Below are 72,089 nucleotides of genomic sequence, written 5' to 3'. Positions count from 1 at the left end.
CATCGAAATCGATTTACCTAGTAAAAAGTTCTGAGGTAACTCTTCCTCTCTTTTTGGAAGTCGGTTCAATATAAGGCCGCTGAACCTTAAAATTCTTTTTCCGCATAAGCTGGGCTTTAGCCCACCCGCAACCATTGTTTCTATTTTCCCTTATATTAACAACTAATTTACCTACAAGCTATTGTTTTAAATAGGACGTTTTCGGATAAATGGTTTAGGAATATGTTCGTGCTATTAACGTTATTTGTGTTACCTTGTTTATACCTATCTTATTATTTCTAGATAATAAGTACAAGTTATTAATACTAGCATTACGTAGCTCCTACGCATTAACAACTTATATTAGAAAATAAGTACTCGGTACTTCAGTGATTGCTGGATGTACGTGAAAGACTTGTATTGTGGCTGTTGCGTTGTTTGTACCTTAAACCATTTGATTTTTTTAAAGAGGTAAGTTAAAAAAATCCGCTTGCTCGTCATACAACTCGAATATAGACGACTTTGATCAGTAGAATACGCGGCGCGCTGTATTAAGCTACAAACCTCCTAAAGAAAAATCATCGTCAATGTGCTGAACTTTGCGTTAGGCGAACAGGTAATAATTTTGATTTGTTACTAGAAATATGTTTCATTTTGAAAAAACTTTAATCATATGTATCACTTAATATAAAATTATTCAATTTTGTTAGGAAAGTACGACTTGATGGTTTTATCAAGACTTGACCTTTTTGCATGTATAGAATTTTGCAACTTCTAAGTTTGGTGAAGTATGAAGAGAAAATTGATCTTTCTTCTCAACGATCACGTTAATATCGTCAAGCACGTTACCAAAAAGAACACGTGCTCCCGCGATTGTCTCGTCTATCCCAAACTAAATGAGGTTTTAGAGACTAATTAGATTTGAGTTTTTAATTGTTACTATATATATATATATAATTTTATGTTATTATATATCATAAAACTGTGGTCCTTTAGTTTCTACAATGTTTTAAAACGGATCCGTACCTATAGTTTATTTATTTATTTAAATAAATGTTGCTAACAGAGCGTAAAAACCATTTAGCAATAATATTCAGTTAACACTTCCACTTCCAGTTCCACTTAAATGACTTCGACAAGTAGGAGGAATCTATTACTATTTACTGCGTTTACCGATTTTAATTAATCCATTTATATTCTAAAGCTGATGCTTATCGTGTGGTCTCATTAAAATTTAAGCTACATCTGATAAGAAGTTTTTATGTTACCCTTCATAATGGGTATCTTTTTTTGATAAAGATAGAGAGATATATAAGATTTGGCAGCCTACGAATAGAACTAACAGCAGAAAATATTTTACGATTAAATTTCATAATCTGTAAATTCCTAGTCATATTTTAAGCAACATCGGAACCACTCTGGTGTAGTGGTGCGTACCCTGTGGGTGCCTAAACACCGGCGGTTACGGGTTCGATTTCGGCTTAGGAAAGATACTTTATTTATACAAATATTTCTTTCCGTTATGGGTGTCTGTCTATGTGGGCAAACCCACTGTACATACTAGAGCACGTTAAGCTGTCGGTTCCGGTTGTTATCTTTAACAACCGATTGAATCGTAGCATGTAGCATTCAATCTGAAACAAAACACTGCTAGGCATAGGCCACTTTCTTCATGTAGAAGAAGGAGTCTCATAATTACTCATAATAGGGAATATATCAGTCCATCGGTAGTGGAGCAGCGTGGTTTATTAAACTCTGTCCCTTCTCCTACATGAAAAAGGAAGCCTAAAAGTGGGATGTCACAGAATGAATCAAATAATGTATATACATTTATATAAATACGTGGGGCAAACTAAAAGTTTCTGGAATGAATAAGAAAAAAATACTATTAAAGGTCAAAAATGAATTATTATCTCTCAAAATATTCTCACTTTGCGTTAATGCACTATTTCATACGATTAAACCAATTTTGAAAACATTTGTGCCACTCCTCCGTGATGACCTCATAAACGTGTTTTTCATACTCTTCGACGGCCTCTTCTGGTGATGAAAATCGTTGACCGCGTAATTGGTGCTTAATTTTTGGGAACAGAAAAAAGTCACAAGGTGCCAGGTCGGGACTGTATGCAGGATGGCACAAAAGTTCTACATTTTTCACCTTCAAAAATTCGTTTGTCTGTCTAGCTAGCATTGTCGTGGTGCAAGATGATACGGCGCTTACGGTTATTTTTACGCAGTTTGTCAATAACTTCCAGCAAACAAATGGTCGTGTACCAGTCACTATTCACAGTACGACAATTCTCTAAAGCAACAGTAGCCACGTGTCCAGTTTTATTAAAAAGAAAAAAGAAACAATCATCCGCTTAGATGCACTTTTTACGCGAGCCGCTTTGGTTGGTTTCGGCTCAACTTGAAAGATCCATACGCTCGATTGCTGCTTTGTTTTAGGATCGTAGCAATAAATCCATGTTTCGTCACCTGTTACTATATTCCACACCAAATTTGACGCCCCTTCGCTTAATCTGGTAAGTATGACATTGCACCAAGTGACGCTGGCCGTTTTTTGGGCCTCGGTCAAATTGTGTGGGATTCACCGCAAGCATAGCTTTCTTACACCCAAATGTTTATGTAGGAATGATTGTATTTGACTCATGCCTATGTCTAACGATGCCCGAATCTCATGGTAGGTCACATGCCTGTCTGTTTCAATCATACGGCACACAGCATCAATGTTTTTGTTGTTCACAGCGGTGGAGGGGCGACCATTGCGAGATTCATCACTGAGATTGACACGACCGCGCTTGAATTCCGCAAACCAGCTATAAATAGTTGTCTGGCATTGTGTTTCGTCGACAAAAGCACATTGAAGCCGTACGAGGCTCTGCTAAACTGTCAAATTACACTTGAAATCGTAGAAAATCATACTACGAACATTTTCCCGAGTTAAACCCATCTTAATGTAGACACGTAATTTTTAAAATGGCGCCACAATATAAAAACAATTGACAGTCAGATAAAAAAACTGCATTCTACAGATAGAGAGTAACTCTACATAAAGAGTTCCATTTTCAAAGGTTGTAATTACTTTGTAAATATTGTTTATGTAACTGGCCACTTCCGAAATATTTTAGTGCGCCCTATGTGTATATATATATATATATATATATATATATATATATATATATATATATAAAAGCGAAATACCACTCACTGATTAATCACGAAATCACAGAAACTATAACAGCAACAAACTTGAAGTTTTGGAAAGTACGTTTCTTATAGGGTGTAGACATTCGCTAAGAACGGATTTCACGAAACTTCACCCCTAAGGGGGTAAAACTGGGGGTTGAAAGTTTGTTTGAAAGTCCTATGTTTTTGAAGTAAGATACTTGAAATTTAAAATGACTGTATCCGCTATAGATGATGTGGAGGTGTACTAATAATGGATCTTTAGAAATCAACCCCCCTCTGGGTTTAAAACAGGGGATAAAAAAATATAATATAAGTGAATAAACATAAAGTCTAATGAAAAATAATATCCGTCGACTTCATTGACTGTTTTTGTCTTTCTGTTATTTTTTCCATTAATAAGGTATTTAGCTTTTACGAATAGTAATCCTACTAATATTATAAACGCGAAAGTTTGTATGTATGGATGTTTGTTCCTCTTTCACGCAAAAACTAAGTACCTAATGGATTTTGAAAGTTTACAATAATATAGCTTATACATTAGAATAACATATAGGTTATAATTTTTATAGATAGTGAGTGTGAATTGTCCAAATATAACGTTAATTGTCAAGTAGGTCGGGAAAAATCTGCCATCTGCGAGCTATTCTTGCGTACGCTTCAAAAACAACAATGAGTAGTAAATGTAGTAACAAATTGATTTTTATGTCACCGTACCAATTTTAGTGAATTTTGGTATAAAGATAGAAATTGAGAAGATAATAAGCTACTCGAAGTACTTACTAATCCTGCGCAGACGAAGTCGCGGGTACCAGCTAGTATTATATACATATGCCATTGCTGGGATTAAAATTATGATATTATCAATTGACGTTTATTGACGGATGCGTTTGAAGATACCGTCTGTTGTCTTCGCACTATTGTAATACTTGAGTGATTGAAACAATCAACAATAAGTGCAAGTCCATTGTCTCGGCACTTGAAATTGTCGTTTTCACATGAATTTTAATTGTAATAACATAATGAGTTATTTAAATTAATCATATCGGTAGGAGTAGTTGTTTTGATTACGCTAAGCACTCTACCTACTTTTTAACCGACTTCCAAAAAAGGAGGAGGTTCTCAATTCGACTGTATTTTTTTTTTTATGTATTTTACATCAGAGCTTTTGAGCGGGTGGACCGATTTCGACAATTTTTTTTAATCGAAAGGTGGTGTGTGTCAATTGGTCCCATTTAAATTTATTTGAGATCTAACAACTACTTTTCGAGTTATATCTAATAATGCGTTTTTACTTGACGCTTTTTTCGTCGACCTACGTTGTATTATACCGCATAACTTTCTACTGGATATACCAATTTGGATAATTCTTTTTTTGTTAGAAAGGGGATATCTCTAGTTTAGTACCATGATAAGGAAACCAGGATCTGATGATGGGATCCCAGAGAAATCGAGGGAAACTCTCGAAAATCCGCAATAACTTTTTACTGGGTGTTTCGATTTTGATAATTTTTAATTTAATGAAAAGCTGATGTTCATCATGTAATGTGTGTAATCTTTGATAACGCGTAGTTACTTGACTATTTTTTCGTCGATCTACGTTGTATTACTTGTCGATGTAATTGAAGTCGGTTTTTTTTTCGTTTGTCTGCAAACACAATTATTGTTCAAATAATTTAAATATAGCTTTGAAAGGTAACTCTTTCAGAAATTAATCTTCTTAAAAATACAGTAGCCTGTTAGTTGACGTGTGACTCTCTGTATAAATATATTTGTATGTTTGGTAACTAACAATATACATACATATCACATTTATTTCGAAATTTTACAATATTATTAACGGCACAAAGATGTAATTTGGAATTAGTGACGAATATTTGTAACGTTTAGTCGCTTCAGCCTTTTCTAAATAAGTCAGAGCAAGTGAGTCAACGCAGGTTACGTCCCACAAAAGCCCCCGTCCCCTTTCCCAGGGAACCAACGTCAATCCATCAGGTCTATTGCAATTATCGCGACTCCTTCCAGTAGGCTCGATAAAAGCAGGAACCTCGGTGGTGGCAAGAGCTCTTTTTATGGTTTCATTTAGGGAACCATGGCGGAAAAACCTACCTGAAGTCTTGTGGCAGGAAAGACCGTGTAGTCCGAAAGGTTCGACTTGTTTTTTTTTTAAAGTCTAGCACCGTAAATATGACACAAATAGATGAAGTTACCTTGCCAGATAACATGAAATTACAAAGTTTGGCTATGTCATTTAAGAGAGCCCTGCCAGCGTTCTCGACTCACTCTCAAGATCTTGAAGATGTTGTGGTGTAATGCTGTCTATGCCGCTAGCAGAGCCGCTTCTAAACGACATAATTACAGCACAGGTATCTTCATCTTTAACCTGTAAAACATTATGTAAAATATGTGGACTTGGAAGCAAGGACGCTGGATGGAAACAAAAAAGATTTTGCCAGGCCGAATGTAGTGTCCGAAATACATTTTTGAATCATAGCTGATAAAGATCTAACTAGAGACATCATCGCTCCTCTAGGAACTCGTTTAACAAGCGGGATATTTTGTTGAAAATTAATAATTATTTTTTTAATAGAACCGAATTATATCACTGGTTACGGTTGATGGAGTATCGGTTAAAATGATAATGAATGCACTAACGCATTGCTGTGGCAACGGATAGTGTGAATTTTTAAGCCTGTTCGGCCTCTAAGCAACCTTCTGTTAGTGCATTGGGTACGAGAAAAAAATTCCTGGTTGAGATATATTGGTTATTTTAAAACTACTTGACATAATATCGATCTAAACATTGTACAATTAAATATACACGCACATAAAGTCATTATAAAGTCGTTGCTGCGGCGACGTCAGTACGGAGTCCCGCTGTAGGGTTAGCCGGCTCAGCCGGCCTGCGTCAGTCCGCTGTCATTGCTCGGCAACCCCAGGCTTAGGAAATCTAAAAAATAAAACCGATAAAGCGTAATCTCGTAATGTATGATCGAAATCATAAAATCTATACAAATAAATAAAATTGAAGCGTCTATTTGTAATATTAAAATAACTGATTTTTACTAAATTCATATGGATGTATACACGTTTCATATACCAAAATAACATTTTTTACAATTTTTGTCTGTCTGTCTGTTTGTTCCGGCTAATCTCTGAAACGGCTGGACCGATTTTGACGGGACTTTCACTGGCAGATAGCTGATGTAATAAGGAGTAACTTGGCTACTTAGGCGAACTGAACAATAGCTGTTTTAATAAATTCTACGCGGACGAAGCCGCCGGCACAGCTAGTATAAAAATAAAATTTAGAGAGAAATTTTTTGAAATTGACATTAAATTGGCATTGATCAATCTAATATAATTCCTTATAACACATGCAAAAGAAACTTGATTGCGCTAATTCGACGAAACGTCACTGCATATGCATGGTTCTTGAGTATATCTATAATGGGCGGTATTGTGCATTCACTCAGATACTAAAACTGCTTAGTAACTTGCATCTTCGGCGCTAACGCTGGACCAACGCCAAAACAAAGAATGTACACTACACTTCACGCTAACGGTGAAAGTCGTGGCGATCAATAGAAACTTAAGTTTTACTTAGAATCTGTTAATGACTAAAAGTACCTACAGTATAAGACAGGACATTATTATTATTCTTGTCAATAGAGATGGTATATGTATCAGTACTATATCAAATACAAAAAAAAGTATTTAATCTTAATAAAGTTGAATAAAAAAATATTAAGTACTTAATTTCTTTTTGTATATGTTATATATGGAAACGGTGTAATGGCTGCGATGGCTTACATATCCTCGAAATCGAAGTATCATAGCGCTTTGTGCGTGTATAATGTGTAGATTAGTTTAATCGCTTGCGGCAAAGGCAACGGCGGGTGTTAGGGGGCGCAGGCGCGTTGGTGCAGCGCGCGCACCCCTCGTCGCCCGGCTGTCACAAGCCACTCCGCCGGCAAACCAATCTCGACGCACACGCGCGCCTAAGGTTCGCTACGCCAAGCAACGCCGGCCCCTCGCGGCCAGGAGCCCTGCAAGGCGCTTCCACACCTTACAACGCGACACCGATCCATCTGGGGGTCACAGCACCAGCGCCGGCGTTAGCAAACAGGGCTCCGCGGGCTAAAGGTAATCGTTTATTTTACATTGAAATGTCCGCCATCGGTTCCCTTTTCCTTGCACTGCATTGCCATATTTGTTAACGATCTAAAGAAATACCACTCCTTTCATCTAGAGTTTTAAGGAATCTGCCGCATTACATCAGAGGTACAATATTTCACCATTACTTCTAAATCTTTACAGTTAAATTTCTTGTCGGACATTGAAGTGTTATCTATCTAACTGACCTTTCATAATCGCAGTTTTTCCAAACTTTCTAATAGGTAATAAATTTTAAGTTTATTATCAACAAGGCACTCTTGAAAATCTTTTTATAGCAATAAAATCAGTGACAACATGTTTGATTTAATTATGCAGCACGGTGTTAAAGGTTTAAGTTTTGTCAACAAGAAACCAAATACCACCTCACCTTTGTAATAAACGTACAAAGTCGCGAATAGTTTTTTTCTTATAATTCTAATGAGAAAAAAACGCCAAATCTTTTTTTTAAAGTATGCCTAGTAAAGTAAATAACGTTTACCATTGTTAACGCAAAAGATCAGTCTACGTATGTTACATCTGAAAAACGTACCGAATCGTTTCCATTAAAGCTTTTTTGCATGACTTATCGTATTTTTTTACTTGACTTATTTGCAAAGTTCGAAAAACAACTCACTTTATATTAACAGGTATACGACTGCTCTTGAAATATCGGCATTGCAGATACGACATTTTTTAGGATTCTTAGGGCTTTGGTGATACCCAGTTTTCATCTGTGTTATCTATGATATCAAACCAGTATAAATTCTCTCACATCAAATATGAGTTGTAATAAGCGACGTTTATACGAGAATTAGTAACTTCTCATGTGACATCTTGAATAGCTAAATTATTTAATTTAATATTAAATTGGTTTTTTATTTTTCAAATTTCTATAAAAAAGGTAAGGTGGTTTTTGAATTGCCGTTTATTTGTTACAATAAACTAGAACAATATAATATGTTACTAATATAATTATATAGTTTTATCTTCGAATCTGCTTGTATGATTATTTTAATCAACTAGTTATATGAGAATCGCTTGACACGAATCCCTAAAATATTGTATATTTATCAAAATATTTTATGATAGTAGCTAAATACAGCGTAAACAAAGATTTTATCATCCTGCTATTGTAATGTTGATTGAACATAAACCAAGTCCCCTGAATGTTTAATATGACTTTGAAGTCACAAATTAATGAAATAAAAAAAAGAAATTCAACGGAATTAAGTAGAATTTAAAAATATATAAGTAACTTAAACACATTAAAAAAAGTACTAAATTCTTACTATATGAAATAAAAACTTATTTAACTTTATAAAACGACACATAAAATCTGGTTCTGTTCCTTATATTAATCTTTACTAACTGAACAACTTTGACAATGCCACAGCTTAATCTTGTGCTTCTATTATTCCAGCACACTGTGCATATTATATCAAACTGCAGACAATTGTAAACCTCTACAAAAGCTCGAATACGCTCACATTGTAATTCAAATTTTACGACCTTTTGATATTCATATAAAGCGATTGCATTCAAAAGAATCGGTAAAATTATTGTAGAACTAACACGATATAATAGGAAATTAAATATTATCTAATTTTCTCTAATTGCAAGCGGATATTGGAACTTATGAACGCCTACAACTTTAGGAGCGTTACCGATCCTAACCCTAAGCCTCCTCAGGAGCTCTGCCTATTTCACTTAACACGGAACTATATAAAAGAAGTGTTTAGCTGTGCTCTTCCAGAATATTGAAGTACTTTCCCAGCCAGGCTGCTCCTAACTTAGAGAAAGAGATTTCCTGCTTTGCCCTTGCTCAATAAAAGTTAGTTTAATCTAATGTTTTAGTAATATGAATCTAAAGCAACACCTTCATCTTTTTGTGCCTTAGTTGCGTACGCAAAAACAATATTCTTCTAAACACAGACATTAAAAAAATATTCAAAAAGTAACTTTTGCACACCTCCTCGGAGGCGTGTGCGTTGTGCTTTATTGTCAATGCATTATTTAACAATGCATTGATATCCTATGAAATGCTCACCTATAAATAGAATACACGTCAAACCATAAATTAAATATCATTTGAAGTCTTCTTAATAGTGTTCTAATATAGTGAAAAGAATTGATTAAATAAATAAAATAATTGATAAAAATATTATGTTGGACGTTAACATTTTGGATGTACGGGTGATAGCAAAATAATGCTAGAACCACTTGACGAAAAAAGCTATTTTTTATTATGTCAGGAAACTAAGAAGTAAATATGAGTGAAGGCTGAAAAATACTTAAATTTGTTACAAAAAAAAACCAGGGCCTTAGATCACACGAAGTAAAACTTCTTTAGCTCTATCTAACTTATATTTCCATCTCAACTTCCGTTCACCTCACAAAATCACACTTTTCGTAACGCTGTCGTCACGCATTCATTAGCTTACTCCTCAAGTCAAGCGTGTATAAAAACCGTTTTTTGAAGTAAAACTTTACTTCAAAAAACGGGTGGGCTTTAGACAACACGACTGAAGTAAAACATCTTTAGCTCCTACAGTAATATACGAAACTTAACTCTCTCTCTTTCTATCTTCACTAGCTTATATCTCCCTCTCAACTTCCGCTCGCCTCGTCCGATCACACTTTTCGTAGCGCTCTCGTCACGCATTCACAAGCTTACAAGTTAAGTTTTACTGCAATAAATATTTTTAGTTTCTAACAATATAATCAGAGTCATCTTAGTATAATGTTTAATAAACTATTGTTACATATTTATTATATATTCTCTGAAATTATAAATCGTTGTACGGTCAATTATTAATTCCTAAATAAGCTACTGGAACGCGTAGAGGCGTGCACTTCTGAATTTTTCAAATATCTTGGATACGCAGTAAACAATATAAGAAATACTAATAATGGTTTTTGGAGATAATATAACAAAAAAAAAACACAGATTATATCCTTGCGATGCGACGAAGAAATATATTACGAGTATGTTCAAACACATTTTGAGAAGCTTTTGTATTATATTTCAGGTAAAAAGTAGTAGTAGTAATTATCTTTTTCATTTTTGTGTACTATACTACCTTCGTTACAAAGGTAAAACTTTAGGAGTCGGATTCGAATAAGAAATCTTCATTAGCGAATTATTGGATTTAATAGCTTTCAGTGCCAACTCGATCGATTCCGCCAATGTCGCGTAGGACAGAAAAAGACACAAAGGAGAATTATTCGTGTGGTTTCGATTGTAAGCTAAATTGAGTATTACATATAAAAAAGGTAATAGTTAGGCCAAGAATGCTTTATAGTCTAATCATCAAAAAATGTCATTCAAAATTTCTCTTTCTATTTCCAGTAGTTTAGAATGTAAGTTAAACAATTTTTCAACTACCTCTTTCTCATTCGTTTATATGAAAACATTTATACAAGTATTTTTTATTGAATAAGAAAACTCTATAACAATTTCTAGGGGGTTTTGTAATAGAACTCAAAAGGTTTATGTATATAAAAACATTTACTTAACTAAATTTATCAAGCCTTACAAAATACAAGATTGTTACAAATTTGAGCACTCTCTCCAATGATTCCAAAACAGCGAATATTTTTTTATTTATATGGATAGATAATAGATTAAGAAATGTCTATAGTAATTAGAATAAAAGAACTGAACTTTTTACTACTTATGCATATTTTGATTCATTTTAAAGCGCAAAAAAAATATATATATTAATAGAAATTTCACGTTTTCTTTATAAAATTAAACATGACAGACCTCTATAAAGTCTTTGATTTAGTTAACTAAAGCGCGTTTTGATGAATGCCTTTTTAAAAATTAAAACTCCGCTTATAATTTTAAATACATTTAGCTTTTTAAATTGTATGTTTTATTCACGTACAACATTATTTGGTGAAAAAAAAAAACATTATACTAATGAATAGGTACGTGATTAAATGTCCCTCAAGGGATATATGTTAAACTTTGATACGCGTCATATTCGTTACTATTTATTACTACAAAATCGTTTGTATGAATTGTTGTGTGATTTTATATAGCCTTCATAGCTCCTGGATTTTTTTTGTATTTGTTTAAAATCAAAAATTATCATATATATATATATATATATATATATAGGTTATAAAAAATGGACAACCGCTCATATATATTTATTATATAACTTAGTTTTAATTACATATAATATTTATGTATATACTTACAACATACCTAGTATCTATATAAAACATATTTAAGTAATTAATTCAGATTGCTTATTCTGAACTGTTCGTTGAGGATTCTAATAGCAGTTTGCTACCGGAAAACCCTACTGATATTGTGGTCTAATCGCGCGAACGTTTCCAACAAAAAAAATAATAATGACTCTATATTTCTTGTATGGCGAACCGGAAAATAAAAAATCCCAACTTGACATTGAGAAACGCTCGAGAGTATTCTTTTGCTACTCTTTTTCTTTTATTTAGCATACATTTCTCCAAAAACTGTTCTTTAAAAAAATGTATATATTTTATTATTAAATTATATTCTCTTAAGTAAGCGCACTTTGACCTAGTCATTTTTGTCGTTGTCTCCAAGCCAAGTTAACACAAAAAAATTAAAAAAGTTACGAATGACCGTTATGGAAGCCGGAGGTATAAAAACGTTGTATACGTATGTATAATAATAGTATGATGTATGTCATTTTATCCTCGTAGCTATTTTTACGATGTACGTTTTTACAATCTCTTTTCAAAAACTTTTCTTCTGTGTCGACATCACTTGATAATTCTTCAAATAATATTTCACGTAGAGTGACAGATACTTTAAGCACTAATTTTTGAATTAAAGTTTTAACAGTAAGCATATATTTTTAATACGAATACAAGTTGACGCATAACTCTCTTATTTATTTCTTCTCACCATTTGCTTTTTACTCCTTTACTATTACTATAGTTTTTCTTAGTGGTTACAGTAAGGTCTTGATATAAAAATCTTGCTTTCATTTATTGTGACATGATTGACAAAACTCCACTCTTTTCTGATGACTGTTTTTGAACTTTAACATACAAGTACACAAAATTGTCACTATGATGTTACTGACTAATTTTGGAAATTTTATGGTTGTTGTTTACGCTTACCGAATACGTTTCTTATCTTAAAAATAGAAATATTTTGTAAACCGTGTATTGGGAATGGTTAGATAATCAATTTTCTAGATATGTCATATAAGTAAGTAAGGATTCTGAATAAATACTGTAAATGCTCAAGTTAATTAATTTTAATACTAAATGTCATGACCTTTAATCGCTCGGGGTCGTTAACATTATTCATTATATTCGAATGTTCCTTGAATCCTTTTGCTTTTGATAAAGTTCGTAGGCAACGCAGAATATTAATTAATATTGTAATATTGGATAAAATTAATTATATTAATCTTCAATTATATTTTCTATTCAAGTAATAGTAGTCATAACTTGGTATAGTTTGAAATTCGAAAATATTTTCAACTACCAGCCCAGCTTCGCATGGGTGCAAAAACTCTCAATGTTCCTCTACTATATTATGCATGTATTATTCTTCCCCTGGAATTACTCTCTTTACTAAGGAAAGCTTAAAAACGGAAGGGCCCCGGGGGATGACAGAGTTACCACTGAACTCCTTAAAGCCGCAGGGCGACCTGTCCTGAAAGCCTTGGCAAGACTATTTAACGCCGTCATCCACCGAGGTACCACGCCGGAGGCGTGGTCCAGGAGTGTGGTGGTGCTGTTCTTTAAGAGAGGCGATAAGTCTCTGTTAAAGAATTACAGACCGATCTCACTTCTGAGCCACGTCTATAAGCTGTTTTCGAGGGTTGTTACGAATCGTCTCGCCAGAAGACTCGACGAATTCCAACCACCAGAGCAGGCTAGGTTTCGAAATGGCTACAGCACCGTGGACCACATCCATACTGTTCGGCAGATTATCCAAAAGACGGAAGAATATAATCAACCGCTGTGTATGGCATTTGTGGACTACGAGAAAGCCTTCGACTCCGTCGAGACCTGGGCTGTCCTGGACTCTCTGCAGAGATGTCATATCGACTGGCGATATATCGAAGTACTAAAATCTATGTACGACGCGGCGACGATGACCGTTCATGTCAATGACCAAAGAACAAGACCTATTTCCCTCCGGCGCGGGGTAAGACAGGGGGATGTAATATCACCGAAACTGTTTACCACTGCGCTAGAGGATGTTTTTAAGACCTTGGATTGGGGGGAACGGGGCATCAACGTCAACGGTGAATTCATCTCTCACCTTCGTTTCGCCGACGATATTGTCATCTTTGCGGAGACGCTGGATGAGTTAGGCCAAATGCTGGCCGGCCTAAACGAGTCCTCCCGACGTGTCGGTCTCTGTATGAACTTGGATAAGACGAAAGTTATGTTTAACAACCAGGTCATACCGATACCGGTATCGGTCGATGGTACCCTTCTCGAAGTTGTTCAGGATTATATTTACCTAGGCCATACTATCCAACTAGGCCGCAACAACTTCGAGAAGGAGGCCGATAGGAGGATTCGGTTGGGCTGGGCGGCGTTTGGCAGACTCCGTCGAGTCTTCACTTCGAAGATTCCGCAATGCTTGAAGACAAAAGTTTTCGAGCAATGCGTCCTGCCTGTGTTAACATACGGAGCCGAGACGTGGACACTGACCAAGGGACTGGTCCACAAGTTTAAAGTCGCACAACGTGCAATGGAACGGGCTATGCTTGGGGTCTCTCTCAAAGACAGGATTAGAAATGAGACTATCCGCGAGAGAACGAAAGTAACCGACATAGCCCACAGAATTAGCAAGTTGAAGTGGCAGTGGGCTGGTCATCTGTGTCGCAGGACCGATGGCCGTTGGAGTAGACGGGTCCTAGAGTGGAGACCGCGTCTTGGCAAACGCAGTGTGGGACGTCCTCCGGCCCGTTGGACCGACGATCTACGTAAAATTGCCGGTGTAGGCTGGATGAGGATTGCGGAAGACCGGGATGTGTGGCGCGAACTTGGGGAGGCCTATGTCCAGCAGTGGACTGCGATAGGCTGAAGTGAGTGAAGTGACTAAGGAAAACCATATCAAAATCTGTTGCTTACTTTTAAAGATCAAAAGCGAAATCGACTTTATTTTAATACTAACTAGTGATATATAACACCTTAAATATTTTATCTTTATAAATAAAAATGAAACTACGAAATTTATGTCCGCGTATAACTTCGAAAGGCAGCACCGAATTGAATAACTCTTTTTTTTGTTTGTTGCTGCTAGAACAAGCTTTTTGTAAAGGAAATTTAAAAAAAAAACATATATTCACGAAAAAAAAAATGTAGCACTACAAAATTCAACTGGTCAGCCACTTTGTAATAAGTAAAATTTAATTAGTTTATCTATAATTAAATAATTACTCCTGCTATTTGATTTATAATTATTTCACTTAACAAAGCAAATGAAAACTTTGAAGTACACTATAGTTAATTACTGAACGAAAATCCGATTTTATAACTATTTTATTAGTATTCTTGGTGAAAAGTGAGAAAAATTATTAATTTTCAGACTCTATGTGTAGACACTACAGTATACGGCTTTTTTTTTTGTCCTTTACACACAGTGCAAAAACTTACTGAAGTTGTAATTTACTAAGAGCATGGAAGATATTATCAAAAATATCTGCTAGTGTCACTGACAATGACACCAAAATGGTATAAAGTTGCGAATCACTGGGAGTACAGCAGATACCATGTTTTACCTATAGTTTCAGCTAAGTAGAAAAAAAAACCTAGACTCCTTGACTTTAAAAAATCAGACCCTTCTTTCAGCAACAAACACTTAGTACCAATAAATACAATGGCGCTACAGTGTTTTGTTATACCGGCGACACAGAGAGATTTTTTTTAAATATGGAAATATAATATCATCTAAGAAAAACAGGCTGAAAGCTGATGCTGGTTTTGAAATAAATTTATTTTAAATACTTGTAATTATACCAAAAGGAAATAGCATTCGTAGTGTCCCTTTAACCATTACTTTCTAATTGTGATTATTATAATAATAATTGTGTTTGCAGACAAACGAAAAAAAAACCGACTTCAATTACATCGACAAGTAATACAACGTAGATCGACGAAAAAATAGTCAAGTAACTACGCGTTATCAAAGATTACTCAAAAAGTAGTTATCAGATCTCGATAAAATTTAAACGTGACCACATGATGAACATCAGCTTTTCATTAAATTAAAAATTATCAAAATCGAAACACCCAGTAAAAAGTTATTGCAGATTTTCGAGAGTTTCCCTCGATTTCTCTGGGATCCCATCATCAGATCCTGGTTTCCTTATCATGGTACCAAACTAGGGATATCCTCTTTCTAACAAAAAAAGAATTATCCAAATCGGTATATCCAGTAGAAAGTTATGCGGTATAATACAACGTAGGTCGACGAAAAAAGCGTCAAGTAAAAACGCATTATTAGATATAACTCGAAAAGTAGTTGTTATATTATCTGAAATAAATTTAAATGGGACCAATTGACACACACCACGTTTCGATTAAAAAAAAATTGTCGAAATCGGTCCATCCGCTCAAAAGTTCTGATGTAACATACATAAAAAAAATACAGTCGAATTGAGAACCTCCTCCTTTTTTGGAAGTCGGTTAAAAATACGAGTATTCAGCCATTTATTAATTGAGTCAAACGTTTTTTTTTTTTGTTTGAAAAGTAATAGACAAACATATCTACACATACTAACAATATTAAAAATTTTCAAGAATAATAAAACTTGTATAAAATTAAAAAATAACTTAAAAGAGGCCTGCCACAATACATTTTTCTTATATATATAACTAGGTCAGCAAACAAGCGTACGGCTCACCTGGTGGTAAGCGATTACCGTAGCTTATAGACGTCTGCTGTCAAGCTGTGTGGCTACGCCAGTAAAAAATAACCACCCCCTCTTTTTCCGTGGCTGTCGTAAGAGGCGACTAAAGGATAGCACAGTTCCACTACCACCTTGGAACTTAAAAAGCCGACCGATGGCAGAATATCCATCCAACTGCTGACTTTGAAATACACAGGTCGAAGACGGGCAGCAGCGTCTTCGGTGCGACAAAGCCAGCCCAGCGGTCATCAACCCGCCTGCCCAGCATGGTGACTTTGGGCAGCACACATGAGGCAGCACAAAAATGGTGCGTGCGAACTTGTGTGGGCCTATATCCAGCAGTGGTCTGTGATAGGCTGTAGTGATAAACGTCTGCGACACCAGAAACATCGCAGGCGCGTTGCCGAACTACAACAACAACTCTGAATATTCTCCAATAGAAACACGACACTGCATGAACACAGAATTATTTAGCTATGATCTTCTGTAAGGTCGAGGCACTACCCTAGTCGGGCTAACCCACATTTTGAGAAAGGAATTTTCCTGCTGTGCCCTACCTCAGTTAATACCAAGTTCATGTTTTAATAAATATTATATTACTAAACATGACTTACAAAGAGAATTATATAATTTTTCATTTTTGCATTTTAAATTCGTCTTGTGGGTGTTTTGGGATAAAACCTATTTTTATAAAAATGTACGCTTAAAATCCACATAGTTACTTAATTACAATAATAACATTTCATCACATACAGCGTGAAGATGTTAAAAATATAAAAGCGGTTCGCATTTATCGTTTATAAAGTTGGTAATGATATAGGTAATGAAATAAAGTTTCAAATCCGCAAATTATTTAGTTTTCTTTCCCCAATGGATCGAGGCAATAAAGAAACCTAAAATATATACAAAATTTACCGTCGTAATATTAATATTTTAATGATCCAAATTTCAGTAGGTTAATGCAATAGGTGTCTAATTACTAACTCAGTAACTTAGTTCTTGACAAGTGATAATATAAATGTTAGGGGATTAACTTTTTTAACACTCGCGGTTTTCAAACATAGTCTATTTTTAAGTATAAACGAGTACATACCACGATATAGTTTTTTGACGATTTTTGTCGATATTTCGGACCAGTTACATGGCCCGTAGTCACGACGAGACTGCTGTGGAGCGATGTGTCAACTGTCATCCATCACGGGCAGTATCTTTCTACCCTCAGTCTCGTTCTTTTTAAACCCTACCCATCACTCACTTTAGTGATGTTAGGGGATGTTTTTCTCGCGTAGGTATATTAAAATTATTGTTGTAGTTACATATCAGATTAATATGGCAACTACTGAACATGTGAGAACGGTAACTGAAAAAATAAAAGTTGTTTACTCCTAATATTATGCACAAATGTAGTAGGAGATCCGAACTAAAAACGATCTTCACCCATATCTTTAATGGATATAAATTATTTTTAGTGGTTGACAAATTTTTAAAAACGTGAATGTTGAATTTTAAGACTATTAATAGTCTCGTAGAAACTCGTAGGTACCAGGTAAGCATTTGTGCGCTTACCATGTCTATTGCATGCTCTCGATGGTTGTTAGTGACGGCTTGTGTGCATACAGTATGTTGTATTTTGTCCCATAATACTGACAAAGTTTCCTTGCAAAATTATGTAATTCAGTTGTGCGTGTACTGGTTAATTTAGACCTTGTTTAAAAAGCAGCGTTTCAGCATAGACTATGTTATCTGTTCAAAATGACTTTTAATGTTATTTCTAATTCTTCAATTTTTTTTATGTATGACTTACATGTAGCGTACATGCCAACAATAAGTACTATATTTGAATAATAAATTCTGAATAAAAGTTAACCCATATTAACTTATATTCATTCAAAATGTCATTGACTGTTTTTTTATACAAAATTTATAGTAAAACACGTCTTTACTTCTTCAGAAAAACAATAAGCAGAAACTTATAGGAGAAGTTACTTATAGTAGGGAATATATCCGCTAAACTGTAGTAGAGCAACGTGATGGATTAAGCTTTGGTCCTTCTCGTACACGGAAAAAGTGTTAACAAGAAATAAGAGAAAATATTACAGGCTGAATCCAACTAAAATATTAAAAAAATATAACTGAGATTTTTTTAATGTATTAAAAGATTCGTCCTATTCGTCCAACAATACAAACCTGGTAATGTTTATAGAGTCAAATAATGGTGTAGTAACAGTTAGTTCAAAATATGTTCGTTGAACCAAAGTTCATTTCGGTTCACACGGCAATTGAACACGCGATGTCATTACTAAGCTTTATTACTTTTAATCTTTTACATTTATATTATTATGTGACAACTTCAATCATTTTTTATCGACTGAGTTTTAGTAACGCGAAATATATACCAATTAACTGAATTTATCTTGTGGTATCTTCCCTACCATCTTCAAATATTTCAGCCGTATATTACCGGCATAGTAGGATAACATCTGCCCCTGGGTATCGTAAAGCCGATAGAGAACTAATTGTCTTACCGGGATATGGGCAACAGTACATTCCAAGGTCACTAAAGCACTATCACAGCCAGCTACACTGTAGTCACCAAACCGCCTGCCCAGCGTGGTGACTATGGTCACCCCCCCTCTATTAGCATAATTATATAGGTAATGCTCAATGCTGTGTAAAAATGTCATGATTTTTTTGCACAGAAATCCCTACAAATGTATATTTTTTTATGTAAAATGGATTTTCATTAATAAAAAACTCTTACTTTCGATTTGATAATTCATCCACCACTGTAACTGATACACGAAAGGGTTGCTACACATAAATCATTAACCAAAACGTCAAAGTGTTTGATAACATGCGTGAGACCTTCAACTCTATCACTTAATCGTATTTTATGAAATATAGAAAGACTCAGCTGTTCAGATTCTTCCCGAGTTAATAAACACAAATAAAGAAATTCTCAACATCACGTAATCAGCTTTGTAATACTTCTATAAATGAAGTCCTTAACGTACACAGTGATAAACTAAAGTGCATCGCATTTTAAAAGATCACGACAAACGACACGGTTTGTATGCTGAACGACAATTACTCGACAAGTTGCTGGTGGTGATACGCGTCAATTGATGCAAGACACACTATAAATGTTTATGTTATAATGACTAGCCCATTGGTGCAGTTTGTTGTTGCGGGTTCGATTCCACCTGAGTCTGGGCGTAATATTTGTATATTTATATATGTATTATTTCTATGTATATTTATGTTTATATCATAACATTTATTTATTTATAATTTAATACAAACCCATTTATGTAATTCCTTTATATATCACTGAATATCGGCTGGACAGATAGAATGCAATTTTTTATATATTTGCGAGGGATAGTTTGTGGCGGTACATAGCTTACAGCAGTAATCTATATTAATAAAAATGAACTGCCGAAATGTATTTACGCGCGTAACTTCCGAACGAGTGCGCCAACTTGAACAATTCTTCTTTTTAGTGTTCATTATTGCCACGACAAGGTCTGGCAATATCAAAAAAAAGCTATATATATAAATGCTAAGACATTGTATGAAACGCCGATCAATGCCACAGCAAGATTATTTCTCCCATCAGTTACTTGATAAAGTTATAACTTTTATGAACAAATCTTACAAACAAAAGAAAATTCACTACGAAGTTCTCCATTCAAATATCGTTGTTAGCACTTTTGTTTAAAAATTAATATTTTTCAAAGTTTTTACTTGTTTTAAAGATAAATAATTACAAAGTATTCGAGTCCTTTTAAGGAAGACATATAAATAGTACAAAAAATCTAGGTTGTGGCAACTCTTTTCATTAAAATTCATAATGCAGGTAAACTTATAAAATATTTCGTACTTGAAAAGATCTATAGTAGTCTAAAATTATGTTAAAAAAAAAACTGTAAAAATGAATGACGGCCAACTGTAAGCGATAGACAAAGCGAGTCGAGTCAGCGGATTGCGCGGTAGCTAGGGCGACGAGAAAGCAATAAACTTCACACTTTAAAATAATCATAGTTCGACACATTTATAATAATAAATGTCTCTTGTCTTCGAAAAATCAATGCAATTATTTTAAATATTTCTACACATCTTACAGTCAAAGTATGAAAAAAAATATATAAAAGAGTAGATTTTTTTTAATATTTCAGCTATTTTTAGTAATAATTAACTGTGAAAAATTATATTTTTACTTTTTTTAACTATGTTAGTGACGGAAAAACGACCTTGGAGTTTATCTTTTGAATTTTTGATAACAATGACGTTCTACGGCGCAACGGCAGAAAATGAATACCTGCAAACCCACTAGCTTATACTCGTATAAATGCGGCTTTAAAATTTTGTAAAGAATGATAAACACTGCTCCATTACGAATTTATTTAAAACGGTACAGGGTTAACAAGAGTTCATATGTAGGCTTTTAATTTTTTTAATTAAATAAAAGTAATAGAATAAAAAATATGTACATAATTTTTATTAACCAACGAAAGAACCGAGAAGGTTCTCTAGTCAACACGTATATTTTTTATGTTTAATCACGTATAACTTTTTACGGAGTAGTTTTTTTTTTAATTAAACGTTAAAATTAATATGTTTCAACAGCTTTTTAATAAATATAGTATTATTGGTAATCTGTTCTAACTTTCGTGTATTCTGTTTACAAAAAAATAAAAAATTAAACAATTGTTGTACTACGCCTTTTTATAAAAAAAAAAGGAAGTAACATAATTCTACTTGAATTTTATGTGCAAAAATAAAATTAAATATTCCGATTTTTTTATAATTTCAACTCAAATAATATTGTGCTCTTATAAAATAAAACACAGCTATCTACGCCAAATTTTTTTTATACTAATCAACCTTATTCGAATTTCAATATATTCTTCTTGTTCAATATTGATCAACAAAAAAAAACTAAAAGAGAACTTCGAACTTTTGCTGTTTTAGAGTACGCGATAAAAAAGTGAAAAAAAAAAATGCTAAAGTGATCGATAGCTGTCGGGTACTGCATTGCTTCTGCAGACTCAAGGACGTTGCACCGCAGCCTATTCGATTCTCACGCAAATTATGCTTTTGAAGCTTACTCATATGGTTCTTGCATATTTAATTACTAGCTATGCCCTTCTGTTTTACCCGCGTTAATTTGAGAAAAAAAATTGGGTTGTCTGGAAGAAATGGCAAAATAGCCATAAGTCCGCCCATTGTACTTCACAGTCTGTAAATATTTTTTAAATATGTTTATTGTTTAAAATGTAGTTGTGGTGTACAATAAAGTATAAATAAATAAATAAATAAATATTCGAACCACTAGGTCCTGTGATTGGCGCCTGTATATTTAACATGTTTGTATATGTAATTTTTTTATTGTATTTACTGAGTCGGATTTCTTTTAATACTACCTTCATAATTATGTTGTTTTGTTTTGATTAAGAACTGTATTATGATTTTTGTGTTGCGAATGACTGTTGAACGACATATTCCTATGTAAACCTAATTGTTTTTTTTTTGTGAATGTGTAAATTGTACTTTTGTTACATGTTTGTATGGTAATAATAAAAAAAAAAAAAAAAAACAAACAAACAAACAAATTTTTCAGCTCCATCAATCCATTACAAAATATTATATATTTTTTCAATATAAATGGCTAACTTATCATAAAACCACTGACAAATTTTACTCTAGAAAGTGAGAATCAATTATTACAAACTTTCTATTTTCGTGTATAATAATATTTTTTTTTTATTTAATATATTCAAACTGACTATTTCATAAAAAAAATATTTAATATGTTCTTCAAAATACATACTACAATATAAATTTGAATTCATATTTAAAATTTTGTACATATTCGACATCTTCGTAACTGCTACGAAAAAAAAGTCGTAGCGCTACGAAATATCACTGACATCTTTCACAAGTAATTTATAGTAATTTGATTACTTTTAATTTATTCAGACATTATGTAACTAATTTCTTTGCAGTATAAAAACTACCATGTATCAACAATTTGCATATAACACACTTTCGCGTGTTGTAAAATAATTGAACCTTGACCGCTGATATAGTTGCAGTTAACACGGGTGGATATATAAGTACATTCTAACCACAATTATTCACATGCACTATTATACTAAATTATGCGAAATTTTATCCAAGGTGTATATAAAATTATATTTTTTTTAATACACGTCATACATCGACATTTTAATATTAAAGTATACCGTCGGGGATAGTGCAACTCCGCGCATTGGATAATTCCGCGTATCTGACAAATGTAGCGATGTAGCGAACTAGCCTCTTCAAAATCTATAAGATCATACTAAATTTTCTTCGTTAATTGCGAATGGTAATGAACTAATCTGCATATGATAACGTCAATCACTAACTTAGACTATGAGGTAAATAAATGGTACACGAGTTAAAAAGTCTTATTGTTTGTCTCACAAAGGTCACGATCGTCTGATAACGGATTGCCAGGAACAGTGTTTCTTGTTGGCTGTACTGCTGACTTTTTTAAGATGTATTAGACATCTTTATTATTAATAACAGTCAACTTTCGGCTATTATAATGGCATAATTCTCACTCTTACTACACCAGTGTATTGTTTTGTGTAAAATAAGGTAAGGTTTCCGTAAACGGCTTTTTAATTTTATGTACTAATAGAGTCCCGCCCCGGCTTCGGACGGTTTCATAAACTATCAATATTCTTCTTCTATATTATGCATGTATCATATATATTAATACGCTTAACGTTAAGATGTTTGCCTCCCTGTTTAGAAAAAACCTCACAATTGCTCCATATAAATTCTATATCATTTTATAGATAATTGCTTGCTCTACCGGCATCAACAACTAAAAAAATATTATTGCTTTTGTTTTTGTAAAATAATTAATAATTAAAATTATATATACAACGGCTTTAATTTTGAAACAACGTTAACATAATGGACATTCGGTAAATTTTTGTTCAATTTCAATTCAACTCACGTATAAATATTTTTTTTTGTAATTTTGTAAAGTGATAATTATTATACTTATTTAGTGCGAATTATTCGTACGGGTATATCGTTATACATTTTGAAAAATATGTCATTACTGAGAAAATTAAAACTATTTTATACTTTTAAAATTCAATGAATCACCATTTACTTGGCGAAACAAAGTTTTCTTTGTTTCTTCGAGGCTATTCACAAAACGTGACCGAACTCAAAATGTCTATTTGTTTCAGAAATGGAAATCGTGCCCGAGGGAAAAAACTTTCGATTGGTAACCGAAGACGAGCTTGCAGAGGTAGCTGATGTTTTAGTGCAGTATATGCCTGAATCCTTAAAGGTATTAAAAATGACTTAATTTAACATATCGTGCATTTAATTTATAGGTATAAATAAAAAATATATCTTCAACTCTAATATATTTAGACGATGTTTGCGCGTAGTGGTCATAGCAGATGGCCTGCGTTAGTGGCTGCGGGTTGTGTCTCCGCTCGTGACTCGTATGGCCCCTAAAAGTTTTTCGTGCTTTTGTATAATAAATATGTTTCCCGGACCTGTGATACATCTTGGTGGGACCGTTGAGTGTGCGGCGTTTATTTTGTTTACATAGCTCAATCAATTAATACATTTTAAGTAATTTTGCTAATGTGCAAGTTAACAACAGTTTTTAAAAATATCTCCAATTGCGAATCAATTTTAATAAATGTGTTTATTAACGATCCGTAGATCTTAAATTATGTTTCATCATGTAAAACTAGAGAATGAAACATATTTATTATAAAGCAATAATCTAATATATAAAATTCTCGTGTCGCAGTGTTTGTAATTAAACTCCTCCGAAACCGCTAGACCGATTCTCATGAAATTTTGTATGCATATCGGGTGACCTACCCGAAGTGAGAATCGAACAACATCTATTTTTCATACCCCTAAGTTATAAGGGGGGGGGGGGGAATTGAGAAGGTTAATAAAATATATGGCAAAACAACGTTTGCAGGGTCTGCTAATTTCTCATAAAAATGAAATATATTTAATTACATGTTAATTTTTAATCATTTCCTAATCATTGATATTAAAAATATATTTTATGTAATCTATACAATTATATGTGTGGATTTTGATTTCGATTTATTACGTTTACTACTACCCAGACAGACTTCGTTCTGTCAATAGTTAAGAGTAAAAATTAAATAAATGTAAAAAAAATGTTTTAAAACCTTCCGTTGGCCTCAAGGAATATACAAAAAAATAAATTAGTCGAATTGATCGAGCCATTCTCGAGTTGTGTGCTTAGCAACAATCATTTTTATTTATATAGATTGTCTATTTCTGGTTTCCTTTGTTTCTGCGCTAATTATTTTGTATACTGCTTCATTGTATGGACCTTGTCTGAAATAAACGTACTATTATTATTAATCGTTTTACGGATAGCCTCATACATAAGAATTTCATAATATGTTTTTTTTACTTTTATTCCATGAGCTGTATCAACATACCTTAATAAACTTCGCAATAATGATATAGTAAGAAAGTACATTTTATTTTTTTTTTAAATTCTTACAAATTAATGGACTTCTTTTCTCTAATCTGAATGAAATATTGGTTTCAGTTATAAAGTTAAATTATTTTTGGGAAACAGCCAGATGCATTTAAAATTTAAGCAATTTATTTTTTTAATTAAGTTAGAGCTATGAACATGGCTTAAAATTAAAATGTTGTTAAGCCTATCTTTAAAAAATTATTATTTTTTTTATACTATGTATTCGTAAGGAATAAATAAAAGTATTTATATAATGATATTATTATTATACAACAATTCAATCTAAGGTGGCGTGTACAGACAATCGTTACAGTGCTAATACATTTTTGTATGCGTTAAATTTAAACTATGATAATATGTATGTATTATTTTTATTCATTTGAATAAAATAAAAATCACTGCAATTTAAAAAATACTCAAAGAAAATATTTGGAAAATAAGGTCCCTGTTTTATCGATCAATGATGAAGTTGTATGGCGTATAATAACGGTATCCAACTCTTTTATATTTCTTTTTCAGTATCTCGTCGTCATATACTCATCAGTCGTTCTCATTATATATCTTGTCTTCCTTATGTCAGCCAAAAATTTTACCAACAAAGTTTATCTCGTACATATATAGGAGCAAATAAAATAAGAATAATATTAGGCGCTTACATGGCGCACGTACGTACGTATTATAAAGCAGTGTTGTCGCTATTCTAAATCCTCATTTTTTTTAACTCATTTTTTAACTCAAAAAGGTTGGGATGATAATATGATAATTGAAAATAGTCTATTTTAAAATTTATTAATTGACATAATTTGCTTTTTTTAGTTTCATCAAACGATTCAAACATATCTAAACAACAAGGTGTGGGACTTCAATTTTTATGTAGCGAAAAATTGGCCGGAAGATCCGATTTGCTTACATTTCCCTGGCTGCACTAGCACAGTAAGATTTAACCTACTTTTTATTACTAAATACTTATTAATCTAGTTATTAGAACATTGTGAAATTAAATCAGAGTAATTTTCCAAAAACATTTCTTGTATACTGAAAATTCATTTATGCTGTTACAACATTAAATTTTCTTATGACATGTAACTATTTTTAAGACTACTACGTCACAACCTTCATCTCATAGTGGTACTTGGACTAAGTAGTCTTGAGCATAAAATGTTACTTTTTCACAAGAGATGTAGGTTTTTAAATTTCTTAATTTATTCGTTAAACGAAATAACTAAAATAACACAAAATTTCTAAAAATATTACTCTTTAAATTTATCATTAGTAATATATAATTTTTCTGTATCTGTTCTAATACTTTGATTTTCTGTTGATATTTTTATATTTATCTTATATTCTTATTCTCCACTTTTCAGCCAAATAGTCATAATATCTATGAAAGTGTGACTATATTCTGTCCATCGGAACGCGCAGAACTAGTTGATCTCGTGACGTCCGAAGACATTTTGATTGATTTGTCTCAACCATTGTACCTGAACTTCACTAACAAAGCAATCGTGGACCGTTTAGAAAAGTACTATGAAGCCCACGACAAAATCACTGGAGATGTATACGTATGTGATAAGCCCCCTGAAGATGTTGCCGATGAGTAAGATGAAAAAAATGTTTTGCTTTAAGAAACATAATAAATAAAAACACAAGAAACTGAGATATATCTTCCTTTGACATTATTTAATGCATTGTTAACGTATTTTGTCTATGTACAATGCAGTTAAAAATGTTAGCTTTCTTTCTTTCAGACTACCACCGGACGTGGAGTTAGTGCGTTTGCAGCCAGAGCATATGAAGGCAGTTCACGATTTGTACCCAGCTAGTGATATCGAGTGTCGGGAAGTTTTCGAAAAGCTGGTCGCAGAACTGCCTGCATATGGCATATTCGTGGAAGGACAATTAGCAGCTTGGATGGTACAATCCTATTACGGAGCAATGTTTTCTATGCAAACGCGACCTGAATTTCGTAGGAAAGGTTACGGAATCTTTTTAGCGAGGCGCCTCACCAAGGAGGTCGCCGCTCGAGGCTATAAGCCATTCGTCGTGATACGTCCGGAAAATGACGCGTCCCGTTCCCTCTACTCCAAACTAGGTTTCGAAAAACGTTTCCGAACGGTGCGCGCCGTTTTGCGCCCTCGCTAATGCGTTAAAGTTGATCACTAGCAGATTTTATTTTTTTAAGACTTTTGAAAAAAATCAATTTAGCTTGCGATCTTTGATCGTTTAGAAAATTTTAGTAGTAGCTGTAAGACGGAGCGGCTCTTGCTTTTGATATGCATTTTACAAAGGTAGTTTTTTTTTTTCAAATTTTCTATGATAAAAATTTGATTGTTTTAAGATTTAGATTTTACTTGTAGACGAGTATTATTTAAGTGGTAGGTTATACGTATTTCTATTTAGTTTATACGTGAAATCAAAAAAACGTTAAAAATTTCTCATTAATACCTGTTAGAAAGAAACCTAACTAGGTATATATTTATTGCTTATAAAAGTTGTTTCAAAAGTGATAGCCGTTCGCTGCGTTTTAGAGCCAGCCTAGTCTCTGATCTCAATGATGCTAACTTGTCAAGAATTTGGAATATCAAACCTGAAAACTTATGTATTTAAAATTATGTCACGCTTTCAAATATTCCGATTGTGGTTACATTTCCTAATTCGTCGCTACAATGCTCAAGTTAAAGGATTAAGTGAAGATTTAATTAAGTTCATTATGTATCGAGATATTTATACTTCTTGATATAGTTAGCTTCTACCAATATGTCATTTAGGCAAACGCTTCATTACCACTCGTTGATCGAGCGGAACTGTCTGTCTCATGATTTATAAAATTTTGGGACCCGTTATAACCTGTGTGATAGATAACGTATTCCTACTTATCACAAATGTATACGTGCAAAACTGCATCAAAATAATACACAAATACATGAGAAGAAAGTTACCGTCGTAGCACTCGAGTTGCACAATTCTACAAGATATTAAAGCACCATTATTGTTCATCTGACGCTAGGAATATAGTTTTATAAGAAATAAAAGGCTATAATTTTACCGACATATATTTGAATTCAACAATGCTATCAAGTGAAATTGTCATACAGCCTCTGAATCTAGTAGGTTTTGATAGATTTTGATAAAGAATTGAATATGGTAAGCAGTTGCAATTTTATTTATTTTATACTTTTGCTAAGTTTTTATATGAGTAAAATGTATTTAAAAAGTCTGGAAAAAGAAATATCGAAAGTTCGTTTACGAGCGTTTTATACATGTTCCAATTGTAACGTCACCTACGGTAGTTGAACTGTTTTTGATAATAAGTTTTGTTTTAATACAAATATTGTAGGTACTGTGTTTTATGAAAGATCAGTGATGGATAACGCAATGGAATGAATAAAGAATTTGATACGAAAAGTAGATAGGTAGGTATTTTAATATGGAAAACTATTTTACAATTATATATCGGCGTAGTTCATTAATGTTTATATCCAAGTATATCAGAATTTAAAATGATTGACTTAAAAATATTAATTTCGTATTTTATTTTAGTATAGTACCTGTTAAGTTACCAACAAAATAGTGCCTGTGTTTAGTTGTGTTTAGTGTAATTAAATCCAAAATCTTCCTAAGACTGTATTACATCATTTGAAAGGTATGGACAAAAGGATGGGAAACTGACAGAGTACATTTACTAGCTGTTATCAAAAACTAATGATGTACAAGTATGTTTAAACAATGAATAAAGTTATTATTTAATCGTTCGATTGGTACGAAGGGCACTTTTTAAAACTGGCACATAGCTTAATTTAAAAATTGGCATTTAACAAAAAATTTGCTCAAAAACTTTCGAGCTTCCATAATTCAATAAAAAATGAGTGCGTCATATGATTCAAGTGCAAAAGGCCAAACTTACCTTTAAAAAATATAAATAGACCTAGTTTTACCGTACTAAAAAAATTAACAAAAACTAAATCCTAGGATAATTAACAGATTAATAATAATTATGTGCATTATTGAATTCATGTTTAATTTTATTTTCAAATAAGTAGATGCCAGGAACAGGATACACAAGGAAATGCAGTTACTTTTATGATTAAGACATAATTATACATCGAGCACACTTAACTTTATGTACCTACATGTTAAACGCAGTTTGCAAATAAAAGCACATCAGCGTAAATACTTCAACTACATACATCTACTTATTTGGAAATTTAAGCATCATTAACAACATGCAATCATGCTAAAAGCTTACCCACATTCCTACTCTACGTAGGTACATTTAAGTAGTTTGAAAAAAATCTTGAAATTATTAATTATAAGAGCAGTTTTCAGAACACTTTCCCTTGCCTAACAAACAATGATGATATCAGGACATTTCTCCGTCCTCGACACTGCAGTTGAAGCAAAATGTAATCGCATATATTTTAAATATAAAATATTTAAAACTTCTGCAGCTAAACAAATAATGTAGTGTCCGTTCTGTATTGTTTATCACATTTACCTTGCCAAGGTATCAAGAAATTAATAAAATAATATATTATATGAAAGTTTGTTTTATTTATTTTTGTCTGTGCTTGTCTGTGTGTGTGTTCGTTGTAAAAAATGTAAAAAAAATTCAAGTCAAACAGATTGAATCATGAACCATTCGAAGTTGATGGATATTAGAAAGCAACGTTTATACGTTTGCTACGTTCCGTAGGTCGTAGCGTAGTATTAAATACAATATAAATATACTAGCTGACTCGGCAAACGTTGTCTTGCCGCTAAATGCTATTTAAAAATAGGGGTTGGCGGTGTAGAAGGGTGAAAATTTTGGGTTGTATTTATTTTTCAACGCTAAATCGTAATAAAATAAAAAATAAAGAATTTGTCTAAAAATTAAAAAAAAAATTGGTGTGGACTACCCTTAACATTTAGGTGGATGATAAATAGATATTGTTCAGATTCTTCGATTCTCAGACCTACCCAATATGCACACAAAATTTCATGAGAATCGGTCAAGCCGTTTCGGAGGAGTTTAACTACAAACACCGCGACACGAGAATTTTATATATTAAGATCTAAATGAAAGAAGTATTTCGAATCGGTCTAGTAAATATCGAGAATAGCAAGATACAAACCCTTGAACTTTATTATAATAATATAAGTTATCAACACACACTAAGTACGACTCTGTTTTCTTCTTCCTTTTATAAAGCTTATAGGTTTTATAAGAGAAAGAATTATTCGGGTTTAAAATGAGCCATAGGTTCAAAGCTTTCTGTGTATGATAGGTCTTAAGTTATTTGGTTCTTATATTGAAGATTATAATGAATTAGACAACCGATCTAGTGTAGTGTTGGGTATAAGCGCCCAAGACACCGTCGCTTTGCGGGTTCGATTCCCGAGATAGATATTTGTATTTGTACAAATATTTCTTTTTTGTTTGTTTGTAGGTTAAGTAAATTTTGAAAAATCGCTTCTAATCGCTAAAAAAATCATAAAAAACTATGCTAACGAAAAAATTATCTTCCACTTGATCATTTTTTTTTTAATTTAATTTTTTTTCAAGTTACCCACTAATGGACAGCTGCAGTTGCGTGATGACGACGCCTGCGAGCCTGTTTTCCCACTCTGAACCGACGCCGATACTGGGTTTCCGAATCCCAGCATCGTAAAACAACTATCGTATGTGCCAGACATGCCTGTTCCTGTCTATACCATAGTACTCTGTGCATGCCTGTTGCCCAACGTTACCACATGGAGGTTAGAAAAACAAGTAATCAGGGCTCCAAACTGTCATACATACAATGAAAGTTTTGTGACATTTTTCTACTTTTTGTATGTAGTTTTTTGCATTTTTCTAGCTATTTATTACATTAGAGCTACTCAGCATGTATAGGTATATTTATTTTTTCAGAAATAAATAAGAAACAGACAATAATGTTATTATAATTAGTGAGTAGAGCTACTCAGTATGTATATATTTATTTTTTCAGAAATAAATAAGAAACAGACAATAATGTTATTATAATTAGTGTTGCCATGAAACATTTCAAAAAGAAAAAGAACTGGTGAGAAGAAAGATAGCAAAAATCTATACTAATACTAGCTGTGCCCGCGGCTTCGCCCGCGTTGAAATCAGTGTGTCACAAAGTTTTCCCGGCACACTTCCAGTTAAACTCTCATTATAATCGGCTTAGCCGTTCCGCAAACCTTCCTCTTGAACCGCATTAAAATCCGTTCACTAGATTTTGAGGAAATCGATCACATACACTTTTGGGGACTTTGTTTTATAATACACTAACTGTTGCCCGCGACTACATCCGCGTGGTTATGAAGATATGCATTACTATTAAGATGTTTAACGCATTTTTTTTTATTTCAGTCACTTGAAATGCTTATCACACTGAGTATCTTTTTAAAAGGTACAATTTAGTATAATTTAATACTTGTTTTTATAAAACCTCTCTATACACCACATTTTTAGTTTTATTTTCAGGCTGCAGTATAAATAACCTATCGACGAATTTATATAACTGCTGTATATGTTTCATACAAACTATCAACCCCAATTAAACCCCCTTAGTGGTGGAATATCGCTAAATCTCTCTACTCTACTACTATTATCTACTAACTATAATCTACCTCCCTGCCAAATGTCATCTTTATCCATCCTAGATGGATGGACCTTCCAGCTGTTTTTGGGTTCTCGTGATGAGTGAGTCAGTGACCTTTCTCTTTTATATATATAGATTACGATGTATTATTTGGACACCTCCTCACCATCTATAGAGTATACATTTTCAATTTCAAGTAGCTTACTTCAAAAACATAGGACTTTCATACAAACTTCCAACCCCCGTTTTACTCCCTTAGGGGTCGAGTTTCGTAAAATTCGTTCTTAGCGGATGTCTACGATCTATAAGAAGCCTACCTGCTAAATTTCAAGTTTGTAAGTGTTATAGTTTTGGAGATTTCGTGATCAGTGAGTCAACCGACGAACCCCCGTTTTAACCCTAAAAAGGAGTTGATTTCTAAATATACATTATTTGGACACCTCCTCACCATCTATAGAGCATACACTTTAAATTTCAAGTCTCTTACTTCAAAATCATGGGACTTTCATACAAACTTCCAACCCCCGTTTTATCCCCTTAGGGGTTGAATTTCGTAAAATCCGTTCTTAGCGGATGTTTACACTCTATAATGAGCCTTCCTGCCAAATTTCAAGTTTGTGTAGGTGTTATAGTTTCGGAGATTTCGTGATGAGTGAGTCAACCTACCATCCCCCGATTCAACCCCAAAAGGGAGTTGATTTCTAAAGATATATTATTTGAACACCTTCTCATCATCTATAGAGCATACATTTTAAATTTCAAGTCTCTTACTTCAAAATCATAGGACGTTCATACAAACTTGCAACCCCCATTTCACCCCTTTAGGGGTCGAGTTTCGTAAAATCCGTTCTTAGCGGATGCCTACGTCTTATAAGGAGCCTACCTGCCAAATTTCAAGTTTGTAGGTGTTATAGTTTCGGAGATTTCGTGATGAATGACCTTTCGCGTTTATATATATTATAGATTATAAAGCTGGATAGTTTGTTTACTTCAACGCGCCAACCTCAGAAACTACTGGTCTGATTTGAAAAAGTCTTTCAGTGTTAGATAGCCCCTTTATCATCACGTTAAGACCAATAGGAACGGAGCACCAATGAATAAAAAATTATGTGGTGTCATGGGACACCAGGTAGGAACGAATTTCCTTCGTATACTATAGAAGCAACACAATTTGAAAAAAAATGTTGAATTTTATATAAGTATATTTTCTAGTTCTTGGTTTTTTAACCGACTTCCAAAAAAAGGAGGAGGTTCTCAATTCGACTGTATTTTTTTTTATGTATGTTACATCAGAACTTTTGACCGGGTAAACCGATTTCGACAAATTTTGTTTTAATCGAAAGGTGGTGTGTGCCAATTGGTCCCTTTTAAATTTATTTGAAATCTAACAACTACTTTTCGAGTTATATCTAATAATGCGTTTTTACTAGACGGTTTTTTCGTCGACCTACGTTGTATTATACCGCATAACTTTCTACTGGATGTACCGATTTTGATAATTATTTTTTTGTTGGAAAGGGGATATCCCTAGTTTGGTACCGTGATAAGGAAACCAGGATCTGATGATGGGATCCCAGAGAAATCGATGGAAAATCCGTAATAACTTTTTACTGGGTGTACCGATTTTGATAATTTTTAATTTAATCGAAAGCTGATGTTTATCATGTGGTCACATATAAATTTTATCGAGATCTGATAACTACTTTTTGAGTAATCTTTGATAACGCGTAGTTGCTTGACTATTTTTTCGTCGATCTACGTTGTATTACTTGTCGATGTAATTGAAGTCGGTTTTTTTTTCGTTTGCGAGCAAACACAATTATTTTTTATTTTGTTGATTGGTTTTTAATTAAGTACATAAAAGTATTTAGGAAATTTAGTATTTTAGAAAATAACAATAATAATTCAAACTATCAAGTGAAATAAACAAAACATATGTCTTTATTTATTTTTGTTGATAGTATAAAATTACATAAATAATTTGAAAAAAGTTTATTAGTAATATTTTAGTTTTACAAACGTTATATTATACAATCGTGTGACTAATATTGCGTCACTTCCGTTATATATTTTTCTTACGGTTTTAGTATCACATTTTTTTGAGTTCGGTCGCCCAGCCAAATGTCAAGCTTGCCGTAAGGAACTTCGTTCCAATAATGCTTTGAGACTTCTTTTGAGAGCTTCCTCGGCGTGCACACCGTAGACAGTTAAAGTTTCGCAAAAATCATTTATGACTAAATTATTCCCCTTTAAAAGTTTAAAAAAAAAGTCCATGCAGCATGTCTATGTTTTAAGGTTGACTCATTATAACCTTTTTTATGCTGACCAACTTTGCTCTAAAATAATACATTATTTGCGTTATATTGCGTTATATTAGGTGTTTTTATAAAAATGATATTAATCCTCATCCAAATAAATACGTTATTCATCACAAGTATTTAATTTAAAACAAAATTACCTTTTACATCATTCGATTTTAATTAATATCTTAGGAAAGATTGCAATTTTAAAATAACATCGCAGTAAAAATATTATAAAGCTGAAAACTTTGTTTGTTTGTTTAGACCAAAAGAGCAACACGGAGGGGAGTAGCCATGTACAGCCGTTCCCCTCTGTCAAGGTATAAGGCCAAATGGCCATATGCATACAATAAAACTAGTTGCAGCCGCACTGATCACTAGACTAAATCTAGTTGCGCGATTGAATCAACGTCCTTCAAAAAATGCCAAATTGTTCTGTTTTTTGCTGCAAAAAAAGATCTGCCACGTCAAATTTACTAAAACATGGCGTTACCTTTCATACGTAAGTATTTTTTAATAACATTATTACCTGTATACTTCTTTTAAACCTTTTTTAAACTTAAAAATTACAAATATTATCGGTCGTGTTGACTCGATTTGTTTACCAACACAGGCCGCTCGCCCTCATACAATATGCGGATCGGTCGAGCGACTGATCGGAGTCTATTTTCGAGAAGTCACTGTCGCCGAGCGATATTGTTGTTACCGGTTTGTTTGTAGATGGTTATCGATAAAAACGGCAAAGGCAAAAGAGGAGACAGACATTTTTGAGATTTTGATTTATTTAAAATATTATATTGCTAGCTTTTTTTAATAAACATAGTTATATAATAAAATTGCATTAAATTAAATATAATACACGTATTACGAGTATTAATACATTTTACATAAAAATTTGGCAGGTTTTCTAAAAATCTAAATTTAAGGGATACATGGAAAAAATTGTAATAACAGATTAACCTGGACGCCCATAAAAAATAGTGTAATTTGTTCAGATCATATTAATACCACTAACTTTCAAGTGTTGGCGAACAATAGAAGGATTAGTCGAGGGCACCAAACCAACACTAACGCCACACTGTTTTTGTCCCCTAAGTTTTTTTTTTTTTCTCATGTACAAGGTAATCAAGATATGGTTCACCTTAGTCATAGTAGTGAAATGAAGCTTAGATTTATCAACTTTGAAAATTAACAATGTCCATCCTTTCAGAGTCATCAACAAACTTATGATTTTTATCATTATTGCTACCATTAGTGCTACGCTTCCTATTTCCGATTCGTTGTACATCATCAACTCCTCAAAATGTATGTTAACTTTAAATCGTTTATTACAATAAATGTAGACTGGCATTGTTTGGCACAACAACGTTGCACCAAACGTATTGTGACATAATTATAATAATTAGACATATGCTGTCGCGACACTTTTTAACCGACTTCCAAAAAGAAAGGAGGTTCTCAATCCGACTGTATTTTTTTATGTATGTTACTTCAGAACTTTTGACTGGGCGATTTTGATAATTTTTAATTTAATAGAAAGCTGATATTTATCATGTGGTCGCGTTTAAATTTCATCGAGATCTGATAACAACTTTTTGAGTAACCTTTGATAACGCGTATATATTACGTATATTGTATTACTTGTCGATGTAATTGAAGTCGGTTTTTTTTTCGTTTGCGAGCAAATGCAATTATTGTAGATAATGATGTGTTCTACAAAGTCTTACTACATTATATATTTCTATTATCATTAGTTTTTGCAGCGCACGCAATGTAAGGAATTTTTTAGGTTATTTTTTTATCCCTTGGGTTACATTATTGGAGTTTTAGTAAGGATCCCTAATATTTTTGAAAATATAGTATTAACCTATGTCGCTCAAGGATAGTGTAGTTTCTCAACGTTGAAATAATTTTTTGAACCGATCCAGTAGTTTCGGAGCCTATTCAATGCTAACAAACAAACAATCAAATCTTTACTCTTTATAATCGTTTATTTTACATGAAGATGTTTGATTTGTAGTATATAATAAATTAAGTCTATTTTTATAATTACACCTTACCTTTGTATCACTGTAAAAACTTATTTCCCTAACCGAGTACTTGAATTTATCGACAATGCATATCGACAGTTGTTACAACCACGGCTGTAAGCAACTTGTCAGTGTAGTTGCGGCGTATCATTATACTGTAATGACACAGAATGTATCTATGTGTGTTTGAAAAATGTAAGTGTGATTTTAATTTAGTATGTGTGAGTTTCCTAGTGACAGACGATTATTTTTGTGTGGGAATTAGATAAAGTGTGCATGTGTGTAATTTCCCCCCGCAAAAAATGACAGACAGTTTTGTATCGGTAACAAACGCAATGGCTACTCCCCTCCGTGTTGCTCTATGGTTTAGACGCACTTATTTCATAGTAATACTTATAGAAATTCACAACCTACTGGTTGGAGTTTAAAAAAACCTTTTCGTGTTGGATGGCCCATTAACGAGGAAGGTTATGGGCTATTTTTTTCCTTAACATAACGCGTGTGAACCGTGGGGCACAACTATATATAAAGTTGATAACATAAATGAAAGCAGAAAATTTATAAGATTAGGTTTAACGATGTAATACCTTTGCCTTTGCCATAAAGAAAAAAAATCGTATCATATAAATGTCAAAATATACAAAATGGAGAATTGATTGAAAGAGATTAAAAAGTATGTTTAGTACCTACACGTGAAATAAAGCAAAACATTTTTTAAGTTAAATAATATGGCCACCTTAATAGATAAAATAGAAATGTTAATCAAGAGAGAAAAGACAACACCAGAAAGGAAGAAAGATGATACTAAGAAATCTTCAAGTGAAATACTTTCGGAACTTTTTAGTGCCTTTAATGCTGACCCGCCGAAAATTGATGAAATTCCTCATAAAAAATCAAAAAAGAGCAAAAAGAAACATAAAAAAGAAAAGAAAAAACGTAGTCGTAGTGTAAGCTCTAGTAGTGATTCTGATAAAAGTGAATATGCTCATAGACGTAAGAAACGAAAAAAAGCAAAGTCAAAAAAACGAAAGAAAGAACGATCTCCCTCACATTGTCGTTCTGGAACCCCAGAAATTATTATACCTAAAGCAGAATTATTGAAAACTAAGACTAAGATCAAAAGTGAAGCCAATAATTTTAAGCAGGAATCAAAGATACAGGAGGAGGTTAAAGTTAAAAAAGAACCTGTACCAAAGGTCTCTGTTAAGGTAGAAATCAATAGTGATGTGAATTCTTTAAATAATATAGATGCAAGCATGATACCAATGCCAGAATCTCCTAAAGAGGTAAAACTCGATTCTAATGATTTAAGACTAAAGATAGACAAAAAGCAAGACTCCACATCTGAAAGTGATAAAGCTAAAGGCAAAATCCAAATTAAAAATTTGAAATTTAGTGCAGTGTTTGAAGAAACCGTTAAAAAGGCAGAAGAGGAAGCTAGAAAGAAAGCTGAAAAAGGTGAGGAAGGTGAATGCACAGATACATCAAGTAGTTCAGATAAAGATGAAGAATCAAATTCACACTTCCCCAAAAGCTCCGACCCTGGAGGCATACTGAAACAACAAGCTGCCGAGGAAATCAAAGTGTATGTACCCATTAAAAATTTATGTAACTATCAGGACTGTTAGTAAATCAAATATAATATAATTCATAAATCATTGTGTATTTTCTTACAGCCCCGAAGAAGAGAAACCACCTAGTAAGCAAAAGCAGACTGAAACTACACACAAATCTACACGAAGAGATAGGAGTAGGTCAAAAAAAAGGTAATTTGCTCCAACTTTTACCTATTTTGAAAGAAAGAATCATGTTTGTCTTAAAAGCTAAATACTAAGTTAAAAATATTTATATTCCAATAAAAAACTACACTGAATATGAGAAACAAATTTTTATTTTTTGTTTCTTAGATTTACACATTTTTTGTAAGTTTTATAACCCATTGTTTCATCATACTTGTTTTTATCACTAATCTAATTTTTAACTAATATAATATTAGGTATAAATGAAACTCAAAATGGTACTTCGTGACAAAGCTGCACGGTTGTCACATGTATTTACCATTTCTAAATTTGTATTTGTAATCACAACACCAAGAATATATTTTCAACAAGTCAAGTTACGCTAAACAATTGTATTTGTATAAAGAATATAAACTTAATAAATCTAATTAAAAAATAATATTTGGCTCAGTTATCAAATTGATCAAATGAATATTAATTTAAATACTTAAAATGCGGTAAGAAGTCAAATAACTTTTTTGTAATTTACTACTTGTTTAGGCTAATTGAAGCAAAAAATAAAAACCTTTCTGCAATAGTAGTGCTAGTGGTTGCTTAAAACACTGATGATGTGGGTGTTCGATTCCCACTCGGAAATGGAACACCATGCCTCGGAGAGCAATCCCCGTTGTTATCATAAATATCTGATAGCAATCTTTACTCATAGTAGGGAATATATCCGCAGTGGAGCAGTGTGATGGATAGGCTCCAATCCTTCTCCTACATTCAAAAAGAGGACTATTCTGCAGAAGGATGTTACAGGCTGAATGCTAAGCTAAAAATAACTGAAAATACAGTAAAAAATCAAAAATAAATTTTTGTTTTTAATTTAGTTTTCTACTTTAAACAATAAAATGCATTAAATATTAAAATATTATACAATTCACAACTTAAGAATTAAATACAAATGCATTAAATGAAATTTATATGTCTCAAGAATATATAATTGCATGTCAGCTTGTGTATATTGCACTGTCTAGTAGTGTCTATATGTTAAGGGCTATTTGAAAGTTATATATTATATTATTTCCCTCTCTTCCCGTGGGTGTCGTAAGAGGCGACTAAGGGATAACACAGTTCCGCTACCACCTTGGTACTTAAAAAGCCGATCGGTGGCGGGATAACCATCCAACTGCTGGCTTTGAAATACACAAGGCCGAAGACGGGCAGCAGCGTCTTCGGTGCGACAAAGCCAGTCCTGCGGTCACCAACCCGCCTGCCCAGCGTGGTGACTATGGGCAAAACACACGAGTTCACGTTGTTTTTGGCGTGGACTTGTGGAGGCCTATGTCCAGCAGTGGACTGTATAGGCTGTAATGATGAAATTATATTATTGAACAGTTTGTATTATTGAGTCATTTATATTATAGGTCAACGAGTAAATCAAGGCGTTCAAGATCACACTCCACATCACGACGACGCCGACATCGATCGCGCTCAAAATCAAAACGTAGAAGCCGTTCTCGACATAGGTCTAGGTCAAAAAGGAGATCTAAATCTAGGTCACGTCACAGGTCCTCGTCGAAATCTAGACATAGATCTAGGCATCACTCACCTAGACATAGGGGTAGAAGATCTAGGTAAGGTTGTTTTAAATTTCAAAATTTGTAATAAATCATTTGATAATTGATTAATAGATTACAAAATATTAACACAGCAGGAAATGATCACTAATCTTCTTTTGTTTAATGGATTAAATAATAATTTTTTCACTGATGTTTGTATACACATATGTATGTCAAAAATGAATGAGTTATGTGCTTTCTTTTGTATATAGAAATTTAAGTAATATTTGTCTTTTCGGTACAAATATATGTTTTACTTATTATTCTTACTTGAAAGACAGAGTTTTTCATAATATATACTAATTTGCAGATCACCAAGTGGTGTAAAATTAGCTGATAGTGAGAAAAAACGTCTTCTCGAAGTTGCTAGGCGAAATGCAATTAATATGCTTAAGAATGGTGCAGTACCGGCTGGAGCAGCTGTGCTACCGCCTCATACCAGAAACCAAGTCATGGCTGCCATACAATCTGGAGGTAAATTTATATATTTAATAAGAGGTCTATTATTGTGGTTTCACCTAGGTTGTGTTTACGCATTCAGACTATAACATCCCACTGTTAGGCATAGGCCTTTTTCTCCATGTAGGAGAAGAATTTCAGCTTAATCCATCACGCTGCTCCACTGTGAATTGGTGGATGTGTTCCCCCTCTATGAGTAACAATCGCTATCAGGTATTTGTGATAACAACTGGGACCTAATGGCTTAACGTGCTCTTCGAGGTGCAGTGGGGAGACACACAAAGATAGACATCCAATCCTGAAAGGTATATTTGAATAAATACACATATCCCGAGCGGTAATCGAACCCGCAAATGGTCGATGTTTTAGGCGATTACTCACTCTACTACAGCGGCGATTGTAATTAAACTTGGTCAAATTGTTTGACATTGTTGGTTACTGCTCTCATTCTTTAAATCACATCAGGTTGTGTAGTCTATTGGGTATAACAACAATGTCAATAGTGGATAATATTTCTGAATAATTTACAATTATTTATTATATAAATATATACTAGCTGTGCCCACAACTTCGTTCATATGTTATTTTGGTATATGTACCGTGTATACATCAATATGCATTTAGTAAAAAGCGGTTATTTTAATGTTACAAACAGACACTCCAATTTTACTTTTTGTATTGATGTATAGATAATTTTTATTATAATTGCAGTATATCATATTAGATTAAAAATTTTGTGTAGATCCAAACAAATTTTTTCTTTTTTATAAATTTTAGATAGAATATAAAATGATATGAATGTTAATTGTTTGATAAATTATTAATTTTATGTTTAAAGGTAAATCAGTGGATGAATTAACGGACTTTTGCAAGCATTTGTCAAAGAAGGAAGCACTCGGTGAACTATCATCGGTTTCTTCTAATGATGATGACATGAGTGAGAATGAAGACACAATAGCTTTCCACCATCCTTTCTTAGTTAAGGAGAAAGCTCCCATTGTTCTGAATATAAGGGTAAGTGTATTTTAATTATCAGAAATTTGCACATTCACTTTGGAAAGACATAACTCAATTTTTTATAACTGCATGATATTACAATATAGTTGTATGTGCATGATGTAAAATAATGTTTATAACTTTTATCATATAGGTTCACAAATATTAACAAATCAATCTTATCTATGCAAATCCTTAAACCCCACATAACTAAATACATTTTAGTTTATATTCTTAATTATCACTACATCTATCTGTTTACAAAACCATTATAGTATATTTATTTCTTGTAATATATGTATATCACTATACTTCAACAATTTAATTTAAAAAAAAAATAAAAAATATTTTTTTAAATTTATAATATATCTATTTATAAAATTAACGAAACATAATTGTAATAAAATCTATTTTACAGGGTGGGGCACCCTTACCAATAAAATCCAGTGCGCTGCCAATAGCCAATAAAGAGGAACTTCGACTTCAGTTCCCCGTGTCTTCTGGAACGCAACATAGAGAGAAGGCATCAGAATGGGTGCCAGTGTCTCCGAAAAAAGATAACATGGTAAAATTATTTTTCTATATAAATTTCATAAAGCTCTTATTAACTTATTTCTTGCATTGAAATGCATGGAACATATTATGTTTAACAATTTTTTGGGCTGTAGCAAAAAACGTTAATACAACTGAAAATCGTCTACAGATTTTTTATTTACATAGTGATATTTAAATGTTAACCTTACTTAACAAAATATAAAAATGTTTTGATCATTGTTTTTATTGCTTTTTCTTTTTTTTCCTTGTAATTTTCCTATTTAAAGATTTTCAATGCACCTTTATTTAATATATTACGTTTATTTTTTTGTAAAACAATAATATCTACACCAGCTAAAATAAGTAATAACAATAAAAAGCTAGCCGAAAACTTTCACTAGTAACTTTTTTTCTTTTTTCTTTTACAGCAAATAGCTAAACTGAATGCTCAACCAACATCTAATTCAAACTCGCCTACAAGATCATTAAGGTGAGTTAAGTTTTACAACTTTACGACTTAATAAATAATTTAAAGTGTAACCATTTAGTTAATATAAAAAACAGGATATATTCTGAATTCCCTTGTGCTCCTCTTGTCTTTTCAAACTTTAAATTTTAATTACTGTAGCATAGTCTGCAATCTAAATCGTATCGAAATAGTAGATCAATGAATAAACATTGACCTCATAATGCTTAGTTGCAAGTTTGATACAACTGTGACATATTTTTACATAATACTATTTTATAAAATTAAAACACAAAGAGTACTCCGAGGGTCAAATTAAATAGGACCATGTGACAGGTACAAGCTTTCGATTAAAAAAAAGAATAATCATCAAAATGGGTACACCAAGTTAAAGTTATGAGCTAACAAATAAAAAAAATACAGTCGAATAGAGAATCTCCTCCTTTTGAAGTTGGTTAAAAATATTATTTTATTTTTTGTAGTTCTGAACCTCTTGCTCTGCCAGCGCCGCCAGTGAATATACCTTCTTATATGAAAACTTTCACGACAGGGAGCCGTAAGTATTACACTACACCTTATACAGATTTTTTATGAACAAAATTAAATTTAAAAAAAGTAGGCCTAAGTTAGTTTTAAAAAAAATATTTATGACTAGATGGCCTGACAAATGTTGACGTTTTGTCTTGTAACAATTTTCAAATTTTCTGAGCAATTTTCCTAATTTATTATTGCATAAGTACCGTTTACAATTTTATTTTGCCTAAGAAAACTAAAAAAAATTAGTGTGTGAAGTTAAACTTCTTACCAATTTATAGGCCTGCAATGTGTCTTAGATATACGAAATGTAACTATGGCTATTAGAGAAAGAGAGAAAGAAAATATGCTCGCACCTCTCTTATGCTCCGTTCGCCTCGCCCGATTACACTCGCGCTCATCACGCATTCACCAGCTTACTCCCCAAGTCAAGCGTGCGTAAAGAAGTTTTACTTCAAAAAAAAAACTAAAATTAACTAACAGCAATAATAATATAAATATTTCATTTCAAAATAAGGTGTTGAGAGCAAGATATAAGTTAGTGAATATAGAAAGAAAGAGAGAGTTACTTTTTGTATATTACTGTAGAAGCTAAAGAAGCTTTACTTCAGTCGTGTGGTCTAAAGCATGTTCGGTTTTTAAATTTTTTAAATGTAACGTTTTTTTTTTTCTAGACAATTTAAACCAAATATTTTTGTTAACATAACGATAATGGATTTATATTTTTCAGAGCTCTCATCGGTACCGGCGTTACCTGCTCCTGGTCCACAAGCTTACCCACCAAATACTGATTCTTCGAGTATTGTAAGTACATATACAAAAAAATTAAGGATATCTATCTAGAAGCATTATTCCTAACAAAGTGTACTAAACATTTTATTAGAAATAATTGTTATATATTTCAACTATATTGTAACTTCTTTCATAAATTTCTCAAAGTTAGTTGTACTTATTAAATTCATTTATGATTACATCAACATTACACATCAACGCGCGTAGAAATGTAATTGTTTTCTGAAATTATTTCTGAAAAAAATATGTAAATATTTCTTCGTTTTAGGATGTCGCATCGCTTGTTTCCCAGAAATTACTGATGATTCGTAAAGAACAAGAACAAAATGAGCTCACAACTACAACAGGTGTAAGTATTTTGTTATTTTAATGTAAATCAGAAGAAATCGTCGTGAAATCTAAATCATCATAATTTAATCTAACCTTTTAAAAATGTATAATTTGAAATTACGAAAATTTGAAAATTGAACTAACTTTGAACTTAACTTTTTAACTTGAAACTACTTTACACATTTACTAACTAATTCGTCTTAATCATTCGTTCTAAAATAAATATTTTAAAATATGATGTTTTAGACATTGATCATGCAATGAACATATATGGAACATACATATATATATGGCTAGGGTAAAACAGGTAAAAATCCTAGAAATAATACATAAAGTTTATATGTCCCATATTGTTGTAAATTGATGCTGTTAAAATAGTACAAGCAGTGTTCATTTTGAGTAAAGGTTTCGGTTTAAAGAAATTTATGTCTCATAAGAACTCACAGTCCACTTATAATGAGATACAAAGTTAAAAATAATAACACAATAAAGTTACCTCTAGAGTATTAGAAGTTACAGTGTGTACATACATATTTCTTAAGCTTATTTTTAAATGTATTCACGTTATCGCATTCTTTAATATCGGCCGGCAATCTATTGAACAGCTGTGCTCCTTCGAACAATATGGTTTTTTTACCGTAATTAGTGCGTGCGTGCGTTATGTGACATTGTTTTTTTCTTTAGTTGTATATTAGTTTGAATCGAGTTAGTTGTAATGTTTTTGATAAGAATACAAGTATAATAAATATATAGCTGTCTAATATTTAATAATTTGGTTTTTTCGTATAAGGTTTTTGTAGGTGTTAGGTGGTGATAATGGAATAGAATTTTAATTATTAGTTAGTGTTTAGTGTGTCGGTTTGAGGTGGACGACGCGTTGGCGCAACGATCACAGCACTCGTTTGTTGCTGTTACGCTGGCGGTTGCGGGTTCGATCCCCGCACATGACAAACATTTGTATTGGTCATTTGTGGTTGCCGTGGTCTGGGTGTTCGTGCAGTTATTTTTGACTTTTAAAAAAATCGTAAAATTCGTGTGTCGGAAGTCGTAAATTCATCCCGAATTACATATCATTTCTATGTTATGTACAAAAAATCAGTCAAATAGAACTTAATTAATTGGAACTACTTGTTGAAAGTTAAAAAAAATTAATATTATGTTTAGACCATAAGATATACTCAAAATTTCTCTATATTTTTGTATGTAAAAAGTTGCGTCTCATAGTCTAAAATCTTATAGCTCACAAATATTTAAGCTTTTATACAATTTTAAATCGTACAATGCAACAATACGAACGGTTTGACTACTATAAAGCTTATTTTCTTCTTTTCAGTGCATTGAAATAAAAGCTTGATTTAAAATTACCGTTTATACGTATTTTTTTTTTTCGTTTATATTCGCTTATATGTTTTTGATCACGATATATATTGTATTTCAGTTTGGCTGGTCGAAGGAGAGCCGCCCGGGCCAGTTCACGGGCTCCACGGGGGCCACCATCCTCACCCCCAGGGAGCTGGCCAGCGGGACCCAGGCCTGGGCCAAGAAGGTACGGCAGTGTAGCCTAGCTTGTGACCCCGGGAGACCAGACTAGGCTTTAGTTCAGTACCCCACTCATAGACCGTAATGAGGTCACTTGTTTACACACTTGTTAGACTGTTAACGTTATTCCTGTGGAATATTTTAGGAGGAAACGGTTCATTGCTTCAAATTAAACAGTGATTAGCCAGTGAAACTGTTCTAATTCACATTAATGTCGGTTAAATGTTCAGGGTTGATGTGGATACTTGATATGTAGTGTCATTGAAACAGATGGTGTGGCTTTATTTCTTTTGGTGATGGCATTAAAAAAAAAAAACTCATAACATTAATATTGACTTCGTTACCGCTAAACTTGTCAGTTGATCTTCGTAGTTTTGTAATGAGGTACAACACGTAGACTGTATTACAAAAATCGACAAATCGTGTCCGTTACACACTTTATATTAGTAAGGAAACTAGAAAAATGTAATGCTGTAAATTCGTCATAATATTTTTGGTACAATCTACGCAATTTTTAACAAATGACATTTCATATTTGAGTGCACTTTAGAACAGAATTTTCCTAGTATATTTATTTAACTACCTTAACTTATATAAAAGAAATACCGTGACATTAACAGTATTAACAGTTTGGTAAAAAAAATACATTTTAACGAATAATTGTAATAATTTGTATACTTAAATAGTTACAGTATTAAACAGAACCTGACAATAGTTTAATATTTCTTATTATATACTTTATTTCGACAAATAATAATTTTAATGAAATCAAAACGAAGCTAATTATTTCCAAGTTCTTTCTAACTTATTATTCAAATAATACATATGAATATAACATATAAATTATATATAATGATATAATTTAAAAGTCATAGGTTCTATTTAATACTGCTATACTCTAAATAACTTTTCTTTCAGCTCGGATCGTCGTACGAGATTCGCGTTACCTTCTCAATGGTTCGGCGGTCTCAGTCAGAAATTATAATACTATGTATTATTCTTTTTGACTAATTAAAACTTTTTGATGGTTATGACAACATTGCCTTAGATAATAACGTTAACAAAAAGAAAAATAATTTAAATGTTACATCACTCACTTTCACAACACATTAACATACGGACACTTGTAAAACTCCATTTACTATTTATTTCACTAAAAAATAAATATCAATTTATGATTTTAAACACATAAAAACTATTAAGATACGAATATCGAGAGTACAGATAATTAATATTTTTGAATACGACATTTCAATAACTAAAAATTTTTTTATTGCTTTTGTTTAAAAAAAATTGTAATTTTGTAAAGTGATAATTATTATACTTATTTAGTCCGAATTATTTGCAATGGTATTTCTAGTATTTTTTAATGTACCTACCAATAACCATTATACGAAGCCGCGAGTGAAAGCCTAATTAAAAAATAAAACAGTAGTACTTTTGTGCGCGAGTATACCCATGCGCAAACGCACCCCCTCCAGTTTCTTTCAGCGTTATTTTTACATGACGCGAACTATACCTAGTTAACGTTAAAAGTTTTTTTTAATGTAATCATGTTTTTACATGCTATTGAATGATATCTTAAATTTCGAACAGTGTAATTTTGAGTGTTGTTGGTTTTTGATTATCTATGTTATTGAAAAAAAACTTAACAAGTTTTTTTTTCAAAGCCAACAATTTTTTATCAAAGAAATTATATAAATGTTGTTGTAACCATCTTGTTACCAAATTCGCTTACTTACGTCAGGTGTAAAGAGAGAACTTCTGTAGTTCAATCATTACACTATTTAACCGTAACTGCACAAAATGGTAATTTTCGTGCCATACATTATGGCATGTTATTTATCATTGCGATTATTGCTTACAGATATTCAGTTTTCCCCTTTTTATAAGACTGGCTAATTAAAATTTGTTAATCCGCAAGTGAACTATACATTAAGGGCAGAGTTATCATTGTAAGATGACAAATCCTAAATATTGGATGTTTTGTTCATTTTTGTACATGTTTATTTAGTGCTAACTCTGCCTTGAAATCACTGTGCATTAAATGAAAATATTACAGTTTCCAGATAAAAAATTAAATTTAAAACCATAAATATTCAAATAAACATTTAAATTTTCTTATAACAGGTATATAATGTCAATAATGTTTTAATGTACGTAATTTCAAATGATTATGCAGTCACTAATTTGCCCAAGCACTGCTTAATTGAGTCAGTCCATTTTATTGTCAAATTAATTAATAAATAGCCTAGTGATTCTTCGGATAAAATAAGTCGGGCTCTAAGAAAAACTAGGCTTAAATGGGGAAATCATGAATATTTGTTGCAGCTTTTAAAAGATAAGGAGACGCGACCACTTCGATAGACGCACCACCGTCGACAAAGATTAAATACACGATCAAAAGGTAAGGACAAAATATGAGAAGAGACAAGAAGATATATATCTAGACAAAAAAATATGTCAATCAATAAAATATTATTTCGGGAGTAAAATTTAAAATGTCTAAATGTTTGATTGAAGGAAACTAGGCACAAATAAAATATATGCGATGAAAAATTACAGTATGTTTGTGTTAATGAGCATAGTTTTGAATTATTATTAATTTAAATATTTTAATATAGGATCAGCTAGTTCGCGCTGCGCCTGTAGAGGGCGGTATGGGGATGCAACTACTGCAGAAGATGGGTTGGACCCCCGGACAAGGATTAGGAAAAGAAGGGACGGGTACGTTACAGCCTCTGCTCTTAGAGGTTAAGTTGGACACGAGGGGTCTAACCTCTAAAGAGGAGGTCAGTGGCAGACACGGAAAAAGTGTAAGTAAAGAAACAATTATAAGCATGACATTTAATCCCAAGAATTTAATTATAGTAAAATGCAATTATTTAACTGTTGAATATAGGCTGGAAGTGTATAGAAAATATATCCAAATTGTTTTACAATTGAATTATGATTTGTATCATAAGCGTGGGGCAAGGTGGCCACAATGGGGCATTCCCGCCCTGACTCGAAACTAGTAATAGAAATTTTAGATTTATAATATAAGTAACAAAATTGAATATTATTTGAGACAAATAAAATAAGCCTATGTTTCGGATACCTTACATAAACTCGTCCGCAAAGTAAAAGACTCAGAAAAATCTGCAATAACTTCCAAAGTACCTCCTGATCTAGCTTTATGAAATAAAGACTGAATTAAAAAATAATCAATGCCACTAAAAATAATATACAAAACCTTCTTATTCATTATTGATAATTGTATAAAAAATTGAAAATGTAAAATAATGGGTGTCGCTTCAAATGATATCATACGATATGCCCGCACTTTGCGGATATTTACTCTGTGATATGCACTGAGTTTAGTTCTATAGCGGCGGATGCCCGTTAGTCGGTAGGACCAAGCGGGTGCCCCATAGAGTGATTTTGGAACGAAGATCGAAGTTAATCCGATCGCACAAAATAAATGATAAGAAAATTGTTAACAGATGTAGCGAAACCTCCGCAAGATATATAAATATAGATATCATTGACATACTGTAGGTAGAGAAGGTAAATAATTAAACTTGCAGTAAGTAAAAAAAATTGACCCACTATAAAACTGGGTACGCCCATGATTTCTATAATTATGTTATTAATTATTTTTATTTGTAAAATAGCTATTATTCACATTTATATAAGATAAGGAAAAATATACTATTTTACTTTTATTAATTTTTTGACTGAAAGTACTTTATTGCTGGAAATAGCCTTATAATATAAGGAAACTCACTTAAGAGCCATTTCACAAAAATCGGTAACAATCCGCGAAATTGTAATATTTTGACGTCGTTAATCTCAGTATTGAATGCAATCATGCAATTTATATTTTTCAAATATAATAGAGCAACCTTTGTTGTAGTAAGATAATAGATCAGAATTACGATATATATTGTGCAAAATTATTAACCGCCTCCCTGGGTAAACGGTCGAAATGTATAATTTGAAGTCCTATTTTTCTATAACCTCTACCTTAAAACTGTATAAAAAAATATGGTAATATATGGTATATGTTTTTGTTGATACATAATACAGTATTTTTTCCATTTGTATCTCCGTTAATCCGTAGTAAAATTTTAAATTTACAAATATTTTCCAAATAAGTACAATTTTAAAAGCGATAGGCATTTAAATCTGTTTGTCTTGTTACTTGTTAATAAATATGTTTGATTGCTCCAGATTTTCCGGAGCATAATAAAATGCTATTTTATTTATATCGTAAATATCCGATCCATTCGTAAACTTAAAAAACTAAATCAATTTTAAAAAAATGTTTCATAAAATTTATTTTTTATTTTTATTTTAAATTTATTGTCTGTTGTTATTATATAATAAATAATAATATATAATAATAAACTGCTCTTAGATTTTGGTAAAATATCTGTCTGCTTTTTGACGAGTTGTTTGATTAGACCATTATCGAATCCGTGTAAGGATTCTATAGTTATTAATTTATTTATTGTTTTGCTAAAATAACTGCCATTATTTTCAATTTACATGTTAAAAAAATTGTTTCAGATGAAACCACAGCGAATGGGTCGTAGGGGTTCCGCTCCTTTAGTAGCCGGCGGGAAACATCCCGTGTCGTTACTAGGAGAATATTGCTCAAAGCAGAAACTTGGACCCCCTGAATATGACTTGTGTTTCGAGTGTGGACCTGATCATAAGAAAAATTTCCTTTTTAAGGTTTGTTTGCAAGTTATTTTAAAGTGTTATGCAGGTATCGTCTTATTTAACAGATAATATTTGCTTTATATTTGTTCTAAAGGTATGAAAAGAAAATGGCTCGGAATTACGTAATCGGGCACAAACGAGTACATGCATTCATTTAATAAATAAAAAAATATGTATATGTGGCTTAATGGCCATAACCACAATATGGGTGGGGTGTGTGAAATAATTACATTTACGAGGGATGTTCAAAAAGTAATGAGAATAGCTAGAGGTTAAAAAATTATAAGGTTTAACATAATTTTATTTTTCTACATAATCACCCTTACCGCGGCTTTCAATTCTTCATCATTTTCAGATTTTGTGCCTCACAAATGTTCTTTTAATCGCTAAAATAAATAAATAATAACATGCTCAAGAATCACAAACCCAGCATTTTAGATTGCTGTCATGGCAGACTTGTGTGCCAGTGCGTTGGAACAGAGCTTTTTTGTAAACTTTCCTCGTCGTTTTTCACAGATTTTGACGTATTTTATTTAATTTCCCACACTTGAAAATCAGAGGTATTGAAATGATTTGAGCAAATAGCACTATTTCTTGTGGGCGTCCAGCTTAGTTTGTTATTACAATTTTTTTTCCATGTATGCCTTAAATTTGGATCTTTAGGAAACTTGCAAAAATTAATATAAAACGATTATCGAAAAAATTAATATAAACGATATATATTTATCGATAACTATCTACAAACAAACCGGTAACAACATTATCGCTCGGCGACAGCAACTTCTCGGAAATAGACTCGGATCAGTCGCTCGATCGATCCGCATATTGTATGAGGGCGAGCAGCCAGTGTTGGTAAACAAATCCAAAACAACACAATCTATAACATTTGTAGTAGTTCTTAAGTTTTTAAAAGGTAGACAAGTTTACGGGAGCGCGAAAGGGCTTTTTAAAAAAATATTACATTAATTAAACTAAAACTATTTAATTAAAAATTAATTAAAATTACAGTGGACACGTCCGAACAGAATTACATGCTCTGGATTAATCGTTGATTTAATTCTAATTAAACTTTCTCAAGACATATGATCCCAAAGCATGAGACAACGTGAGAAATCATTTGTTATTCCTATTCCGCTGATTAAGCATTTACTTGTATTGTTCTCATGCTTTGGTCCAACATAACTCTTCCCCCCTTAAGTTCGAAACCGTCGGAAGAATTTGACTTCTGAAGGTTTCGACCCTTGCTTAAAATTTTATTCTTAACACTTTTTATAACTAAAATTAAACCAATAGTAATTAATATAAGATATAAAATTAGAGTTCCTACACTGACACTGTTAACTTTTATTATTGATTTAATTTCACTTTCACTTTCACTTTCACTTGAACTTTTCATTTTTAAGGCCGCAGATAGATACTTTATGTCATCCAAATTAATTCCCTTAATATCAATCGGATCGACAGGAATAGGGATTTCCTTCTTTGGCTGAGGTAAATTAATAATAGGTGTCACCTTGTATTCAAATTTTTCCAATGTGTGTTAAAGATAATATAAATGAAGATCATTAAGTAGAATCTCGCAGCCAGGATCTATTTGAACGAGATAAGTTCCCATCATAAATGTTTTTGTTATATCGTTTCCACATTTGTAAGACATTACTTCCTTATTTCGTAAATATATTTTCCAACGGGCAGAAGAAAGACGTTGTGCTTTAACTTCTTCGATATGAACTACTCGTCTATGGCATTGAGTTAAGTCATTGTGAAACTGCATCAATTGTTCCATACACGTTATCGTTGAGTAAGGGATAAAATTATGTTCAGTGCATATGTACTGATTATCGCCGAACACATGTTGACACGGAGACGCGACCGGCAAGTACTTCGAACCTTTCACCATAAGGAAGGGATATTCGGGAATAATAATGAAAGTTTTGATCAAAAATAGGCAATGAATAAATTTTATAATAGTTATACGTATTATTATCTGTAAGGGGAACTTCTATTATAAATGTTATCTGGTTTCCTTTTACATACGCCTTAACAGACAATGTTCGCTCTATTTTAATTATATTACTTTCTGTTACAGGATACAATAAACTATGATATTTTTCTATAGAAGAAAATATGTAAAACAATTCAGTAGAATTAATTATTGATTGATGTAGCACAGAAATTTTACTAAAGGCTAAGGCTGTCTCAATTTCACTGAGTGTTATATATATTGAACGGAAATTATTAATAAACGTACTATATATACTCAAAACATAAGTGGAATATATTGAGTTTTCTTCTTTTGTCACTATGTCTTTCGACATACTTTCTACGCGTTTTAAACGTTCATTAATAATTAAAGAATTGTTATATAAAATTTCTGTACTATTAATAGAATAATCCAACATTTTGGAAACCAGGGTAATTTTATTATCGATTAAATTTTGTTTGTTATATAATTTGTTAATAAGATTATCATAGTAAAGCGCGTCTTCGTGATCTAAGTTACCAGTTATCGATTTTATAATAGAACCTACGGGATTAAGCAAACCTCTTCGAAATCTTTGTGTTGCTGCTATCTGTTTTGCCTTTTCTATAGTTATATCTTTTAAATATTCTACCTGCATTTTCATATTACTAAATTCATACATATAAGGTTTATCTGTATTAATTACTCTATTAAAACCACTATACTTATTTATTTTAAACTCTAAATCGACAAAAATAGAACTTAAATCTAATACTTTTATAATTAACCACTTATTTTCTTGTTTATAGGCCTGACCTTGTTTGACAGGTAACAGGCCTGGGTTACCTTCAATCTTTTGAAGTTGAAGGGATTGGGTCTCCTTCATCATCGCCAGGGCGATTAAACACAACCTGTGGAGGTCGTTTTATATTTTTTAATGGAACCTTAGTTCTCCGCTTTCTAATCTTTACAGGCACTAAATTACGATTAATTATACGTTTGATACATTCTTTTATATTAATAGTACCTTTCTTAAATAAGGAAATTATTATATTTGCAAAATCTTTCCTATGTTCCTGGTGTTCAAAATATATAAAATATTTAATTTTGGGCCGGATATACTCTTTAAGGAATTGTTTTATTAATTGTAAATTATTTAAGGGTAAGAAAACTTCAAGGATTTTCTGTTTTGACCTTATTAAATCTTTAACCTGAATTTCGTTTTTAAGCCACGAAAATACTAATATCTGATTAGACTTAGTATTGATAGCTTCATGTAAAATTGGAATACTAAAAGAATCACGTTCTACATTTGAGTGGACTGTCTCAATACTAGTGCTAGAATCAGAATGATCTGGAGGTTCGATTTCAGATAAATCTCTAGGACTTGCTGATATTGTCGCCTCCGAGTCAGTTCCAGTCAAAGTTCTAGAATCGTCTGTATTACATTTTGGGGATAATTCTAACATTGTGTCTGTCTCTGTCACGTCACGTAAGTGTTCTTGGAGTTGAGATTCTCTATCATCAACATTTACTGACAAAGAAGTATTATCATCTGACTCTATTGCATTTAAGTTTATACATATGGAAAAATTTTCTTCCTGTTCATCATTATCAAAGTCACTAGAATTTCCTTCGTCAGTCAGCTCGTCTATTTGTTCTATATTGTATGTTACGTCATACATGTTGTAGTTATAATCATGAATATATGTTTTATTAATCGGGAAACTCGGTTTATTATTAGTTACCGTTCTCCTTGAAACGTCATTTAGTCCTTGTCCGTCTGGTCTAAAATTATGCTTATAACCAAATTGTGTCGGGGGTTTATAATGATTATTATTAAATGAAGGACGATACCCTAATTGTTGTACAGGACGATGTCCGTACTGAGGATTAACTCTTGGTGTTGGTATTTGTGGTTCTTTCGGAATTTCATCTTTAAATTGATAAAAATTTGGACTAAAGCCTGTAAGCATTGGCATATGTGCCTTTTGATTTCCTTGAGGTATTCCAAATTTATATTGAGGTTGTTGATTGTATGAATTAAATGGCATAGGTATATTAGGTTTAGTAGCAAAATTTAATTTTGAATTTAATAAATTTGAAAATTCGTTACGTTGATTATACTGTTCGTAAAAGTTTAATTCTTCTAAAACAATACTTAACGCAGATTCTAACGATGTCGGTGATTTTAATCTAACTATTCTAACCATATTTTCGGGTAAATTATAAAGAAAAACGTTAAGGGATGTATTATTGTAAATGACTATTTTACTTTGCCTAATATCCTCGTTTAATATTTGATTAACCTTAGATAATAAAACAGAACGCACTGATTGAATTCTATTACAAAAATCAAGGTAACTTTCTCCTGATTTTATTTTTAAATTTTCTAATTCTATTGCGATACATTCTTCGCTTCGCGGATCTCCAAAATGTTGTATTAATAAATCTTTAAATTCACTCCATGAAACAATATCCTCACGCTCACTGATAAGCGCGGCAGCGTTATCGACTAAGCGACTCGTGATACTATGCATAATATAGACATTTTGCTCCTCACTGCCTTGAAATTTATTAATTACATATTCACATTTTCTTATAAATAAGTTTAATTGACGTTTATCGCCACCAAAAAGAGGAATTAATTTTAATATTTCGTTTGGAATCAGAGTTATTTGTTCCATTTTTTTTTTATTGTTAATGAAAAGTTTTATAACTAATTATTAATTTTACACATAAATTATGTTAATAATATTTCAATGATTTTGAATTGAAATATTAAATTAATAATATATTAAATTATTTCTTCAAATTCTTTTTATCAAAAGTACAATTTTTAATATTTAAATTAATTATTAACAAAAATACATAAGAAACCAGAAAACGTTATAATAGGAGAAGTCTTATCCCAAAATAACAAGAGACAGAAGGAAGGTGAAAAGTTCTACTCACCAACCGGTCACCAGCATCGCCAGCTCCTGGACTCCTCGATCACTGTCTTATTTATTTGGTTCGGGATTGTTTCTTACAGACCTTCGAAAGCCCAATTATTCGCTGATTTTGAAGACGAATTCTTAAGAACGAAGGCTGTAATTATTTTGAAACAATCCTACCGGCTGCGCCAGACAAGTTTACGGGAGCGCGAAAGGGCTTTTTAAAAAAATATTACATTAATTAAACTAAAACTATTTAATTAAAAATTAATTAAAATTACAGTGGACACGTCCGAACAGAATTACATGCTCTGGATTAATCGTTGATTTAATTCTAATTAAACTTTCTCAAGACATATGATCCCAAAGCATGAGACAACGTGAGAAATCATTTGTTATTCCTATTCCGCTGATTAAGCATTTACTTGTATTGTTCTCATGCTTTGGTCCAACATAACTAGGTTTAAAAGAAATATACAATAATAATGAAATAAAAAAAAATACATATATATGAATGGTAACGACATCTTTTAGTAAGTTTGACGTGGCAGATCTCTTTGTGCAGCAAAAAAATAACAATTCAGCATTTTTTGAAGGACGTTGATTCAATCGTGCAACTAGATTTAGTCTAGTGATCAGTGCGGCGGCAACTAGTTTTATTGTACGTGTAGGACCATTTGGACCTTAACAGAGGGGAACGCCTGTACATGGCTACTCCCCTCCGTGTTGCTCTATGGTTTCATCCATTATTATGAGCCAAAAAATGCTCAGGATCTTGTTGAAACAATTTTAAGGAGACATTTTTTTAAATATCATATGAAAAATCCGTTCCAACGGAGATCGAACCTGAATTACCGACTCACCATGTCGATGCTTTAGCCAATTAAGCTATGGAACTATATACAAGGGAGCGTTTTTATGTTCGCGGAATGAAGGGTAAGGGGTTGAAATAAAGAAACCAAATTATTTTTCCTTTTCAATATATTCACCTGCAAGACGGACACATTTTTCAGATGTTTCAATGAATTTATTTATACCCTCATAAAAAATGTTTTGTCTTTGTCCTCAAAATACGCTGAAACTGCCTCCTTAACTTCATCATCGGTGGTAAATTTTTTACCCCGCAACTCTTTTTTCATTTTTGGAAAGAGGTAATAATCACTCGGGGCCAGGTCTGGGCTGTAGGGTGGGTGGTTCAAAATATCGAAGCCCACTTTAAGCAGGGTAGCCAACGCAACGCGGCTCTTGGGGACGGGCGCATTGTCGTGCAAAAGCAACACCTTTCGTCAATTTTCCCCGTCTTTTCTGTTTAATGGCTTCTTTTAATCGCTCTAATATTAAAGCGTAGTATTCTCTGGTTATAGAAACACCTTTATCTTTATAATCGATCAATAATATTCCTTCTGAGTCCCAAAAGACCGTTGCCATGAGTTTCTCAGCTGACTGTGACACCTTAAACTTCTTGGAGGGTGATGTGCTCTTTTTATGCCACTGCATAGAGTCTTGTTTCGACTCAGGTTCATAATGATGAACCCAAGTTTCGTCTCCAGTAACAATTCGACTCAATACACCATCCTTGTCTTCATTGCAGAGGTCCAAAAATGCACGTGAACACTCTACGCGTTGTTGTTTTTGTGGCGGCGTGAGCATTCTCGGTACCCATCTTGCGCTGACCTTAGTCATGCCAGGATGATCGTGCAGGATTTTAAAAATGGTTGTATCGGATACGCCAACCATTTCTGCGAGTTGTTTCTTCTTTAGTCGAGCATCGTTGAGTACAAGTTTTTCGACTTTTTGGATAAGTTCTGGCGTGGTCACCTCGATGCTCCTGCCCGGCCTCGGATCGTCTTCAAGGGATTCCCTTCCTTTTTTAAATAAACTGTGCCACTTGTACACCATGGTTTTTCCTGGACAAGAGTCACCGTAAACCGATGACATCTCATCCATTATGGTCGCAACTGATTTTCCTTGCTTGGTAAGGAACTTTATAACGGCACGATATTCGATTTTTTCCATATTTCACTTTTCACTCCTGATTATGTTGCTTGGTTGGCGATAGCTCGAAGACTAATAGTTTAATAACAATGAAATCTCGTATTCATACTAATTATGAGTCACTAAACACGTTACGATCCTAATGAGCCTAATCACCCCCCTCCAACCCTCTCATTCCGCGAACTTAAAAACGCACCCTCGTATATACCCGCTAGGTCGAAATTTTTTGATATGATGATTTTATATTCGGTTCAAAGCGACCGCGGCGCCGTATTTAGTGAGTCCTTTACAGCACTCGTAACTATTCAGTTTCATATTAAATTTAATTTTCTTTTCTGACAGCTATGGAAGTCCTAAAATGGCTATTACAAGTATATTATTATTAACTAGTAATCTAATTAAGTTATTAATGAGTTGTAACTAAATTTAAAATTTTATGTTTAATTACAGGTAAAAGTTGCAGGTGTAGAGTATCAGCCAGCCGTGGCTAGTGCTAACAAAAAGCAAGCTAAAGCTGACGCAGCACAACTTGCTCTACAGAAGTTAGGAATTGTAACATAATTAGTTCATATTTTATATTAATATTGTAATAAATTTTTCATAAAAATGCATGTTTTTTTATTTGAGTAAAAATAAATTTTGAATTACATAATAAACTTGAAAATCATAAACAGTTATATATATATATATATATGTAATATGTTATTTTATATGTTGATTCTTGAAGCAAAAAAACTAATAATTGTTGCTCTGTAAAGAGAATTTTATTTTTTATAGAACATAACAAATTATTTTTTTAAACAACTTAATTCTACATTCTTATTTATAAATTATAATAAATTACCTGTAAAGAGAAACAACATTAAAAGCTATTGCTTCGGATACTGTTTCTTTCACAATTTCTTTTATTTAATTTTAACAAAATTTAACTTTAAACGTTTTAAGCCAGAGAATTTTTATTGTAGGTTCTAGAATTAATTTAGTGCAATGTGTTGCCATTATAGATAAATTTTGAAAAATTCCTAAGATAATGCGCGGGTAATTTAAATTAAATGAAGAGTGCAACAGCTTCATTTACATCTCCCCCCCTTCAGGTTAAATTAATTCTTCGGGTACTGGTATGAGTTTTGTAATGTGAAACAAGTTTGATTCTAACTTTTTGTATCCTGTATTAATTTTATAAATTGAGTTTGATAATTTTTCTAAAATTTTATAAGGTCCAATTTTTAGTTCGTCTAGTTTTTTTCTGTTTAGTCGGTTACCATTTTCCACATATACAAAGTCTCCTACTTTTAGTTGGTAATTTTTCCTGTTTTTATCAAATTGTTGCTTATTATAATTGTGTGAATTTATGGTTCTTTCTAAAGCTATTTTCCTATCTTGTAAAAAGTCCTTTTGTGTTTTATATTCTTTAAACTCATCTGGTAAGATATTAATAACTTTTCCTTCCATTAAATATTTTGGGGAAAATCCCGTCACAGTGTGTTCAGTTTCATTATATCTCTGGGTACATTTATGAGCGATAGTTGTCCAGGCTATTTTACCATTTTTTTCATTAATTGTACATCTAATCTTGTTTACTAGAGTCTGGTTTAACCGTTCATTTAAACCGTTTGAAAAAGGTGCATTTACTGCAGTGAAAATGATAGGTATGTTCTCTTTTTTCAAAAAACTTCTAAATTCTTTCGAGTTAATACCTGGGTATTGGTCAGATAGAATCATTCCAATTTTATTTTCTGGAATGACTTTTTTTATGAGCTTTATAAAATCATCTGCGTTTTGGGTTTTTGAAGTCAATATGTAGGCATATCTGGTGAAATGGTCTACCAAAAGGTGTAAATATGTTTTTGTAGAGCGGGAGCCACCAAATCCACCAATGGTATCTATAGAGACAATTTCAAAAGGATAAGTAGCAGGACCCAGATGAGACATCAATCCATAATTAAATTTAGTTCTAGATTTATTTTTAATGCATATTTCACAATTATCACAAATTTTTTTAATGTTATTTATTAAATTCTTTGCTGTATAGAATGGTTTGATTTTATTTTCTGTTTGTTTCACTCCTATATGGCAGTATGTATTATGTATTTTTTTTATTATTTCTTTACTAAATTGCTCAGTAAGTAAAATTTTTTCTTTTTTTCCTATCCTTTTGAAGTATATTTTATCTTTTAATATTAGTTTATTTTTATACAGTTTTATGTCTTCATTTTTCTCTTGATCGTTTTGAATGTCTTCTAGTTTAATAAAGTTTACAATTTTTAAAGCTTCATCCTGGTTTACATGTGATTCTAATACTGGGTTCCTACTCAAACTGTCTGCTTCTAAATTGTCCTTTCCAGGTGAATATATCACTTCAAAATTAAATTGTGATAAGTAATATGTGAGGTCTCCTAATTCTTCATCTGTTCTTGCCTTAATATTTAGTTTTTCTAGAGGTTTATGGTCTGAAAACACTTTAAATTTTTTTCCTATAAGCCAATGCTGCCAATATTTTACTGCTTCCTTTATTGCTAGACATTCTAAATAAATAGCTTTTTTCCGTTTTTGGCTGTCATTTAATTTCCTCGAAAAATACGCACATGGTTTTTCTTCTCCGTTTTTTTGTGGTTGTTTCAAAATAGCTCCTATACCCTGTATACTGGCATCTGTATAAATATGTATAGGTAGATCAGGATCAAAGATTTCTAAGATAGGTTTTAAACAAAGCAGTCTCTTTATTGTATCAAAGGATAATTGGCATTTTTCTGTCCAGGTAAATTTTTGGTCTTTTCTTAACAAATTGTGTAGAGGATCTAATATGATTGATATATTTGGTATATATTTTCCATAGAAATTTATTTTACCTAAAAACTGTCTTATATTTTTCTTCGTTTGAGGAACAGGAAAATCTTTTATGGCTATTAAATTATCTTTTAGTGGAGTTACTGTGTTATTTTTTATTATGTGGCCCAAGTATTTCACAGAGTCCTGTGCAAAATTACATTTAGAGAATTTCAATCTAAAGCCCTCCTTTGAAATTGCTTCCAACAGCAATGATAAGTGTTTAATGTGTTCAGTGAATGTCTGGGAAAATACTAGAATGTCATCTATGAAATTTACAGTAAAATTTGATAATTTGTGTTTTCTAATAATGCTAGTTAAGATTCTTTGAAAAATCGCCGGTGAAGTTTTTAAACCAAATGGTAGACAAGTCCACTGAAAATGATTTTCTTGAGTAACAAATGCTGTTTTCTTCCTATCTTCCAATTTTAAAGGTATAGACCAGAAAGCGGAATTAATGTCCAATGTTGAGAAAAATCTGCAATTTCTTGTTTTTACCATTAAATCCTCTATAAGTGGAAATGGTTGCGACTGCGGAACCACTATTTTATTCAAATCCCGAAAATCTATGCATAGTCGAGATTTTCTTCCTTCTTCTTTTTTAAAGGCTAATGTTACAGGAGCTGCAAAAGGACTATAAGACTCCTCAATCAATTTATTTTGTAATAATTTTGAAACTTGATGTTCTATTTCCTTTCTGTCCTCAAAAGTGCATCTATATGGTCTTTTGCTACAATACGTATCTACTAATAAATCTATATGTGCCTCATAGCCTTTCACTGAGCCTACATCATATTTATCTTTTGCAAATATTGACTTATATTTGCTAATTAATTCATCTATTTTAGATTGTTGTTGAGCGTCTAAATGATTTACTGAAATTTTGAAATTTTTTACTTCTATGTGCTCATTAAAGTTAACCTTACACCTATTATTCATATAGAAATTATCTTTCACTGTTACTTCCTTAACGTTATTTTCATCAATGAAATATTTTTTGTTTTCAACTTTGTCACCTGTAAAGCCAGGAATATTTTCAATATTTTGTTTCATTTCTTTGTTTACTTTTTGTGTGATTTCTAAGTTTTCATTTTGAATCAGATGAAAAGATTTTATGCAATCCAATCCAATTAAAAAATCATATTCAAAATTCTGTTCATCTATGACAAAAACATTCATATTTTTTTCTATTTGAAAAATCTTAATCTTTAACGTTACTATTCCTATAGACTTTTTTACACCATTAATTGTTTTTAAATTTGCTCGATTATTGTTTTTATTGTTTGGGTTGTTTTTTAAGGATAATAATCTTGAATTAATTAAACTTACATTTGATCCTGAATCATAAACTCCGAACGTTTCTATAGAATCATTTATTATTATTTTAGTTTTAATTAATGGTGGAATTAAAAGTTTTTTGGATCTATTTCATTTAAACTCATTTCTAATTCAGAATTATTAACACTTCTAATTGGCTCTTTTTTGGAGTGATCTATATTTTTATTTTTGAACCAACATATAGACTCTGAATGATACCGAGTTCCTTTCTTTTCTTTTTCACAGATTCTGCATGGTCGGTCTTTTAAACTTTTTTCTTTTATTTTACTTTCCGAAACTATTACTTGTTTATCCACAATCCTTTTATTAATTAAATGTTCTAAGCCCCGAATACTACTAAATAAATCCTCAGCATCTTTCAATTTATTTCTATCAATTTCATCTGCTATAAAGTTAGGTAGCCCGGTTACAATTAAATCAATCAAAGTAGGTATATCAATTAATTTGTTTATCTCTAATAAAAGCCTCTCTTTCTTTAGAGCATATTCTAATAATGAACCCTGTCTATATTTAAATAAAATAGCATACCTTATTGGTGACCAGCCTTTGTTCACATACGTTTCACAAAATTTTTTTTTCCAAATACCCCATTCTGAGTTTATTGTGTATTTTATAAGCATAGAGTTATACCAATCTTGACAAGAATCCTCCAAAAATAACCGAAACACTTGTATCTTTTGAATATCTTCATTTATACCTATACGAATACATTCAGCTTCAAAAATATTCATCCACTGCGTTACACTTGATGTTTTTTTTGTGAATTTTTCTATTACGAACTTCTCAGATAAGTTTTTCAAACTAGACTGTTTAGATTCCTTTTTCAATTCAGCGAAATTTTCCAGGATTTTTGTAAGAGTTTCTGTTGACGTGTCATTCGTAAAAACCGGTTGTGTTTTTGTTGTAATCTCCTCTAGTAAATATCCCTTGAACTGCATATTTCCGTCTTCATCCATATAAGTATCCCGTAATTCTGGTGTTAATGAAATCCATACTTGTCTTTTTTCATGTCTTTTTTGTAGCGTAGCTTTAACTTTTTGAAAGGTTTGAGTTTTCATTAACTCGTTATGTTGTTTTACAGGCTGTAATTGTTCCGGAAATAAGAATATATTTTTATCTGCGTCCATAATAGAGGTTAAGCAGATTACATTTGTTTTCGGGTCTTCATTCGATTTTACAACGAATTCAAATTTCAACCTTTCCATTGTTGACAACAGCTACAATTAATGTTGTTTTGTAATATGTTATTTTATATGTTGATTCTTGAAGCAAAAAAACTAATAATTGTTGCTCTGTAAAGAGAATTTTATTTTTTATAGAACATAACAAATTATTTTTTTAAACAACTTAATTCTACATTCTTATTTATAAATTATAATAAATTACCTGTAAAGAGAAACAACATTAAAAGCTATTGCTTCGGATACTGTTTCTTTCACAATTTCTTTTATTTAATTTTAACAAAATTTAACTTTAAACGTTTTAAGCCAGAGAATTTTTATTGTAGGTTCTAGAATTAATTTAGTGCAATGTGTTGCCATTATAGATAAATTTTGAAAAATTCCTAAGATAATGCGCGGGTAATTTAAATTAAATGAAGAGTGCAACAGCTTCATTTACATATATATATATATATATACCTATATTATTATATTATTATACTAGCGACCCGCTCCGGCTTCGCACGGGTATAAAATATACTTATAGCCTATGTCATTCATTTCACTTAATTTTCAACGTGTACAATACTTAGTACATTATTTTGATAAATCTCGTAGGGTTCAGGCTGCGTTTGCAATGTAAGCGGAAAAAATGTAATTATTTACGACACACATTAGATACCTCAAAAATAGCAGTATTTCTCCACTATTTAATGAATGTTATTATACATATAAACCTTCCTCTTTAATTACTCTATCTATTAAAAAAAAACCGCATCAAAATCCGTTGGGTAGTTTTAAAGATTTAAGCATACATAGGGACATAGGGAAATAGGGACAGAAAAAGCGACTTTGTTTTATACTATGTAGTGATATGAGGTTAAGATGTTTGCCTCACATATAAACCTTCCTCTTTAATTACTCTATCTATTAAACAAACCGCATCAAAATCCGTTGGGTAGTTTTAAAGATTTAAGCATACATAGGGAAATAGGGACAGAAAAAGCGACTTTGTTTTATACTATGTAGTGATATGAGGTTAAGATGTTTGCCTCCCTTATTAGAAAAAAACTTGACAATTACTCCAAATAAATTATATATTATTTTATAGATAATTGCTTAAAGCTTTAAGTGCGAATTATTCGCACAGGTACATATTGCTAGTTAATTAATATTTATTGTAACTATAATAAAAAAGTTTATCTACACTAATGTTGTAACATTCTACTTATGTTTCCAATACTTGACTTATAATTACTACTGTTATACCGCAGACAACAAAACAATCAATTTAAGCAATTTCACATGATGGTATAATATCCACATCGATATCGTAAAATCTCATTATAACATCGCACGCATGCGCGCAGCTGCGCTCTCATTGGTTAGATTTTAATGGCGGCAAAATCACTGACAATACACGTACGCGTGAATTTAATTTAATAAATTAAAAGTTAAAAATGGATAGCGACGATGATATTTGTACGCCTCCGGATATTCTAGAATTGGCAACAAAATTAACTCACAATCTTTTGCCAGAAAAATCTAGAAAATTATATGAAAATTAACATTAACTTTCAGAATTGTACCATCCAAAATTTGAACAATTATTATAAATAAACTATTGTCAGCTTTTACTCTTGTTGTTTGATTAATTGCATTAGTGAAAATAAAGTAGTGTATGCAACTGCATATAACACGGGTATTAAAACACTCGTTACTATTATGAAACTCGCTGCGCTCGTTTCATAAACTCACACTCGTGTTTTAATACCCTTCATTATATGACAGTTGCATAAACTACTATTGTTTATTTTTCACATAATTTATCTTAACAAGAAATGTTTATTAAAATATACATGTAATATATGTATATCTATACAAAGAGAAAGACCTGCTGACTCTTTTCAAGAGTTTATTCACAAGCACTAGGTCCAACACAAAGCACTAGGTTCAAACACTAAGCACTAACAATGTCCTATGTCGTAGCCAATGTCGTAGGTTTCGCTAGTACCACTCTTGATCACTAGTTTTCAATCTTGAAGTCGCCTCGAAGATCACTCAAACTGAACTGAACTCGCTCGCTTTTTTTTTTTTTTTTTTTCGAATTGAAGAGTGCTGTTGGCCCTAGCGGCCTTTACAGCGTCACCGGTGAGAGGGGCCGGGCACTTAGGCAAGCCGGCCGCGAAGGAAGAATGGGAGCCCTCTGGGAGGGCTCGGAGGGGAAAGACGCCCGCCCTAAGGGTGTCTCCTAGCGAGATCGCACCTCGGCTTAGAGCGTCGTCGGAGTGGAGGAGGCGCTATGCGGAGCGCTGAGACGGCTTACGGACGGTCAGCTACGCGCCTAGGCGCGTGCGAGCCGTCAGAACGCGGGGACCTCGCCCTCGCCGGCGGGGGCGGTGTGTGTGTGTCCTGTGTGTGGTGGTGTATATGGCGTTAAGCGCCGTGATCCTATCGTCAGGGTCGGTTAAGACGTGCATGGGACGCCTTTGTACGGTCTGTAAGTTACCTCTACCTACGTATTTGCAAGCCTCTGCTACAAGAGGATTTGGGTGACTGCGCGCTCTCTCAAAATACGCTGTAGCGAGTATTTTGAGGTGCTTCGCGATTGAATCGATCTTAAGGTCGCGATGTAAGTCGACATTACGCACGTACCACGGCGAGTACGTGGCAGTGCGCAGAAACTTGTTCTGAATGATTTGGAGCCTATGGATGAGGGTTGGCGCCACATGAGCGAAGACGGGGCACGCGTAGGTCATAATAGGTCGTATGCAGGCCTTGTATAATGTCGTCTTATTTCTAAGAGACATTTTACTCCTCCCGCATAGCAGCGTGTGCAATCGACCTAGTACGAACGCTGCCCTGTTTTGGACCCGGTTGATGTGGGCTTTGAACGAAAGTTTACTGTCGAGAATGACGCCTAGGTACTTTGTTTCCTTTAGCCAAGGAATCGGAGTGCCGAACAGGGTAATGGTCCCGGGTCGACCTTTCGTCCAGAAGACGCGTCTGGTGTGCTTAACAAAGTGCACTGCTGCACTCTTTTCGGGGTTTACTTCGATTCTCCATTTCCTAAACCACACACCGAGGGCGGTGGCCGCGGATTGGAGTCGAGAAGTTATAGCCTCGACGGAGGTGCCGGTCGTGAAAATGGCCGTGTCATCGGCGAATAGGGCCAGCTTGGTGGCTTTATTTTTGGGAATCGGGATGTTATTCGTGTACAACGAATACAGAAGCGGTGAAAGCACCGAGCCCTGAGGGACTCCGGCGCGGATAGGACGGGGCGAAGACAGAGTGCCGTCAACCCGATATCTGAAGGTACGATTTGACAAGAAGTCTCGTATGATGCGCACGAGATTATCTGGCAGCTCTAGTTGATAGAGCTTGTATATCAAGCCGTTATGCCAGACTTTGTCGAATGCCTTAGCGACATCGAAGAATAGAGCCCCCGTAGTGTGAGTACGGGATGTGGCGAAACCTTTTAGGATGTGCTCCGTTAAGCGGTGCACCTGGTGGACTGAGGAGTGATGGGCTCGAAACCCGAATTGCTCGTCAATGAGCGGAGTACGCATTTGTTGCGTGGCGGCCTTAAGGCGGGTGTGAATGATTTTCTCGTACACCTTACCGAGGGTGTTGAGAAGACTAATGGGTCGATAGCTCGAAGGGAGGTTCCTGGGTTTTCCAGGTTTGGGAATTCCTATCACGGTCGCCTCTTTCCACTGATCGGGGAAAGAGCAACCGGCCAGAAGGGCGTTATAAATCATGACGAGCAGCATGATAAGCTGCTGAGGAAGGCGTTTGAGCGTCTTGTTGGTGATTCGGTCGGGACCCGGGGCTTTTTTCGCGTGGAGTTCCTTAATGATCGATTCAACTTCTTCCACCGTCGTCGGTGGAAGCGTTTCGTTGGATGGCGGTGAAGCCGCCCTACGTTCGACGAACCCGTCCACCGTCGAGAGGTGTATGGGATCGCACGGCTCAGTGCTTGGGGAGCATTGGCTCTCCAGACTACTCGCAAGGCACTCGGCCTTGTCCAGGTCGTCGAGGGCTGGTGGGAGATTCGGCCTAATGAGGGGAGGTGTAGAGGCTACGGTGACGCCACGGAGTCTCTTCGCCCACGACCAGTAAGCGGTGTGCGACGGGGTGAGTTCTCCTAGACGTCTACTGTAGTAGTCATCCCTGAGGTCGGCGAAGCGAGCTTTCACCTCCCTCTGTAAGGAACGGAGTTTCCTCCGATTGTCGTCAGTCGGGTAAGAGTCATGGGCTCTGGTTTGTGCGTTTTTACGCCTAATGAGGTCTCTTAACTCCTCTGGGAGCTGCCAACGCTCGCCCGGGCGGATTGGCATCTCCCGAGAGCAGTCATCGATCTTATTTTTAATAAAGGAAGTTAATTTTGACGCGGCCGCTTTAGCTACGTCTACCGAATCGATTGTGTCGGGTATGCCTTCAAGGTGGCCTGAATCTAGGGAGCTAAGCTCTGATTCGAGCTTTTTCCAGTCTATGACTGTTTTGACGGGTTGGTGGAGATCCGTATCTGGTCCTAGCTGGATTAGGACGGGGCGATGGTCTGAGTCTAGCTCTGATAGTGTCTCGATAGAGCGTAACTGGAGTGTTACGCCCTTGACGATAGCTATGTCGAGCACGTCTGGTGAGTCATTTGTTCCCCTAACTGGATAGCGAGTGGGTGTCATGGGCGCTAGGACATCTATGTCTAGAGTGGGGAGTGACGTCAGTCTGTCTAGTTCTGTTCCTCTGCTATTTCTCGTGCGGGAGTTCCAGCGGGGGTGTTTACTATTTAGGTCGCCGGCCAGAAGGACCGCGCTACCTGTTGAGAGTAGCGACCTAATGTCGCTCTCGAGCAATCTCTTAGAGGGAGATAAATAAACTGACGCGATGGTGATGGCCTGGTGGCCCGTCATACTGAGTCGACACAATGATGCTTCGATTTCGCTAAGCGGCGGAGGGTCTAACGGCACGCAGTGCAACGACTTTTTGTAATAGATAAGAGTGCCGCCGAGTGCGGTGACTCTGTCGTTTCGAACAAAATTATAGTTAGGCACATAAGGTGCTCTATGACCCGGTTTGAGAAAAGTCTCTTGCACTAGCATGACGTCGACCGGGTGTTCCCTCAAAAATTGACACACTAAGTCGAGTTGTGGTCCAAGGCCGTTTGCATTGAAAGTAATGACACTGAGCGAACGTGGTTTTACCCTAGCTTTATCCGTCATATTAATTTTAAACGTCGAAGGTCTCTAGTACCGCTGCCATGCGGTCTAATTGTGTGCGGACTTCGGCTAAGTAAGCCTTCATCCGTTTGACCTCGTCTTTTATGGGAGTCGGTTTGACTACCGACTGTGTGGGGATAGCCTTTAAGTAGGATAAAGGCTTGTTCCAAGCGTTAGCCTTAGGGGCTACGCTTGCGGCCTGAGGGGCCTTATTGTGGGTCGGGGGGGCTTTCGAAACCACCTGCTGGGTTTTGATGCCTGACTGTTGGGGCTTAGGAGCCTCCTGTGGGGCAGGCGTTACCTCTGAGGTGGTTTCCTGGGTCGGCTTCCTCTTTTGAGAGGTCGCTCTACCGCGGTTGCCCGCGGGCACCGCGCAACAGTCAGGCATCAAAACCCAGCAGGTGGTTTCGAAAGCCCCCCCGACCCACAATAAGGCCCCTCAGGCCGCAAGCGTAGCCCCTAAGGCTAACGCTTGGAACAAGCCTTTATCCTACTTAAAGGCTATCCCCACACAGTCGGTAGTCAAACCGACTCCCATAAAAGACGAGGTCAAACGGATGAAGGCTTACTTAGCCGAAGTCCGCACACAATTAGACCGCATGGCAGCGGTACTAGAGACCTTCGACGTTTAAAATTAATATGACGGATAAAGCTAGGGTAAAACCACGTTCGCTCAGTGTCATTACTTTCAATGCAAACGGCCTTGGACCACAACTCGACTTAGTGTGTCAATTTTTGAGGGAACACCCGGTCGACGTCATGCTAGTGCAAGAGACTTTTCTCAAACCGGGTCATAGAGCACCTTATGTGCCTAACTATAATTTTGTTCGAAACGACAGAGTCACCGCACTCGGCGGCACTCTTATCTATTACAAAAAGTCGTTGCACTGCGTGCCGTTAGACCCTCCGCCGCTTAGCGAAATCGAAGCATCATTGTGTCGACTCAGTATGACGGGCCACCAGGCCATCACCATCGCGTCAGTTTATTTATCTCCCTCTAAGAGATTGCTCGAGAGCGACATTAGGTCGCTACTCTCAACAGGTAGCGCGGTCCTTCTGGCCGGCGACCTAAATAGTAAACACCCCCGCTGGAACTCCCGCACGAGAAATAGCAGAGGAACAGAACTAGACAGACTGACGTCACTCCCCACTCTAGACATAGATGTCCTAGCGCCCATGACACCCACTCGCTATCCAGTTAGGGGAACAAATGACTCACCAGACGTGCTCGACATAGCTATCGTCAAGGGCGTAACACTCCAGTTACGCTCTATCGAGACACTATCAGAGCTAGACTCAGACCATCGCCCCGTCCTAATCCAGCTAGGACCAGATACGGATCTCCACCAACCCGTCAAAACAGTCATAGACTGGAAAAAGCTCGAATCAGAGCTTAGCTCCCTAGATTCAGGCCACCTTGAAGGCATACCCGACACAATCGATTCGGTAGACGTAGCTAAAGCGGCCGCGTCAAAATTAACTTCCTTTATTAAAAATAAGATCGATGACTGCTCTCGGGAGATGCCAATCCGCCCGGGCGAGCGTTGGCAGCTCCCAGAGGAGTTAAGAGACCTCATTAGGCGTAAAAACGCACAAACCAGAGCCCATGACTCTTACCCGACTGACGACAATCGGAGGAAACTCCGTTCCTTACAGAGGGAGGTGAAAGCTCGCTTCGCCGACCTCAGGGATGACTACTACAGTAGACGTCTAGGAGAACTCACCCCGTCGCACACCGCTTACTGGTCGTGGGCGAAGAGACTCCGTGGCGTCACCGTAGCCTCTACACCTCCCCTCATTAGGCCGAATCTCCCACCAGCCCTCGACGACCTGGACAAGGCCGAGTGCCTTGCGAGTAGTCTGGAGAGCCAATGCTCCCCAAGCACTGAGCCGTGCGATCCCATACACCTCTCGACGGTGGACGGGTTCGTCGAACGTAGGGCGGCTTCACCGCCATCCAACGAAACGCTTCCACCGACGACGGTGGAAGAAGTTGAATCGATCATTAAGGAACTCCACGCGAAAAAAGCCCCGGGTCCCGACCGAATCACCAACAAGACGCTCAAACGCCTTCCTCAGCAGCTTATCATGCTGCTCGTCATGATTTATAACGCCCTTCTGGCCGGTTGCTCGTTCCCCGATCAGTGGAAAGAGGCGACCGTGATAGGAATTCCCAAACCTGGAAAACCCAGAAACCTCCCTTCGAGCTATCGACCCATTAGTCTTCTCAACACCCTCGGTAAGGTGTACGAGAAAATCATTCACACCCGCCTTAAGGCCGCCACGCAACAAATGCGTACTCCGCTCATTGGCGAGCAATTCGGGTTTCGAGCCCATCACTCCTCAGTCCACCAGGTGCACCGCTTAACGGAGCACATCCTAAAAGGTTTCGCCACATCCCGTACTCACACTACGGGGGCTCTATTCTTCGATGTCGCTAAGGCATTCGACAAAGTCTGGCATAACGGCTTGATATACAAGCTCTATCAACTAGAGCTGCCAGATAATCTCGTGCGCATCATACGAGACTTCTTGTCAAATCGTACCTTCAGATATCGGGTTGACGGCACTCTGTCTTCGCCCCGTCCTATCCGCGCCGGAGTCCCTCAGGGCTCGGTGCTTTCACCGCTTCTGTATTCGTTGTACACGAATAACATCCCGATTCCCAAAAATAAAGCCACCAAGCTGGCCCTATTCGCCGATGACACGGCCATTTTCACGACCGGCACCTCCGTCGAGGCTATAACTTCTCGACTCCAATCCGCGGCCACCGCCCTCGGTGTGTGGTTTAGGAAATGGAGAATCGAAGTAAACCCCGAAAAGAGTGCAGCAGTGCACTTTGTTAAGCACACCAGACGCGTCTTCTGGACGAAAGGTCGACCCGGGACCATTACCCTGTTCGGCACTCCGATTCCTTGGCTAAAGGAAACAAAGTACCTAGGCGTCATTCTCGACAGTAAACTTTCGTTCAAAGCCCACATCAACCGGGTCCAAAACAGGGCAGCGTTCGTACTAGGTCGATTGCACACGCTGCTATGCGGGAGGAGTAAAATGTCTCTTAGAAATAAGACGACATTATACAAGGCCTGCATACGACCTATTATGACCTACGCGTGCCCCGTCTTCGCTCATGTGGCGCCAACCCTCATCCATAGGCTCCAAATCATTCAGAACAAGTTTCTGCGCACTGCCACGTACTCGCCGTGGTACGTGCGTAATGTCGACTTACATCGCGACCTTAAGATCGATTCAATCGCGAAGCACCTCAAAATACTCGCTACAGCGTATTTTGAGAGAGCGCGCAGTCACCCAAATCCTCTTGTAGCAGAGGCTTGCAAATACGTAGGTAGAGGTAACTTACAGACCGTACAAAGGCGTCCCATGCACGTCTTAACCGACCCTGACGATAGGATCACGGCGCTTAACGCCATATACACCACCACACACAGGACACACACACACCGCCCCCGCCGGCGAGGGCGAGGTCCCCGCGTTCTGACGGCTCGCACGCGCCTAGGCGCGTAGCTGACCGTCCGTAAGCCGTCTCAGCGCTCCGCATAGCGCCTCCTCCACTCCGACGACGCTCTAAGCCGAGGTGCGATCTCGCTAGGAGACACCCTTAGGGCGGGCGTCTTTCCCCTCCGAGCCCTCCCAGAGGGCTCCCATTCTTCCTTCGCGGCCGGCTTGCCTAAGTGCCCGGCCCCTCTCACCGGTGACGCTGTAAAGGCCGCTAGGGCCAACAGCACTCTTCAATTCGAAAAAAAAAAAAAAAAAAAGCGAGCGAGTTCAGTTCAGTTTGAGTGATCTTCGAGGCGACTTCAAGATTGAAAACTAGTGATCAAGAGTGGTACTAGCGAAACCTACGACATTGGCTACGACATAGGACATTGTTAGTGCTTAGTGTTTGAACCTAGTGCTTTGTGTTGGACCTAGTGCTTGTGAATAAACTCTTGAAAAGAGTCAGCAGGTCTTTCTCTTTGTATAGATATACATATATTACATGTATATTTTAATAAACATTTCTTGTTAAGATAAATTATGTGAAAAATAAACAATAGTAGTTTATGCAACTGTCATATAATGAAGGGTATTAAAACACGAGTGTGAGTTTATGAAACGAGCGCAGCGAGTTTCATAATAGTAACGAGTGTTTTAATACCCGTGTTATATGCAGTTGCATACACTACTTTATTTTCACTAATGCAATTAATCAAACAACAAGAGTAAAAGCTGACAATAGTTTATTTATAATAATTGTTCAAATTTTGGATGGTACAATTCTGAAAGTTAATGTTAATTTTCATATAATTTTCTAGATTTTTCTGGCAAAAGATTGTGAGTTAATTTTGTTGCCAATTCTAGAATATCCGGAGGCGTACAAATATCATCGTCGCTATCCATTTTTAACTTTTAATTTATTAAATTAAATTCACGCGTACGTGTATTGTCAGTGATTTTGCCGCCATTAAAATCTAACCAATGAGAGCGCAGCTGCGCGCATGCGTGCGATGTTATAATGAGATTTTACGATATCGATGTGGATATTATACCATCATGTGAAATTGCTTAAATTGATTGTTTTGTTGTCTGCGGTATAACAGTAGTAATTATAAGTCAAGTATTGGAAACATAAGTAGAATGTTACAACATTAGTGTAGATAAACTTTTTTATTATAGTTACAATAAATATTAATTAACTAGCAATATGTACCTGTGCGAATAATTCGCACTTAAAGCTTTAAGCAATTATCTATAAAATAATATATAATTTATTTGGAGTAATTGTCAAGTTTTTTTCTAATAAGGGAGGCAAACATCTTAACCTCATATCACTACATAGTATAAAACAAAGTCGCTTTTTCTGTCCCTATTTCCCTATGTATGCTTAAATCTTTAAAACTACCCAACGGATTTTGATGCGGTTTGTTTAATAGATAGAGTAATTAAAGAGGAAGGTTTATATGTGAGGCAAACATCTTAACCTCATATCACTACATAGTATAAAACAAAGTCGCTTTTTCTGTCCCTATTTCCCTATGTCCCTATGTATGCTTAAATCTTTAAAACTACCCAACGGATTTTGATGCGGTTTTTTTTTAATAGATAGAGTAATTAAAGAGGAAGGTTTATATGTATAATAACATTCATTAAATAGTGGAGAAATACTGCTATTTTTGAGGTATCTAATGTGTGTCGTAAATAATTACATTTTTTCCGCTTACATTGCAAACGCAGCCTGAACCCTACGAGATTTA

At 34.2% G+C, this 72,089-nt stretch overlaps 2 protein-coding genes across 2 annotated transcripts; both read left to right on the top strand.

The window, feature by feature from the left end:
• Window positions 1-23,467: 23,467 nt before the first annotated feature.
• On the top strand, window positions 23,468-26,941 carry LOC123658191. The gene is made up of 4 exons (XM_045593632.1): window positions 23,468-23,571; window positions 25,588-25,704; window positions 26,136-26,368; window positions 26,520-26,941. Exons 1-4 carry the CDS (start codon window positions 23,470-23,472, stop codon window positions 26,911-26,913), a joined length of 846 nt encoding a protein of 281 aa, XP_045449588.1. The 5' UTR covers window positions 23,468-23,469; the 3' UTR covers window positions 26,914-26,941.
• Window positions 26,942-36,029: 9,088 nt separating this feature from the next.
• On the top strand, window positions 36,030-56,898 carry LOC123658206 (protein Son-like). The gene is made up of 15 exons (XM_045593649.1): window positions 36,030-37,279; window positions 37,371-37,460; window positions 38,843-38,986; window positions 39,017-39,052; window positions 39,348-39,511; window positions 40,335-40,510; window positions 40,911-41,057; window positions 41,455-41,516; window positions 41,975-42,048; window positions 42,757-42,830; window positions 43,087-43,167; window positions 44,587-44,694; window positions 47,312-47,503; window positions 49,242-49,409; window positions 56,742-56,898. Exons 1-15 carry the CDS (start codon window positions 36,423-36,425, stop codon window positions 56,850-56,852), a joined length of 2,484 nt encoding a protein of 827 aa, XP_045449605.1. The 5' UTR covers window positions 36,030-36,422; the 3' UTR covers window positions 56,853-56,898.
• Window positions 56,899-72,089: the final 15,191 nt, after the last annotated feature.

The sequence above is a fragment of the Melitaea cinxia genome, chromosome 12 (assembly GCF_905220565.1).
Source record: "Melitaea cinxia chromosome 12, ilMelCinx1.1, whole genome shotgun sequence".
Taxonomy (NCBI): Eukaryota; Metazoa; Arthropoda; class Insecta; order Lepidoptera; family Nymphalidae; genus Melitaea; species Melitaea cinxia.
Note: the sequence above shows the minus strand (reverse complement) of the source record. Positions and strands in the feature narration are given on the sequence as shown.

What these genes read in the sequence shown, in the direction of transcription:
- LOC123658206 (XM_045593649.1), top strand. Translation starts at nt 36,423, where the DNA reads ATGGCCACCTTAATAGATAAAATAGAAATGTTAATCAAGAGAGAAAAG. An exon ending in CCATTGTTCTGAATATAAGG is followed by an intron (nt 40,511 to 40,910) that starts GTAAGTGTATTT and finishes TCTATTTTACAG; the next exon opens with GGTGGGGCACCCTTACCAAT. An exon ending in AGCTCACAACTACAACAGGT is followed by an intron (nt 43,168 to 44,586) that starts GTAAGTATTTTG and finishes ATTGTATTTCAG; the next exon opens with TTTGGCTGGTCGAAGGAGAG.
- LOC123658191 (XM_045593632.1), top strand. Translation starts at nt 23,470, where the DNA reads ATGGAAATCGTGCCCGAGGGAAAAAACTTTCGATTGGTAACCGAAGAC. An exon ending in TCCCTGGCTGCACTAGCACA is followed by an intron (nt 25,705 to 26,135) that starts GTAAGATTTAAC and finishes TCCACTTTTCAG; the next exon opens with CCAAATAGTCATAATATCTA. An exon ending in CCTGAAGATGTTGCCGATGA is followed by an intron (nt 26,369 to 26,519) that starts GTAAGATGAAAA and finishes TCTTTCTTTCAG; the next exon opens with ACTACCACCGGACGTGGAGT.